The sequence below is a fragment of the Mixophyes fleayi genome, chromosome 1, assembly GCF_038048845.1.
Source record: "Mixophyes fleayi isolate aMixFle1 chromosome 1, aMixFle1.hap1, whole genome shotgun sequence".
Lineage (NCBI taxonomy): Eukaryota > Metazoa > Chordata > Amphibia > Anura > Limnodynastidae > Mixophyes > Mixophyes fleayi.
In genome coordinates, this window is record NC_134402.1 from 380696820 (window position 1) to 380768908 (window position 72089).

Below are 72089 nucleotides of genomic sequence, written 5' to 3' on the forward strand. Positions count from 1 at the left end.
GGGGCACATTGTGATGAGGGAGACTGTGGGAAAAGGGGCACAGTGTGAAAAGGGGGAGAGTGTGATAGGAGGGCAGTGTGATAAGGGCCATATTGTGAAAAAGGCCATAGTGTGAAAAGAGACAAATCAGTATATCATTCATACCCATGACTGTGTTTAACTAGGAGCTTATCTGAAGATACATATCTTGTTGAATACAGGCCTATGTGTGCTCTGCTCTTACAGACATTACATTGAGGATACATCCAATACATATATGGAATATAAAGTTAATAATACCATTAATGAAAAAACATTTTTAAAAAAACTTACTATACATTGACTGCATGCATACGCCCAGTCCCCTACACGTTCTGCCCATGAAATCATAGGTGTCTTTTGTGCTTGAAGATTAATTGGATGTTGCTGCGTTCACTGACGTATGGTCCAGTTCTGGGCATGTGCAGAGCGATTTTACTAAAAATATGGAAAGTATCAACATTTATATGCCTTTCTGAATCAGGCCCTGTGTGTTACTGTCATATAGCACGCTTTAGGATTAGAAATGCTGTAAGCTTTGCCTTGTTCATTATATCCTACTAAAACACCTTCTGTTGCTTGTCCCAATAGGGAGAACTTCTCACTGCCAGGATCTGCAGGCAGCTTTCTGCATTGCATGCTACTTTGTATTGGCAGCTCCTGCCTCCAGGACCTTGGACTTGTTACATTAATGTTTATCTAGCAGTACCTCTGTTCACCAGAGGTGCTGCTATTGTGCCTTTTCCTTTCATCATCATCATCATCAGTTATTTATATAGCGCCACTAGTTCCGCAGCGCTGTACAGAGAACGCATTCACATCAGTCCCTGCCACATTGGAGCTTACAGTATAAATTTCCTGACAGACAGACAGACAGACAGACAGAGAGACTAGGGTCAATTTTGATAGCAGCCAATTAACCTACCAGTATGTTTTTAGAGTGTGGGAGGAAACCGGAGCACCCGGAGGAAACCCACGCGAACACGGGGAGAACATACAAACTCCACACAGCTAAGGCCATGGTTGGGAATTAAACTCATGACCCCAGTGCTGTGAGGCAGAAGTGCTAACCACTAGGTCACTGTGCTAATTACTAGGGGTTAACCTGTTGCACCAATTATCTCCTGCACCTGGTGGTTCCTTATTTATACCTGCCTCTCTCTATTACCTGTGCTGGTCATTCTTGTTTTGTTGCCTTTCCTTATGGTTATATTCTCCTGCTTCTTCTGTGTTCTGAGAGCTCACATACTGCTGCTGACATCACTACATTGGATTTCTCTCCACTCAGCCATTCTACCTGCATCCGCTGTATTCCTTTGCTAACAGATTTCAGCCTTACTCAGAAATCCCTGTGCAGTATTAGCAATATTGGTTCATACTATTTTCTGATTAATACCCGCTCAATAAACACCTTATGCCTTCATCACTTCCAGGCTCCATAGCTGTAATTTCCATTGAAGCGTAACACTCACTAGGGATGTGCACATAAGCGTTCATCTGAATATTCTCAGATTTTGGGATTCTTATTATCCCACAGCATACAAAACATTGTTGAGATTGTTTGAAAGGTAGAAATCATTAGCATAATTCTTGTCATCTCCATTATTGTGCAGTGCTGTCTTTCTGCAACTCCATTCAGCTTTGTAAGGTACATTTGTTTCATTATCAGTACACTGCTCTTTAAAATTTGCTTGAGCTTCTCTGCTCATATACTCTCCTCCATTATCAGTGGAGGAGAGCATATGAGCAGTTCATAGTATTACAGAATTGCTTTGGAATTTATTACTGTGACAAGATGGACCGCCTATGCCACCCTGTCTGTTGCAGCTTGTCACGATTTCCAAGGTAAGACTACGGAGAGAAGATAATTGAATTAAGTGGTTTATTAAGAAACAAAGATAACACTGGTTCAAGATGCACAAGTGGTAAGAAAATGGTAAACTACAGTTCATAACAATCAGGAAGTAGTTGATTCATTGAGAAGAGCAGTCCAATGGAAACAGTATCGATGAAGAACCAGTAGATCTGTTCAGATGGTAACTCAGAGCAACAACAGCTGAATTACTGATACAGCAACAGTTCAATAAAAACAATGGTGATGAACAACGAGCTGATCCGTTTAGATGGTACCTCAGAGCAACGGCAGATGAATTACTGATACAGCGACAGTTCAATAGAAACAAATGTGGTAAAGAACAAGCTGATCCATTTAGATGGTAACTCAGAGCAACAGCAGATGAATTACTGATACAGCAGCAGTTCAATAGAAACAAATGTGATGAAAGAGTTAGCTGATCCGTTTAAATGATAACTCAAGCAACCACAGTTGGATTGCAGCAACAGTTCAGTAGAAACAGCAATAATAATAGGCATGGTTGATCCATTTAAGTGGTAACACAGGTGACAGCAATTGAGTACTGATACAGCTACAGTTCAGTGAAAACAGCAGTAAGGAAGAATTAGTTGATCCGTTTAAAGAGTAACTCAGGTAACAGTAGTTGATTTACTGATACAACAACAGTTCAGTAGAAACAGCAATAATGAAGACCAAGCTGATCTGTAAGCTGGTATTTCAGTGCAGCAGGTGTAGGAGGTTCCTAGTGAAGTTTGGAGTTACAATAGTGAAGTGGAGAAGTCCAATGAATGAAGCCGTAGAAGAGACACTGAATGCAGCAATGGAGACCCGATAAAGCGAGAGTTCCAACGAAGGCACCAGAGATTAAATACAGCAGATCTTGAAGCAATGATGCACAGCAACCACGGGTAAGTCACACGAGGAGAGCCCAATCCTGATAAGAGTAAGTAACTTGACGAACAGGAACAGAGCACTTGGAAATGCTGACAGGAACAGAGCACTTGGAAATGCTGACAGGAACAGAGCACTTGGTAATGCTGACAGGGTCAGAGCACTTGGAAATGCTGACAGGAACAGAGCACTTGGAAATGCTGACAGGAACAAGGATAGGTAGAGTGACCTGATAATCTGGCAAAGGCTGTTGGGAGCAGGCAGGTTTAAATAGGCCAGAAACAGGTGAAACAACTCCCAGCGATAATGAGTCAGGGAAAAATAGTCCAAGTAGCACAGTGGCCCCTTTGGTGGGCAGTGGTACTACAGTTAGGATATAACATACACGACAGATCCAACAAAGTCACTGCAGACAGGAGCTGCAGAATGTGAGTCGTGACACTGCTGGGCACTGGCTGGGCTTACTTTGCCACCGTTCCCATTCTTTATCCGAAATGTGCCCTCTAACTGCAGTAGGAGGGGCTTACAAATGCTGCCACCACTGGTCTCCTTCCCGGCATCCAGAACCGGGTTCTTTCTGGGTAACTGTCGCTGCTAGTGTACACCGTTGCTGGTGTACCTAAGCTGATACCCCTGACCTCTTACTATGGATCAGGGTTGCTGTGGATGGATCCCCCCTCGCCTATAATACTGGCCAGAGCTGCTTTGTACCGGGCAGAGAGGTGGTACCGGAAAGCTGGGTCCAAACCTCAGAACAGCCGGGAACGGATTAGAGTTGGGTCTAATCTGTAGGTCACAGCAATTTCAGTGTGGATAAATTTTCAACCAGGTCTTTGAAGCAAAAGATGGTTTATTAGCTCAGGTAGTCCTAACAAGGACAGTTCACACGCCAGTCTGTGGTACTAGCGATCTTTTCAGAAGTATAGATGGTACAGGAATGATACATTTCAGGGTGCAATGGCTCTCTTTTTATACAGTTTTAGAGACTAATCTTGGCAGGGGGTAAGCCAGCCCCCTGATCAGATGGCTCCGCACAGACTGCAATATTTCATTCAGCTCTTAGGATGTAATCTAATTTTGCATCTATTACAATTTAACTTACAAAAATCAATGTGTGAGTTCCTAAACCATGGAGTGATTTCCTGCATCCTGTTTTAGGGATAGATGAAAACTAACAGCAGGTCTAATTAAATCTTCCTGTGCCTTCAGGTGTGTTGGACACTCACACAACAAAAGGTCTAATTAACATGGAGTCCTTTCTTCAGACAGTCACAGAATACACATTCCCTCCCCTGGCATAGTACATTACAAATCAATACCTCAGGAAAGAATGTAATTCCTCTACAAAACACATCCCAATATAACACAATAAGTACATTTGCAATTATATACTTTGAAATACATTTCTACAATAAATTATTTCTACATGATCCAGCCACAAATAAGTTATTTATAAGTGATCCAGCCACACTTACATTTTACTTATATGTACTCCATTAGTTAACATCTTACTTCCAGAACACCCTCATCATCATCATCATCATCATCATTTCTTTATATAGCGCCAGCAAATTCCGTAGTGCTTTACAATTGCGAACAAACATTAATAAAACAATCCTTTGTAAGTGTCACTCACCGGACCGTGAGTGCCTCTTCCCGGACATTTAGGAACCGTGGCCGTCCACCATCCTGAGGGTCTGCGCATGCGCAGCCCTTTTCTATACTTCAGTGTATACCCCTTTAACTTAATTGGCAGATCAGGCAACCTCCCTATATTAAGCACCTGTGGTTACTACCACGTTGCCTGATCTTGGAGTCTCATTCCTCATGAGTCTCTGAAGGTGTTCCTGTATTACTTGTGTATTCAGTGCTGCTGATTCCTGTGGTTTCCAAACCACTTCTACTACTGTGGTTCCATACCACTTCTACCATCAACTTTATCATCATGACTGTTTGCTGATTCCTATCCGCTGCCTCCGTGCACTACAGTCTTCTACACCACTTCAACGTTATTTTATATCAATGTGACTGTTTGCTCATTGCTATCCGCTGCCTCCGTGCACTCCAGCTTTTACCTCACTCACCTGCTTCTCATCAAGTCTGTTTGCTGATTTCTATCCGCTGCCTCCGTGCACTACAGTCTCCTGCTTGCAACTCGCCTGTGTTCAACATCGTGACTGCCAGCTGACTACTATCCGCTGCCTCTGTGCACTACAGTCTCCTGCTTGCAACTCGCCTGTGTTCAACATCGTGACTGCCAGCTGACTACTATCCGCTGCCTCTGTGCACTACAGTCTCCTGCTTGCAACTCGCCTGTGTTCAACATCGTGACTGCCAGCTGATTACTATCCGCTGCCTCCGTGCACTACACTCTCATCTCATCTTTGCTGTGACTTCCTCGAGACTGCCGCTTTTCATTACCATCTGCTACACTTCGTGATCTACAGCTCCTGCCCTGCGCTGCACTCCTGTTTCCCATCGCTGTTGGTTCCTGTGGTTGCTACTGGTTACCTCCGTGTGCCGCTGAGTCCTGCCGCTGTGGTCAGCGCTATCGTCCATCTCCTGCTGATCCACTCTCCACGCCTTCACGTGTTCCACTGGCCTCTACCCTCCTGTCAGCATTGGATTTGTATCTCTTCTACTACCCTCTGCTGGATCATCTCCATTCTCCTGGGTTTCCTATGAGTCCAGTTCCACGTGTTGCTGACTCCTGTGGATTCGTGTCCCTGTCGGTCTACTCACCTGTGCGCTGCACCTGCTAGACCGCTGCTTCTCCTATCCAGGGACTTCCTATCCAGTCGGCCTCCAGCCGCTCAGGTACCGCTGCAATCCCATCTGACTGCTACTGCTGAACCACGGTATGCATACTTCTCATTGACTGTGCTGTGTATTGCATATCTTGCTGGACTGTGTTTGGTTCTCTCTGGAGTCTGCTATCCGCTGAGTCTATTGCCATCATTGACTGTGTTATCATTGTGCTGGACTACTTCAAGAGACTTTCTAGATTGCAGACCTGATCAGTCATTTACATATATATATACCTATATTGTGCATATTACTGTGGATCGTGTATAAGGTGCCTGTGTATATCCTGTGTTGCAGTCTTCCCCCGTGCACCTCCTCACATATATATGCAGTGGTACAACTTGCTGATGTCAGACCACTGATCCCTGTTTCCGGTATCACCTGTTCCATTATCCTCTCACATAGCAGTGGTACAACTTGCTACCGCAGACCACTGACTACCTGGATACCTCCACTTGGATTCCATTCCTTCACTCAGACAGCGGTACAACTTGCTACCCGCAGACCGCTGACTCTCATCACCTCCTTGTTTCTGTTGGACATTCCTCCTCACTATAGCAGTGGTACAACTTGCTATCGCAGACCACTGACTACCTTCACGTGTCCTTGTCCATACAGTTCCTTGTGTATCATTACCTCATTATTACCAGTGTTGCTAGTCATAGACTTTCCTGAGCATCTCATCGGCCATCATTTCATGTTCCGTGATCACCCAGCTACCAGAGTACCCTATTACCATCTACATTGCTCTGGTAAGCCTACCATCTGGTGATTCCTGGGTAAAGACTCCTAGTGCCCGTGACAGTAAGATCAGGCCATGACAGACCCAGATGTGGAACCTACCGCCAAAGAGATGCTGCAACATCTGGTTAGCCGTGTGGAGCAACAGGATGCCCGCCAACAGCTGTTACTGCAGTGTTATCAGTCATTAACCTCCCAAGGAACATCTGGACAGACTGTGACAGCTACTACTGAAGCTCCTGTGCTTTCCTCCGTTTCCCCATTGCCATCCCAGGTGTCTATAGCTTCCACGCTTCACCTGCCTACTCCGTCAAAGTACGATGGAGACCCCAAAACTTGTAGGGGTTTCCTTAACCAATGTTCAGTCCATTTTGAGCTCCAACCTCAAAATTTTTCTACCCATCGTTCCAGAGTGGCCTATCTTATCTCTTTGTTTTCAGGACAAGCCCTGGCTTGGGCCTCCCCTCTGTGGGAGAGGAACGATCCAATATTACAAGATAGTGCCAAATTCATTTCTACATTCCGAAGTGTGTTCGATGAACCAGGTCGTGTGACCTCCGCTGCTTCCAGCATCCTCCGTCTGCGACAAGGATCTCATACTGTAGGCCAGTACGTCATTCAATTTAGGATCTTAGCCTCTGAACTTCAGTGGAACACTGAAGCCCTAGTTGCCGCCTTCTGGCAGGGGCTTTCCGATAAAATTAAAGATGCACTGACTACCCAAGAGCTTCCTTCGTCACTTGAAGATTTGATCTCTCTATGCCATCGTGTTGATATGAGATTTCGTGAAAGAGAGGCTGAGAAAACGACTTCTGCTAAAGCACCTTTTCGCTCTAACCCTCAATTTCGTCCAGTGTCACCCGCTGTGATTCCCATGGAGATTGGACGTTCCAAGTTATCTTCTGAGGAGAGGAAACGAAGAGTCAAAAATAGACTCTGTATCTATTGTGCTGATTCCACTCATGTCCTCAGCTCCTGCCCTAAGAGATCGGGAAATGCCAGGCCCTAACTAGTTCTGGAGAGGTGAAGTTAGGGTCCCTGGAGTCCTCTCCATCGTCTATGAAATCTAAAGTCTGCGCTTTTGATGTGACTATTTCCTTTGCTACCAAGACCTTTGAGTCACAGGCATTGATTGATTCCGGAGCAGCAGGAAATTTTATTTCCAAATCGTTAGTTAATCAATGGTCTCTACCAATGATTACCTTAAAAACTCCCATTACTGTGACGGCTATCGATGGATCACGTCTCATCAACGGTCTCATCACCCAGAGTACGTCTCCAGTAACCCTTCAGATTGGTGCTCTGCATCATGAAGAGATATCGTTTTTAATTCTTCCTGTTACGACAAGTCCGATTGTCCTAGGCCTTCCATGGCTTCAGTGTCACTCTCCCCAGATTGACTGGCGCACCCCTCAAGTCACGTCTTGGGGGCCTGAATGTCACCATCATTGCCTTTCCCAAGTCATTCCTCTCAAGGTACAGCAAGCTTCCATTTCAGCTATTTCACCGGGACTCCCTCCTCAATATGCTTCATTTACCGATGTTTTTGATAAAGCTCAGTCTGAACGTCTTCCTCCTCATCGTTCTTGGGATTGTCCGATTGATCTTCTTCCTGGCAAGACTCCTCCCAGAGGCCGGGTCTATCCACTCTCGTTACCTGAAACTCAAGCTACATCTGAATATATACGGGAGAACCTCCAGCGTGGGTTCATTCGACCTTCCACCTCGCCCGCTGGAGCTGGGTTCTTCTTTGTCAAAAAGAAGGATGGATCATTACGCCCTTGTATAGATTTTCGTGGACTCAATGCCATTACTATCAAGAACCGGTATCCCATTCCGTTGATCACTGAGCTATTTGACCGCATTAAGGGAGCCCGTATTTTTACTAAGTTGGATCTTCGTGGTGCTTACAATTTAATCAGAATCCGTTCCGGTGACGAATGGAAGACGGCGTTTAACACCAGAGACGGGCATTACGAATATCTGGTAATGCCTTTCGGGCTATGTAATGCCCCCGCTGTTTTTCAGGGCTTCATCAATGAGATTTTTCGGGACTTATTATATGTATGTGTCGTCGTCTACCTGGACGACATATTGATTTTTTCACAGGACCTGCCTTCTCACCACCAACATGTGGCAGAAGTCCTCTCCAGGCTACGGAAAAATTCATTGTTCTGTAAATTAGAAAAATGTTCATTCGAATTACCCCAGATTCCATTCTTGGGGTATATTGTTTCCGGAGTTGGTCTGAAGATGGATCCTGACAAAGTAAATGCTGTACTACATTGGCCCCAGCCAACTACTCTTCGTGCCATCCAGCGTTTTTTAGGTTTTGCCAATTACTATAGACGCTTCATTCAAGACTTTTCTTCCATTGCATCTCCTATTGTGGCCCTGACTCGTAAAGGGGCTAATCCTAAGCAATGGTCTACTGAGGCTATTCAAGCCTTTCAAACATTAAAAGAGTCCTTCTCTTCGGCTCCAATCCTTCGTCAGCCTGATGTGACACTCCCTTTTTTCCTAGAAGTAGATGCCTCTAATGTGGGCTTAGGAGCTATTCTCTCCCAACGCTCGGAACAGCAAAAATTCCACCCTTGTGCCTTCTATTCTCGGGGTCTCCTACCCGCAGAGAAGAATTATACCATCGGAGACAAGGAATTACTGGCTATCAAAGCCGCATTAGAGGAATGGAGATACTTGTTGGAGGGAGCTCGCCATCCAGTGACGATCTTCACGGATCATAAGAACTTGTCATATCTCCAGTCTGCCCAATGCTTGAACCCTCGTCAAGCAAGATGGTCTCTTTTCTTTTCCCGTTTTGAATTAATAATTACCTTCAAACCAGCTGCCAAGAACAAAAAAGCTGATGCCTTATCTAGAGCCTTTGCTACGTCCTCTGATATAGAAGAGGTTTCCAACCATACCATTCTAGACCCCAAATGTATCTCACTGGCTGCTTCATCCACCAAAACGCTACCATTTGGGAAGACCCTCGTGCCTCCTACTCTAAGGAGGAAAATCCTTTCGTGGTTCCATGCCTCTCGTTTTTCTGGACACGCCGGTGAACACAAGACTTTTGAGATCCTCTCTCGAAGTTACTGGTGGCCTTCAATGAGGAGAGACGTCAAAGAGTTCATTGCTTCCTGTGAATTATGTTCGCAATTCAAATCCTCCCGCAGAACCCCAGCAGGGTTGCTGCGACCACTACCCATTCCGTCCAAACCATGGACCCATATTAGTATGGATTTCGTTACTGACTTACCACCTAGTAAGAACCATAACACTATTTGGGTCGTAGTGGACAGATTTTCGAAGATGGCTCATTTCATCCCTCTGTCTGGTTTGCCTTCCTCGTCTATCCTGGCTGAACATTTCATTAAAGAGATCTTCCGTATCCATGGATGTCCATCTGAGATTGTGTCTGATAGAGGAGTACAATTCGTGTCCAGATTCTGGCGAGCCCTTTGTAAAACCTTGGGCATACGATTAGCACTCTCATCTTCTTACCATCCACAATCCAATGGACAAACCGAACGTGTCAATCAAGATCTTGAGACTTTTATAAGGATATTTTCATCAGCCAATCAAGACAACTGGGTAGAGTTACTCCCTTGGGCTGAGTTCGCCCATAACAACATGTACCATGAGTCATCATCCAAAACTCCATTCTTTGTGGTCTACGGTCACCATCCGTCTTTCCCGGAATTTCCTGCCCTCCCGCCCACCCAAGTTCCTGCGGTGGAGACTGTTTGTCAGACCTTTAAAAATATCTGGTCTCAGGTTAGAACCTGTTTGAAGAAGACATCTGTCAAATATAAATCTTTCGCTGATAAGAAGAGGCGGGCTATTCCACCACTAAAAATTGGAGATCGTGTCTGGTTATCCTCAAAAAATATTCGTTTGAAGGTTCCATCCATGAAATTCGCCCCTCGTTTTATTGGTCCATATAGGATCATTCAAGTTATCAATCCAGTATGTGTGAAACTCCTTCTTCCTAAGAGTCTTCGGATTTCTAATGCCTTCCATGTATCTTTGCTCAAACCTCTTATTATCAACCGTTTTTCAACTCCTCCCTCAGCTCCGCGGCCAGTTCAAGTCCATCAGGAGGAGGATTTTGAGATTACCGAGGTACTAGATGCAAAAATTTCGCGAGGAGTCCTCCACTTCCTCGTTCATTGGAAGGGCTTTGGTCCTGAGGAGCGCTCTTGGATCAAAGCTGAAGATCTTAATGCTCCTGCCCTTTTGAAGAAGTTTTACTCCAAAAATCCGGACAAGCCCGGTTCCAGGCGTTCTGTGCCCACCTTTAAAAGGGGGGGTACTGTCACTCACCGGACCGTGAGTGCCTCTTCCCGGACATTTAGGAACCGTGGCCGTCCACCATCCTGAGGGTCTGCGCATGCGCAGCCCTTTTCTATACTTCAGTGTATACCCCTTTAACTTAATTGGCAGATCAGGCAACCTCCCTATATTAAGCACCTGTGGTTACTACCACGTTGCCTGATCTTGGAGTCTCATTCCTCATGAGTCTCTGAAGGTGTTCCTGTATTACTTGTGTATTCAGTGCTGCTGATTCCTGTGGTTTCCAAACCACTTCTACTACTGTGGTTCCATACCACTTCTACCATCAACTTTATCATCATGACTGTTTGCTGATTCCTATCCGCTGCCTCCGTGCACTACAGTCTTCTACACCACTTCAACGTTATTTTATATCAATGTGACTGTTTGCTCATTGCTATCCGCTGCCTCCGTGCACTCCAGCTTTTACCTCACTCACCTGCTTCTCATCAAGTCTGTTTGCTGATTTCTATCCGCTGCCTCCGTGCACTACAGTCTCCTGCTTGCAACTCGCCTGTGTTCAACATCGTGACTGCCAGCTGACTACTATCCGCTGCCTCTGTGCACTACAGTCTCCTGCTTGCAACTCGCCTGTGTTCAACATCGTGACTGCCAGCTGACTACTATCCGCTGCCTCTGTGCACTACAGTCTCCTGCTTGCAACTCGCCTGTGTTCAACATCGTGACTGCCAGCTGATTACTATCCGCTGCCTCCGTGCACTACACTCTCATCTCATCTTTGCTGTGACTTCCTCGAGACTGCCGCTTTTCATTACCATCTGCTACACTTCGTGATCTACAGCTCCTGCCCTGCGCTGCACTCCTGTTTCCCATCGCTGTTGGTTCCTGTGGTTGCTACTGGTTACCTCCGTGTGCCGCTGAGTCCTGCCGCTGTGGTCAGCGCTATCGTCCATCTCCTGCTGATCCACTCTCCACGCCTTCACGTGTTCCACTGGCCTCTACCCTCCTGTCAGCATTGGATTTGTATCTCTTCTACTACCCTCTGCTGGATCATCTCCATTCTCCTGGGTTTCCTATGAGTCCAGTTCCACGTGTTGCTGACTCCTGTGGATTCGTGTCCCTGTCGGTCTACTCACCTGTGCGCTGCACCTGCTAGACCGCTGCTTCTCCTATCCAGGGACTTCCTATCCAGTCGGCCTCCAGCCGCTCAGGTACCGCTGCAATCCCATCTGACTGCTACTGCTGAACCACGGTATGCATACTTCTCATTGACTGTGCTGTGTATTGCATATCTTGCTGGACTGTGTTTGGTTCTCTCTGGAGTCTGCTATCCGCTGAGTCTATTGCCATCATTGACTGTGTTATCATTGTGCTGGACTACTTCAAGAGACTTTCTAGATTGCAGACCTGATCAGTCATTTACATATATATATACCTATATTGTGCATATTACTGTGGATCGTGTATAAGGTGCCTGTGTATATCCTGTGTTGCAGTCTTCCCCCGTGCACCTCCTCACATATATATGCAGTGGTACAACTTGCTGATGTCAGACCACTGATCCCTGTTTCCGGTATCACCTGTTCCATTATCCTCTCACATAGCAGTGGTACAACTTGCTACCGCAGACCACTGACTACCTGGATACCTCCACTTGGATTCCATTCCTTCACTCAGACAGCGGTACAACTTGCTACCCGCAGACCGCTGACTCTCATCACCTCCTTGTTTCTGTTGGACATTCCTCCTCACTATAGCAGTGGTACAACTTGCTATCGCAGACCACTGACTACCTTCACGTGTCCTTGTCCATACAGTTCCTTGTGTATCATTACCTCATTATTACCAGTGTTGCTAGTCATAGACTTTCCTGAGCATCTCATCGGCCATCATTTCATGTTCCGTGATCACCCAGCTACCAGAGTACCCTATTACCATCTACATTGCTCTGGTAAGCCTACCATCTGGTGATTCCTGGGTAAAGACTCCTAGTGCCCGTGACAGTAAGACATACAGACAGAGATGTAAGAGGACCCTGCTTGCAAGCTTACAGTCTATGGGACAATTTGAGTTTGCAACAAAAGGGCACAGTTTTTGCCATGTTGCTGTCCTCCAAATAGGATAAAACGGCAAAACCTGGGATTCATCACACCAAATGTTTTGTTTAGTTTTTTAATCTTACTGCAGACTGTGTTTCTTTAACAAATGTAACTTCTTCTTTACTTCCACAAGTTGTTGTGCAATACATTTTCCATGACTAGGTGCAACAAGTTGTGTTTTATGATAAGTCGCTTTCACCATCAATGGTGTACTCAGTTGTCAAAACACTGTAGCCCATCTGATAATCTGTACAGAGTGTGACAGCCTCTGCTGGCCACTTTTCATAAACAGTCTATAGCAACAAGATCACAGATGGTTTGAGTTATTTGGTTGATGATCCATTCGTGATACACCAATAACTCTATGAAAGGCCTAGCGGTTTCTTTTGACAGCTGTTGTGTTGTTCCTGTTAATCAAATGTCAAAACATCTGGCCCCCACGACCTTGAGGCATACGAAGTCCTTTCAATATTATGCCTTGCCCAATCCCCTTTGTCTTACACACATGTATAATTAATTTACCTACTTTAGAGAGCATTGCCTGATGATTAGTCAATTACATAGGAAGGGCAGATGAATCTAATAAACTATCCAATAACTGTAATCTTTCTGCATAATTCCCTTATAGCATCTCTATGGGAAATTGGAAAAAGTGGGAATAGAATCATTTGCTGATAATGCTATCTAATAACTGTGAACCAATAGTTCTTGCAAGTAATATTGTTTTTAGATATTAAAAATATACATGCCACACAGCTAATATTTTAGCTAATATTTTTTTTATTTATTTTTTTAAATGTCATTTTTATGCCACCTTTTTTAACCAATAATATTTACAGGCAGAATTCCATCAGACTATCATAGTTAAATTGCATCTTTTTTCTTGGGTAACACAGAGCCACACAAACAAACATGAATTATATACACTATTATTATTATTACTTCAATAAGTTATAATAATAATAGCAACACTTATATAATTCAGTTTTCCCACAGGGCTTGAAGTGTGTTAGTTTACAAGCAGTTTCCTGGATGAAAGACAAGTGTGAAAGTCCTCTTAATCACAGCTATAAAGATCCTTTGTGATGTAGACTTTCAGATGTTGAGTGACAAAGATGTATGTCTGTGTGGGTGCAATGCATATGTTCAAACACAGTTTCATTTCAGGATAATGTTTGATAGAATAATCAAATCAAATCAAGCAGATGATAAGCAAAAGGGTTTGCTAGAAGTGGGCTCATAGTCACTTGATGTATTCATTCAGGATGGTTATTTCCCAAACCCTTTGTACCCCTCTTTTACTGTTGTTTTCAATGTTCTTAGAATCCAATGTATTCTTGCAGAGTGTGATTCCCAATACATGAGACCTACTTATTCTACGTAATGTTATCTAGTCTGCATTTAGATCATATTCATTGCAGAATTTGGTTAGTTAGTCAAAAAGTGTATCTCATTGGTATCCTTGTAAAGTATTCCGATGAGCTAATTTTGTCATTGTAAATCATTCTGAAGTATGTGTACAAAGTGAAACATCTAAATTTGCTGTATCGTTGAAATAAGGTAGTTAGCAAATAATCCCCAAATCATCCAACAAATGGTGGGGAATAAGTAAACAAATTGTTGTAACTGCCAAGTAATTGTGATGTGTCTGTGCATAAAATGTTATCATTGGCACTAATTAGAAATTTCTGTTCCATTGATTTGCCATCTTTGCATAATATAATACCTAATAATGCACTTGAGGATGTACACTCTGGCTCACAAGACAAATACATGATTTCCCCTATTAAACTGAGAGCTTAAAACTGTTTTAAATGGTCAGTCTTTAACAGTTGTTTGCACTTTTTCTCTGCATCATTTTTCAGACTGCAAAAATAAAATACAGGGGGTATTTCATTATTATGATATTGTAGTTTAAAATGTCTATGCAGCACACTGTGTTTCAAAGTTATTGTTTTTCAAACATAGGCGCTATTGACTGCTATCAGTAATCCTTATAATAAGCACAGGCTGCAGAGCTCAACACATGGTACACCTCAAGCACATGTCCCATCAGACTGGGACTTACGTATCCAGCGCCGGTGCTAGGGTCCTTGGCGTCCTAGGCACAGTGTGAAAATCGCTGCCCCTCCCTTTAAAAATCGCCGCCCCCCCCCCTTTAAAAATCGCCGCTGCGCTTCCCTCCCCTCAGCCTTTAGTTAGGACTCCATGGTGCTTCTTCTGCTCCTCTATTTGTGTCTATTACAGCACTCATCTCAGTGCTCAATTCCTGTGACATAATGTGACTCTGCTAGGCAATAGTATAACAGTGTAGTGAACCCTGTGAATTGTATGCAAACTATCTCATTAATTGCATTTATTAAAAAATGATATCCCCATATTATATACCTCAAGGAGACCCATCTCACAGGTAGCTGGGTATCAAAAAAACAATGTATGGGTTGGGCTCACCTTTCAATATTCAATATTCACCAGTAATTCTCGAGTGATATCTGTTCAAGTCAGACATTTTTACCGCAACCAAGTTAATATTGATCCCCTGGCCCAGCAGATTTTAACACACCGTTCTAATAAAACAACCCCATGCTGACATGGGTTCAACCCCCCTCCCCCATACAGTAGCACAAGGGATCAATTTTAAACTCACAATTATACAGTTATAAAACAAAGCGTAATTTAAAATTTAACGTAATTTACACTTGTGATACCCTTACACCTGTTGAAGTCCATTGATACATTCAAACAATGCAATAATAAAGATAAATCATAGAGCACAAGAGGTCTATACACAAATAGCCAATTAGAACAGTTTTCTCAGGCTCCAGCTATTTAGAGGTAAGCTGCTCTGTTTGGCTGTTTGCAGACAGGTCCCTTGCATTAATTTGGGTTGCAGCTCTCTTAGGAAATGGATCTGTTTAACAGGGTTTTGGTTTTTTTGTTTTTTTAAAAATACCTTATTGAATTATTTTGTGATTACTACAGAAAAGAAGAAAACACTTATGGATTTAGTGATATATTAAAGTTGTACACAAGGTTTGGGTCAATATTTATTTCTAAATACAAATACTATTATTATTCTGGATGCTAATAAAAATAATCTGGGCGCTAATAGAAAAATTGGGTTAACCTTTATATTATAAAAATTGTGTCTCCAGCTGTAGTTATAGGATGATGCTACAATTTAAGCCTAAAAGAAATGTTAATCTGTTTCATATGGGCTTATTAAGGATTGGCTATGAAAAGTTTGTGGAACACATCTTATGCAAAATGAATACAGGAGGTGGTAACAAGAGTCCTCCCTTCTTGATATATATATATATATATATATATATATATATATATATATATATATATATGAGGAAATAACAAGGCAATTCAGTGGCTTTGATAAAGTTCATAGCTGAGCAAACAAACACCAGTCAGTGCACAGCCTGTCCAGGAAAATAGGCGGAATCTACAATATTCCACACAGACTAAAACAGAGTGATGTGCAACTTGGATTCAAGCTATATTGGGATGTGAAGTGTGATCTACAGCGCAGTGGCGCACGCAGGGGGGGTTTCTGGTTCTCCAGAAACCCCTCCCCTCAGGGAACCAACAGTACTGTACAGCAGCCGCGGCGCTGTCAAAGAAGCGTCCGCGGCAGTGCTGTATTGTAGTATAATACAGCACTGCCACGGATGCTTCTTGACAGCGCCGCGGCTGCTGTAGAATTCAGACTCGCTGAAATGGACTGCAGTTCCTGTTTAGGTTGTAGGTGGTTGATGTGAACTGAGCAGGATCAATCAAAGCCAGCATTTGGTGAAGTGGAAGTGACTTTCTTTACACAGTCACAATATTTTAAAAACTAATTTCACAGTAAAATTAAAAATTTAAAGCCAAATTTTAACCGAATCACAGCAAACAAAATTTTACTTCATACACTCTACAAGATAAAATTTGAGAATAAGTTTCCAATAGAGTTTAAACCAAACAAGAAATAAGCATGCTGACTTTTATTTCCAAACAACATGTAAAAAATTTCCAAATTTACAATGACATAAATAAAACAGTTTTGGCTGTTTTTAGTTTGGAGTAGATCTTGAGGATTCTCACGCCAATTAAAAAAAGGAGCATGATGTCAATAAGTCCCCCACTGGTTTAAAAGTCTCTAGAGTATGAATGTATAGAGGGCGGAAGAGCCAGTGGGGGAGAGTGAAATTACTGCCATCACGTTATGTGCCTGATTGAGTTACTAAGATACATATGAAGACTTTAGCTCTCTGGCAGAAATGATCCATATATTCAAAGGATAGTAGTAATCATGTTCCAATATTATGGCAAAGCAAAATAACTGCTTTGCATTTCTACACATATGCACTGTAATGTTAATTCTGATGGGGCAGAGGAAGAAAGAAAAGAGAGACTAATGAAGAGGAATGAGTAGAGAAGGCAGCAGCATCCAATGAATGCAAAGAAAAGGTTTATTAAAAAACGATGCTACAAGGACAAGATACATGGAAGAGATCACCACCCCACAACATTCACACTTACGCCTTTCATGCCTGAACAGACCTTAATCCTCTATGTTTAAGCTTCATTCAGGCGTAAAGCACGTAAGAGAGACCAGAGTGCTACATCTAAGAGCGGTCCTTTCTTAACACATTAATAATAAAGGTGACTTTCAGGCAGAGGGAATGAAGAGGAAGAAGGGGATATGAAGGCAGAGAGAGAGTAAATAAATAAAGACCATAGAGAACAGAACATTGAAGTATTGACAGGGAAAAACTGAATCAGATAAAAGGGTAAGAAAGGAAGAAGACAAAAAAAAGAGAAGCATATAGGAAGTGAGAAAAAAACATACTCTATATTTTACACATTTTATAACTTTTCAGCAATCCATGTATAATGTAAATTTAATCATTTATGTTTTGCAATTTTGTGCATTAAAGATAAAATAAACATTGTTTTACATTTTCAATTGCCACTGTATATTTCATATACCATAGACAAATTATTAAGTAAACATCTGCGGCTATTCGGACCTGCGACTTTTTGACACTTATGACTCTGTACAGCTGAAGAGGTGTGACTAAGGAAGGGAGGGGTGTACTAACATAGACAATGCACAGTAAGGGCGCTTTTGAGTAATTGCATACGGATTCAGACTGGGACATAGTGGCAGATACGACAAAAAATTAATGTGTTTATTTGCGGGAGGTTGGGGGCAAGTGTAAATTGGTGATGATTATGCTAGCAAACCGCTTGTAATTAGTGGTTTACAATGATTCGCAGACACTAATTGAGCTTTAGTAGTGCTTGGCCACAGATTAGGATTATCAGTTGAAGCAAAGATAAAATAAAAAAAAATGAATGCATGTTGGAAAGTTATTTCTGCTGTATTAGCCAGGTTATTCAAGTTTAAATGATAATTCATATTAATTTCGCTTCTCACATATAAAACAAAAGGTTTTTTTACATGTTTGGAAGTTGGACCCATTTAGACCTGGACTCATCTTCAACTCTAAGTGCGGTGCACGTACTTATAAACTTACACTTACACTTGCGTTTCATCTTGGATTTTCCCTGTGTCTGTCCATCATAAATCACCCCAACCATCTTATGCTTTTCTTCATCTGTATTTGTCACTCATTCAGTATGGAATACAAGTACGGATGCCACACACTTGACAAAGTCCAGCTAAAAACTAGGACAGAGGAGATACAGTGATGAAAACTTGAAGAGAGATAAATCTGAAACGTCTGGGAAATTTAACAAGGGGTGAAACTCACAAATTATCATTTCATTTGTAAAAATATAATTAAACAAAACATGTAGAGAAAAAACATTATATCATTATTTATTATGTTGGATCAAATTAAATTTAAGTCAGTATTTTAATGTATTTTATAAATTTGAGATTTTGGTATCTCTGGAGATTTTGGTATCACAGGCTGATCTGACTCATGGGGGTAAATGTATGAAGCTCCGGGTTCTTCAACACCCGCGAGTTTGGCGTCTTCAGCGCTTAAATTTAAAGCGGCGCTGCCTTGTAAAGGAAAGTTTCCCTTTACAAGGCAGCGCCGCTTTAAATTTAAGCGCTGATGACGCCGAACTCGCGGGTGTTGAAGAACCCGGAGCTTCATACATTTACCCCATGGACATCAATAAGTGTAGTGAAAGTTGCAAATAAAAGGAAGTACATTTTATTTAATGTATAAACATGACAGTATCTATTTTTAAAATTAATTAAAAGTTAATTTATGCATAATTTTGTATAACATAACAATGTTATCATAATGATAGATTTCATTTACATTTCAACAATATTTTAGTCTTCTATGTATTGTTATTGTTATAGAGTGTTCTTTTTAGAAATCTTCCTAGTCCTTGTTTTTATGGGTTAGAATAATTATACACTACAGTACACTAATGTTGTGCCTACTTGCTCTAAGTGATCTATAATTTATTAATATAGATACATTAAGTATTTTCCAAAGCTTAATTCACTTAGGAAGTGTCACAATTAGTCTTTCTAATTTAATGTCACTTGTAATGACCCAAAACTATAAGCCGCTTAGCGGTTGATATATACGATTTTACTTTTACCTGATTGCACTTATCAAGAGTTATGTTAACTAAAAAAAATAAAGACACATGACACTTGTTTGGTAAATGAAATGTCACAAATTTTACTGAAAATTAAATTTTAGTGGTGGCAACGAAGAGCAGGAGCAATCAGCTATCAGCCATTCCCAAACAGAATTATAGCAAACTAATGTATTTGGACATTTCTAGGTGGTGGAGCCTGACTCTACCCCATTTTGGCTCAATAGCTGGGTCCCATAACTCCCCAAGGAAGAGAATTACTAAATGAACCTCCCTGTTAAGGGAGTGTGCCCAACTATACACATGTAAGTACACTTTTTGTGACAGAAACGTTATGTGTAAGTTTAGAGCGCAAAATGCAGCAAACACTAAATGAGGCATGTAATATTGAAGTGGGACATTTAATGTAAATATCCATTTAAATGCTTTTGGAACACTAACATGTCTAAGGTCAATTATACCACTAAACACTTCTACCAGTAATAATAACAGTCATATTAAAAATAAAAAGTTTTAGTCATGTTTGCAGATTTTGCTGCTATCAGGAGTTTTTACACGTTAGCAAATGTATTTTAACCATTAGATGCAATGCAAGAGCATTTATAATAAACTATAGGAAGTAATTTATGTTGCTTGATACAATTTTTGATGTATAATTGTGTCCTTTACATTTCACTTCATGTGCTAATGTCGCAGAATTAGAATCTGCTTCTCCTCCATTTATACATTGATGCTTGACAAAACAACATAATGTGAAAACATTATTTTTTTTAAACACTTACCACCTGCATTGACAGCTGCATAAATCTTTTAATCCATATAACAGGAAATAGGATTACTGTGTTAACCATGCTGCCACTAGGTTACACATACATCCCGCATTGTTGTGATTTACTAAGGAGTGGAAATGGGAATTATTTGGTGTTCACAACATTAGCTAAACTCATAATGATGCAGGTTGACCTTTTGTCTTCTTGTTTATGTATTTGTGTCTTATCAAATTTATTGTCCAGTTGTCACTGTTTATAGCAGTGGATATATAATGAATTTTACCATCTATACATCTGTTATCTGTCTGTCTATCTGGCTGTGTGTTTGTCTATCTGTATCATACTTACCTACTTTCTTCAGCTCTCTTCCGGGAGCCTGCCAGTGGAGGTGGGCGTGAGGGGGGCGGGGCGGCCAAAATCGCGGCAGTTTGGCCCCGCCCCCTGTGACATCATGACGCCAAACACCTCAATTCACTGGGAATCGCAGGGTTTGGGATCTAATTCTGCCCACTTCACTAGGAAGTGGGACACTTCCTAGTGAAGTGGGCAGAATTCGGGAGATTGCCACACTCACCCGGGAGTCCGGGAGACTCTCGCAAAATGCGGGAGTCTCCCGGACATTCCAGGAGAGTTGGCAAGTATGATCTGTATCAGTGAAGGACAACTTGATATAATGTACTTTAAGGACAGCTTGTGCAGTACTACAACATTCAAAAGGGTCAAAATTTATCCTTAATTTAGCCTTGATTTCAAGAATGAAAAATCGCCTAAAATGGACCAGGGCACACCCACATGACTCTTTTCGAAATGCCCCGAACATGCCCAGACAGAGCAGCGACACAAACACATGGCAGTTTTATAAAAGATACAATCCCTATGAAACAAAGAAGCACAGCAGTGTGCATAAAGTGTGGAAATCCATCTCATTACTAACTCTTGTTTCAGTTGGTGGTATGGCAGGTCTTTTTTTTTTGGAAACTGCTGCAATGGTCACTGAATGCAAAAAAATGTCCAGAGGTTCTTTTTTCAAAACCTTGCTTCACAGACGAATGTGTAAAAATATGCTTACTCTTCTTGGTCCCCTTCTGTACAGAGGTGTCAAGCCAGCGGCAGCAGCTGTAGTGTGTAAGTATTTCTCTTTGGAATCATTTGGATTGCATGTGGGGAGTCAGTTGGAATTGAAAAATTGGATGCTGGACTACATACTAATAATGAGATGATGAAGGTGTTGACGGTAAAGATTTCATGAAGTGTCTATCCATTCGGCTGTTAGCTGATGTTGGGGTGTTTGCTACTATACACAATTTTCCACCTTTAGAAAAACTGCTTGAATGACTTCGCTGCAAATGACATAACAGGAAAGAGGTGCCTGGATGATCAACGTCCCTACCTCTACTTATTGTGGCATCACAAAACCTACAGATGCCCTGATAATGTGCTTTTCATGGGCATGAGGTGGTACCACTGATGGCTGCCATAGTTCAACACAATCATCTTAATCCTCCTCATTATCTTGTTCAAGTACAATAAATCAATTTTCAGATCCACAATTATCCTTTTTATCCTCTTGCACATTTCCAAGTTCCAAAGTAGCATCCTCAATTTTTTTATTTTTTTTAAATTCTTTATTTTGGATGGCCAGACAGGAAAAAGTATATACAATATGAAGTCAAAAGTTTACAAAGTATACATAGAAGGGCATTAACATTGTAATGGAGTCTAAAGAAAACGTTTTTCGACAACATGAGCGATACATTGACCATATTTTCCTTTTATACTTTTGTATAAATGTAAAATACAATAATGGAAAAAGTAGTATGGAAGGGGGAGGGGTGAAGGAGAATTAGGAGCGAAAGGAAAGGGAAGACCACAAAGGTTGATGCATGAGTGTAATCGGAAAGAAGGTGAAATTATGAATGTTAGAGGATCAGGGGATGGTGGGACGGGGACCAAATCCTGCCCGCCGCACACGGGTCACAACGGAGTCGTTAAGGAACGAGCGTTCTGCGAACTGCCAAGGAGCCCACACTTGGTTGAAAGCGTAACCTCTATCATGTAAATAGTACGTAATTTCTTCCGTGGCTGCTACGTGCCAGATTTTCTTTTTAATGGCAGAGAGAGATGGAGAAGAGGTACGTTTCCAATTAAGGGCTATAAGGGATTTAGCGGCTGTGAGGATATGTGCAATTAGTTTTCTAGAAAATTTATCAAGGTCTGGGGGAGGATAACAAAGGAGGAAGATCCAGGGGTCCTTCGCCACGGGAGCCTCAAATAGAGTGTTGATAAAGCCATGGATCGCGTCCCAGAAGGGAGTGATAACTGGACAAGTCCACCAGATGTGTAGCATTGATCCCCTGTGGCCACAGCTCCACCAGCAGTCATGTGACGAGGAGGGGAACATTGCGTGGAGACGGGTAGGGGTATAATACCAGCGATAATAGATTTTATAGGATGTTTCTTTTAGTTTAGTCGATATGGAGCTCTTAGCTATCCCCAGTCTCATGTCCTCCCAGGCCTCCTCATCTGGGGGGGGGGGCAAATCCCTCTCCCAGTCAGCTTTATGTGAGAGTTGCGGATGGATAGTGGATTCAAGAAAGATATTATAAAGTTGTGATATCATACCCCTATCCATAGGGTGAAGTTTGCAAAGGTTTTCGAATGGGGTAAGGGGACGTAGTAAAAATTTGGGTGGTAGGGAACGTAAAAAGTGGGTGATTTGGAAGAACTCGAAAGGGTTAAGCACTCGAGCTGGGGGGCGAGGTTGGAGTTCTGCTCGCGGAAGCCACTGGCCTTGTTTAGAGAAATCTGATGGAAATTTGAGCCCAGCTTGAGTCCAATGGCAGTGTCGTACCTTGGAGAGGCCAGGAGGAAATGTAGGGTTAAACCAAATGGGAGTCAGGGGGAAAAGGGCAGATGTGAGTTTCAATTTGAAGGAGTGAGAATCCCAAATCTTGATATCAAATTTAGTGGTAGGAAGTAATTTGGATGGAGGGGGTCGGTGTATAGGGGATAGACCCTATAATGAGGTGAAATCAGGGAGAGCTAAATGTGCCGCCTCTAGGTCAAGCCATGAGGTGGAACCCGAGGGGGCGTATGATGCAACAATTTGTGAGAAATGGGAAGCCAGATAATATAACTTAATATTAGGTAGTCCCCTGCCTCCACTAGAGATGGGTTTTTTGAGAATGTTGAGCGAGACCCTTGGGGACCTGTGATTCCAAATAAAATGTGTCAGAGCTTTCTGGATATTGGATAGGAGGATGGCAGGGACCGCAACTGGTAGAGTTTGGAAGAGATATAACCATTTGGGTATGATATTCATTTTAACTGCTATGATCCTACCCAGCCACGAGATGATGAGGCGGTTCCAGGATGCCAAATCAGATTGTGTTTTGGAAAATAGAGGTGGGAAGTTTTCCTGATAGAGGAGGTCATAACGAGATGTAAGATAGATTCACAAATATTTTATTTTCCTGGTCTGCCATTTGAATTTGAAAAAGGACCGTAACAGTTCGGCCTCCTGAGGGGGGACATGAAGCAGCATGGCCTCTGATTTTGTGTAATTTATTTTGTAACTCGATATCTCACTGTAGGTCTGGAGAATCTTAAAGAGGTTGGGGAGGTAGATGGCCGGCTGAGAGAGTGATAGCAGGACATCGTCCACAAAAAGTGAAACCTTAGAGTTGATGTCCCCCACCTGCACGCCCGAAATGTTAGGATTAGATCGAATTTGAGAAGCCAATGGTTCAATTACTAGAGCGAAAATAAGGGGAGAGAGGGGGCAAACTTGTCTCGTACCGTTTTGGATGGATAACGAATTTGAAGGTGTGCTGTTGATCAGGACTTTAGCAGAGGGCGAGGAATACAGTGCCAGGACGCCGGTGAGAAAACCACCAGTGAAGCCAAAGGCCTCGAGAGCTGCTCTCATAAAACCCCAGGAGATCCTATCAAATGCTTTTTCAGCATCCAGAGAGAGAAGAATAGATCTCCTGGTGTTTGCAATATGGATGACATCAATGGCTCTCCTGGTGTTATCTCTCGCCTGGCGCCCCGGAATGAAACTCACCTGGTCATAGTGGATCAATGGGAGAAATTCATTCAGGCGATTTGCCAGAATTTTAGCGTATATCTTTAGGTCCAGGTTAAGGAGGGAAATGGGTCTGTAGCTGGCATCTTCCATCTTTTGGAATCACTACAATGCTGGCTTCGAGCATTTCGGGTGGGAAGGGGGTCCCTTGAAGGGCACCATTGTACAGAGAGTGCAGGTGGGGAGCAAGCAAGCTCAAAAATTTCTTGTAATAGAATGCCGTAAAGCCATCGGGGCCTGGGGATTTGCCACTTTTTTGTGACTTAATAGCGAGTTGGATTTCCTCTATTGAGATTTCATCATTAAGCTGTTGAAGGGCTTGAGGGGATAGCTTAGGGAGCTTAGATGCAGCAAGGAAGTCTGAGATCAGTGCTGCGTTGGAATGCTGTGAGGAGGGGGGTGGGCCTGTGAGGTAATAGAGGGCAGAATAGTATTGTTGGAAAGCCTCTCTAATAGCAGTGGGGTATTGGTGGAGTTGGTTGTTGGAATCCCGGATTGATATAATGTTTTTGTGGGTCCTGCCTGAGCAAAGCCGTGCCACTAGGATTTTGTCAACCTTGTCTCCCTTTTCATAAAAGGATTGACGGAGCCAATTAAGGGGTTTGGCTACCTGTTTGGAAAAAAGGAGATCAAGTTGGGCCTTGGTCTCGCGGAGGGCTAGTAAAGTGGCAGGGTCTGGAGTAGTTTTGTGTTGGGCTTCCAGGGATTGAAGTTTGAGGGATAGATCGTTAGTCAAGGTGAAAGTTTCTTTTTTCTTCCTAGAGGCAATGCTGATTAAGTGTCCCCTCAGGACTGCCTTATGTGCCGTCCAAAGAGTAGTCCTAGAGATCTCTGGGGTGTCATTGAGTTCGAAGAATTCTTCAAGGCGAGCCCTGAGCTGGGAGAGTATATACGCGTTGTGAAGTAGAGAATCATTGAGGCGCCATGTGATGGGGCGGGGGCGGTTTGAGAAGCCGCAGAGGTCTATAGAAATTGGAGAGTGGTCAGACCAGATTATCGGATGTATTTGAGTCGTCTGGAGTCTAAGTGCTAAATCATGGCTGAGCAGGATCATGTCTATTTGTGAATATGAATGATGGGGTGGAGAGTAATATGTATAATCACGCGCAGTCGGTTCCTTCACTCTCCAGGAGTCGTAAAGAAGCTGGGATTTCATGAGACTGAGGAGCCATCCTCAATTTTTATGTGTAAATCATCATCATTACTACTCATCCTCACATTTTCAAATAGTTGAGAAATGTTTGAAATAGGCTGCTCTATAATCACAGTGTCAGAATCTGAAATGTCAGACTAACATATAGCACTCATGTATACTCATAGACTCTCCTCAGGATTCTGTGAGTGCTCAAGTTTTTCTTCAGTCTCAGTGTTCTATTCATGCAGTGATGTAGCTGTTTTGGAGGTGACAGACCTACACTCTGAGCGAGAATGTAGTGCATGGGAAGTAAAGGAAGATGCATGACCAAGAGCTAGTATTTTCTTTGAGATTAACAAACAGTGTTTGGATTTTGAACACACTTTATTACACTTTCTGCCTGAATGACCTTTACACTAGTTGGGAAGATACGTGGTTCCCAAATCACTCAGACACGGTATTAGAGGAAAAATAGAAGGATGATTTATTCTGCAGAACAGGATTACATACAGCATGGCCCCCTTAACAATAGCAGGTCCAACAAGTGAGGAAAACAGTCCCAATAAATCTAGTGAGATATATACAGCACGGCCCCCTTAACAATAGCAGGTCCAACAAGTGAGGAACTCAGTCCAAATAAATCCAGTGGTATATATTCCATAACGAATCTCTGACAGCATCACCTCTTAGCCAAAGTCAGTCACACTCGTCCTCAGCTCCCAGGGTAGCCTCTTTTATCACTTCATAATCCCCCCTCTTGGGAACTGCCTGCTTAAGGGAGTTGCAAAAAGTCTTTATTAGTGGGCTTCTCACACTATCCAGGTGTCTTCCCTGAGGTGACCCCTGCTGGGTCCGGCTCCTGGCTGACTGTAAAGCTCACTAGTGAACAATAGGGAGCAAACAGAAGGAACAATGGTAGCTTAATTCACTCAACTCCTGAGTGTTCCCTGTGGAGAGGGAATTTAACCCCTGAAGTGCTTTTCCATGGAGATGTTACATTTCCATACAATAACCTTTATATTGAGACATTGTTCTGATTACAAATCAAATCTAATCCACACCTCATAACAATGGACATTTGAGACAAATGGTAATTACCTTAGCTAACACAAGCAAAATGACTTCTGCTGTCCTGTTATTTTCACACAATATGGCAATATTGTTTATATTTCTAATACATACAACATTACAGGTAATAGCAAGGCCAAAATGTACCTAATAACATGAAATAATAATACACATAATACACTGATGCTCTGGTGTTTATACTTACTTGTCTGAACTGAGCATGCGCACACCTGGTCTTTTCAAAACTTTTCTGCATTCTCTTGATTGGCTAAAAGCCTGTAAGCTCTGTCTATTTAAAGCACCTGCTATTCTACTAAGGTGCCAAATCTTCAGGTCTCCTTACCTGTTAAGATGCTGTTCTATCTGGCTACTGTCTGCACATCGGTACCCTGTGTTACCTGTTCCACTATAAAGACCTGTGGTATTATTGCAAGACCCTCGTGCCTCATCATCGGTCCCATTCTTAGGCTATTCACTTTCCAGGGATCTCAGTCCATCAGTTCTCTGCAGTTCACTACCTCTTAGTTGGCATCCTGTGTTACCTGTTCCACGGTCAAGACCTGCGGTATTGTTGCAGGAATCTCGTGCCTCATAATCAGTCCTGTTCTCAGCTATTCGCTTTCCAAAGACCTCAATGCTTCGGTTCACTACCATTCACCTGAACCTCTGCATTTATCATCCAGCAGTCCTGCTCCACTCCATGGTTCCATCTGTGAAAGTCAAATAATTTGATGAAGTAAACCAAATTAATTAATATTGTTTTACTGTGCGATTGCAATTAGTATGCCAAGTGTTGTGATGTAATCGCACGGATTAATAACACACAGAGATTGTTTATATATACATGATAATATATTAAAGGTATCTAAGGCTCAGGATATAGGAAATGTATCATGTTTAGTGTCATTTTGATCTGCACATTGCGATTTGGAATCCGTTATTTTCGGCAAAGCGATTGCTTCCTGTGATCACTAGTTATGGAAGATAAAAGATTAATTATAAAAATTACATTGTGTGGAAACTGGTTTAGGTCAGTTTCCTTAAACAGCACATGTGTTGAGCTGTTTGGGGTGAGGTGGTCACACCTTATCAGAGTAATCCTTTTAATTGAACTATGACAGCAGGCAACTAGAGCATCATTAACCCTGAGCCAATGAAGACCCCTAGACGTGATGCTTGTGTACATAGTAACATCATCAGTTGTTTTTTTCTATAGTGAAACTGCATATAAGCACGCTTCTCCCGCAGCAAGATTTATCTTAGCCTGACTACAGAAGACATGACTCTACCTTATCCTGGGCCCGGGTGAAGCACTCGAGAAAATGTAATGTATTCTGTGTTTTTATACTTTTCTGCTTTATTGCAATATCTTTTATGCGTAATGATGGCTTGTTGTAACTCCAGCTATATTTTGCAATTAAATATCTTTGTGCTTTGGAACCACAATAATCACATTGGTCAATTTTTTTATTGGTAAGTGTAAAAATTAACTTAATACATCTCGCCCTGCTCTCATCCCCCCTAGAGGACCGCGACCTGCGGCTAGAGTGCAGCTCAGTCTATATTCCCTTGCGGGGATCCCTGGTGAATACCTCTCTACCGTTAGACTCCGCACCTCTCTGGGGGTAAGTCTATCTAGAGCGGGGCTTCAAAGCCTATTCCAAACTCAGGTTCCATGACAGGGGAGGTACATTTAAAATGTGGGGACAGATTCATAGTTGGGGTAGGTCATGTCCTAGATCAACTTTAAATTTCAGTGTAAAAATAAAGCTATCAAGTATTTGTGTGCTAAATAAAAAAACAGCCAATATTTAACTTATGTGCAAAATAATAAACTAATTTACACCCATTGTATTGTAACACGATTTGTCCCAGAGAACATTTACTTCTTTTTTTGCTTTACTTTCCTTAATGACTCAGGCCCAATGAGTCTAAATTGAGTAGTAGGATGAAAATTGAAAAGTTTTATTTAACGAAAGTAGTGGTTCTATAATAGTAAAAGTTTGGATGTTGTTTGATTTTTCTGACTTCCCCGTATAGCTAGGGGCCATACTACTTTGCAGACATGCACCAAATTATAATAACCAGACATGTTAATCATTGTCATTTAGAATTTTATTTCAACAATTTAACTTTTCTTCTCCACGGCAATTCAATGATCGTACGATTCCTTTCCTGTTGTTGCAGCATGTTCCAAATGCTTAATTTAATAAAGACCCTTAATAAAGTGAAAAAAAATTGATTGTCTGATCCAGTCGGTTAAAGGGAAAATAAATACATTAATTAAGAAAACATTAGTTTAAGATTGAAATACGAGGCGCAGCCAACTTTAGCCTGAGTGATTTCAATACTGAAATCTCTGACCATAGTCAGTCAGACTCAACTTTTTATACTATTTGAACAAAAGGATCAGTTCACACATATATATAATTAATGACAGTGTTTACACAATGTTCCAAAAAGTTGTTAATTATAATATGCAATAAGGGCGGATGAAAGATGTCTTTGTTTTGGTCCCTAAGGCAATCTTGACATCTGGATCTCTGATCAATTAATCACAAGTAAATCTTAAATAGAAATCTTACATTTAGTGGACTCATATTTAGTCTTAAATTAATAAGGATTTAACCACAGATATGATACTGACAAAAATCTAAACCTTTTACTTATACCTATCTTATTATTAATATATTGAACATTGATTCTAGTATATCTTGGAATTTTAATCAGGGCTTGCTTCCCATAAGTATTGTTTACAATGCTTTCAACTTTCCTTTCCAAACCTATATTTTTCCCGGTGCAAAAACCTATTTATTATTTTACATATGACTTGTGAATACAACAAAAGGCTGTGCTTATACTAAATATAGGTGCAAATCTAGTTTTTACATATCGATTAGGTTTCACAAGTAATACATGAGATTGTAATATATATTAAAAGTATCTTAAGACAGAGAAAGATTGTCTGCATGAAAGGTATTTTATTCAATATAGGAATCTTAGTTTTATTATCTTACTTATTAAAGACAAAAATAACGTCATAGTAAAATACATTGAACAGATGATTAAAGATACAATCATATCAATTTATTAAAAATTAAACATTAACACCCTCTTAAATAAACCGAGCCAACCAATAGGCTTTGCACTGACTCCTGTATTTACTTTTGAAAGTACACATATCTTGTATACACCTGTATTTATTCATATGTTTTATCACAAGAACTGACTCGGGAAAAGCCAGATGTTCATTTCTCATTTACTGTTGGCAGTCAACAAATATTATCATAAAATATTCATAGATTTTTATTAGCACTTATTTAATTAGGCATGGTGTGATCCCCTGCTTGAGTAAGCAGGGCTATTTTTTAATAAACTTCTTCATTAAAAGAATGTGCCTTTGAAATTTCACCTCTCTTTATGATTGATAATATGATGCTAAATGTCAGAAATGTGAATGATATGAATGCAGCACTTTTATATTATTTGTGGATTCTGCGTATTGTATTATGGGCAAATGGTATTGCACTCTTTATTGCTTATTGCAGTCCATTATCACAAGCAAGGATACGCACTTTCCAATTTAGCATTAAAATCTTGCTAACTCCCTTGCTATTTTTTCACACCACTAAAATACTGCTTTGGTGGGGACCACTCTGTAGCATTCATCCTGTATTAACATGTCAGTGGAGCAAGCCAGACAGCTTTTAGGTGAGAGCACTGTCAGTGCAGCTGGGTAGGGGAACTCCTGGTCCTTTGGGTATGTCTTGTTGCTGCAGCTGGTGGGCCAGGAGCAACAGACATTCTAATCAGCTGTTTGGTACTGCATATAATGTGCATTTACATTAGTAATTATGTGCTTCAACGGACAGGATGGGTACTGATGTCAGACGCATTGGCCCGGGAGTCAAATGCTGGTAAATGTGGGAGTCCTGAAGGGAGGAGAACCTCCACCATGAGCAAGGTTAATGTTTATCTTTGTTCAAATGTTTTTAAATATTCCACCACATTTACCTGGCCTAACTTATTACACCTTATTTACTCTATAAGCTGGGGCTGGGGCTGGTTGAGGCTTTGGGGAAGGGAGCGTGCTGGATTTTTTTTACTCTGCATGTCTTTATTACAGGTGTAGGTGGTAGGATATTGATGTGATATTTGTACATTGCACCTGAAAAAGACTTTCCCCCTTCCACACGTCAATGAGCTCTTAAAATTTGAGAAGAGAAGGTGTGTACTTCACTGTGAGCTATGTGGACCATTGTTGTGCGATCAATGGGAGTATATATAGTGGTATATGCCATAATGCCACTTCTCCTACTGTCTTCATTGTAAACTATCAAATTCCATTCATTTACTTTCCTATTACATTTTTGATACAGCTAAATTTCCATACAGCCAGTTCTAAATTTACACTTTAACCACTGGGTGCGATACTAGGGAATTTTGTGGTATACTCTGGTTTGCTGTGTAAATGTCCTTATTATACACTCAATGTTCTAGGTATGTTTTGACAATTGCAGGAAACATGTTATGCTTGTCTGAATCCCTTTGTATTTCACAAACAGCCGCACCCACTCGTGTCAAATGATTCTGAAATAATTGGAGTGAGTCTTGTTGGGTCAAACATATTTACAATGTTTGATTAAAAAATAACTTTGTCAGGATCTGCCTCACTTCCTCTGCAGCATTGTGTCAGGATGCTGCTTCATCTCAGCAGCGCCTGCCTCTGGGATTGGATTGGACTTTATTATTGTTTCAATGAATGTGTTATTGGCAGTACCTCTGATCTACCAGAGGTGCTGCTATTGTGGTTTGCTTCTCTGTCTTTTAGGAGTTACCTTGCTGCACCAATTGTCTCCTGCACCTGGGTGTTCCCTATTTATACCTTCCACTCCTTGCATACCTTGCTGGTCATTGTTGTTGTCATTGCTGTTCCATGTTGCTGTGCTGTTCCCTGCTGTGCTCCTGGTTCACCCGTTTCCTAGGATTTCTTCATATTACCTGCTTACCTGCATCAGCCGTGTTCCTGGTATTTGCTTTCTGCATCTTCCTGCAATCCTCATTCGTACACGTTTACATCAAGTTTGTAACTTCCAGCAATAAACATTGTGTGTTTCACCATATTCTGGACTCCTTAGCCATGATTTCTGCATTGAAGTGTGACAAAGTTGTTATTTAAAGGACATAATGAACTGTGAGAAGGAACTTAGGAAATAATGAATGGGATGTAGTCATGATGTAATCAGATGATTCAGCTGTAATTATGAGTTGTTTGTTTGTTTGTAAAGCCTTATATGTATACTCCTGCAATATGTCTGCCTTACAAATCACAGAGTTACCTCAGCTACAGATTCTACAAGCAGATATCATTTTATTACGATTTCAGCTGGCTCAGTTTTCTGCCTTACTTATGGACCTATTAAGGAGACTCTCAGATTTTGTTTCTCACAATTCAAATACTCTTGATTTGCCTCAACAATTGTCTCTGCTGCTGAATCAGTGCAGACATCATCTTTTAATAATGCTACTACTAATTTACTGTACCAAGAACTATGGTGAAACAAACTCCAGGTTCACAGGTGGTCCACGCCCCATCTGACCGAAGAGGAGCAGCGGCGCAAAAGAACTAATAAATTATGTCTCTACTGTGCCAGTAATATACACTTTTTACAAGACTGTCCTCTCCACAGACCATGACAGCCAACAGAACTGTCTTCAGTTTATTCCCATCCTCATTCTGGATTTGTTTGCGCTTCACTTTCAGTTCCCACATTACAACCTGCTCTGCTCCCTGGGATGAGGCCTAGCCCGCCAGTTTCAGCCGCCAGTCCAGAGATGCGAGTTCCAGCTGCCTGTTCAGAGTTGCCAGTCTCTGCCGCCAGTCCAGAGGTGCCAGTTCTGGCCACCAGTCCAGAGGTGGAAGTTTCCGCTGTTTGTCTCGAGGTGCCAGTTCCAGCCACTTGTCTCGAGGTGCCAGTTTCGGCTGCCAGTCCCAAAGTGCTAGTTCCAGCTGCCTGTCTCGAGGTGCCAGTCTCTACCGCCTGTCCTGAGGCGCCAGTTTTGGCCCCCAGTCCAGAGATGCTAGTTCCAGCTGCCTGTTTAGAGGTGCTAGTCTCTGCTGCCTGTCCAGAGGTGCCAGCCTCTGCCTCCTGTCCTGAGGTGCCAGCTCCTGTCACCTGTCCTGAGTTGCCAGCTCCTGTTGCCTATCCTAAGGTTCCATCTCCTGTTGCCTGTCCTGGGGTGCCATCCTCTGCCTCCAGTTTTTATGTGCCATCCTCTGCCTCCAGTTCTGAGGTGCCATCCTCTGCCTCCAGTACTGAGGTGCCATCCTCTACCTTCGGTTCAGAGGTGCCATCCTCTGCCTCCAGTACTGAGGTGCCATCCTCTACCTTCGGTTCAGAGGTGCCATCCTCTGCTCCCAGTTCTGAGTTGTCATCCAGTTCTAAAGTGCCAGCCTCTGCTTCCAGTCCTGACTCTCCTGCCATCGTCTCCGATCCTGAGTTTCCTGCCATCGCCAATCGCTGTCTCCGGTTCCAAGTCACCAGCCACTGTCTCCAGTTCTGAGTCGCCAGCCGCTGTCTACATTTCCGAGTCGCCAGCTGCTGTCTCCATTTCCTAGTCGCCAGCTGCTGTCTCCAGTTCCGAGTTGCCAGCCGCTTTCTCCATTTCCGAGTCGCCAGCCGCTGTCTCCAGTTCTGAGTTTCCAGTCGCTGTCTCCAGATCCGAGTCCCCAGCTGCTGTCTCCGTTCCTGAGCTACAGCCTGCTTTAGAGAGGGTGCTGCCCCTACAGCATGCTTCAGTGAGGGCGCTGTCCCTACAGCCTGGTTCAGTCAGAGCACTACGTCTACAGCCCGCTTCAGAGAGGGTGGTACCCCTACAGCCTGCTTCAGAGAGGGCACTACCTCTACAGCCTGCTTCAGAGAGGGCGCTGCCCCTGCAGCCTGCTTCCGAGAGGGCACTGCCCCTATAGCCTGCTTCCGAGAGGGCACTGCCCCTACAGACTGCTTCCGAGAGGGCGCTGCCTTACCAGTCTGCATCTGAGAGGGCTCTTCTTCTACAACCCGCTCCAGAGAGGGTCCTGTCCCTCAGTCCGCTCCAGAAACATTGCTGATGGTTCAGACCGAGTTGCCATCTAGTCTGGTTCAGCCCAAGTTGCCATCTAGTCCGGTTCAGCCCGAGTTGCCACCTAATTCGGTTCAGCCCGAGATGCCACCTAATTTGGTTCAGCTCGAGTTGCCACCTAATTCGGTTCAGCCCGAGTTGCCGCTTAGTGCAATTCAGCCTAAGTTGACACTTAGTGCTGTCTGCTCTGAGACTTCACACTGTGCTGCCCACTCTGAGACTTCTCACTGTGCTGCCTGCTCTGAGGCTTCTCACTGTGTTGTCCGCTCTGAGGCTTCTCACTGTGCTGCCCAGTCCGGTCCAACTGCCAAGTCATCTGCCCAGTCCGGGCCCCCTGCCAATTCGTCTGCCCACTCCGGACCCCCTGCCAAGTCGTCTGGGCCACCTGCCATGTCCAAGCTATCCTTTGCTGAGGGTGCCAAGTCTGAGCTGTCACCTTTCTTTGAGAGACAACTTTCCCAACCTAGTGCCCTTCTGAGGTTCTGTGCTTCACATTTTCCCTCCATACTGAGCCTCGTTAATGACCCTAAGAGACAGGTACTGTTTCTAATATTGCATATTAGAGGGGAAGCTTTATAATGGACAAACCTATTTATTGAGATGGCTCATCCCATCCTATCAGACTTACAATCCTTTACTGAGGCAGTAATCGGCAAGTTTGTAACATCACCCACTTTGCCATCTTGTACATTCGCCAATACCACCTATCTCATCTGGTCAAGAGATACCACTGTGCTCCACCCAATTGGTTCAGACTGCTGTTCAGGGTAATCTTTGAAAGAAGAGAGCAGGGTCTGCGGTGCCTCAACTGTCCTCTGGCATGGTTTCCATCACCTTTCCGCCCTTGGATGAGGACTTGCATGCCGGGCCCCCCATAGTGGACTATAACTCAGACACTTTCAACCACTTTTGGTAATACAAGCGTCTAAAATCCACCCTAAATGGAGGGGTACTGTCAGGATTTGCCTAGCTTCCTCTGCAGCATCGTGTCAGGATGAAAGGGGCGGTTCACCAGGTTGAACCAGCCTAGTGGCAACCATAGATTAATTGTCTCCCAGCCACAATGCGGCGACATTACTTGCCTTTGAAACACAAAGTGGATGGTAGTATCATGAGGCAAAGGTGCAAAGCCAAGGTGTTGCAATATGCACAGGACCTTCTGTGAAAGCAAAGCACACTTAGATATGGTTGCAGGACAGTCTGGGAGAGGGGTCTCTGCCACAGCACCACTACACTACAGAAATACTTACCAACTCCCAGGACATCTCCGCATTAACTTCAGTACGCTTCCATGCTGCATGCACAAACTCTGCAAAATTATATAATACTTGATGTCATTTATAATACTCTCCATACTTAACACTGTAATAACTCTTATATTTTAACACTATAATATCTGCAAAAATCTGATAACCAATGTTTTATATTAACGCTATGTAACCCTAAAATATATCTACAATATGTCTGCAATATACTGTATTGCAATCTCTCCACATCAGCCTGCAATAACTATTTTCTATTTAACTCTTGTAATACCATTACATAATAATACTACATAATCTGCTACAATACTATTTTATATCAACTTAACCCCTGCAATACTGTAACTATCTCTGCAATGCTTAGCCCTGAATTGTATTTTAACTTGGAAATATTTAACCTTTGTATTACTGAAATATATCCTTGTCCCGTGGCGCAAATGTATTGCATGTAACAACTGGAAACCTATTTTATGGTGTAAACCTAATACAGGTCTGAAAAACTCACTATTTCATGTTGTACAAAACCAACCCCTTTAATATAAACCATTTCCATTGAGCAGTAATATATAAAAGAATATTTAGTTTATCACAGAATGAGGTATTACGATGAATAATATAGAGAGCATGGTCTCATCAAAATGGTGCCTTCTGTTAGGTAAAAATAAATCAATACTTCAATACCTAAAAGTCTATATCCAATGGCCCAGGTTAGACTTCTAGTGTAAATCTCAATCCGCACTACCCCTCGTTGGTGGTGTTTGGAAATGCCAAACACAAAGTGTAGTTCAAAAAAAAAGTCTGATGTGTGCATGCACAAAAAAACGAAAATCAAGCACTTACATATGTAATGATGTTCATAACATAGTCTCTAGTAGTGGTTTTAGTATGGTTTCGGTAGCGCAGAATCATTCCAAACATCCAGGGACTTTGTGTAATGAGTTCTGTCCCTGGCTGGTGCGGTGCACTGCCGGCTAGTGCCCATTCGATAGACTTCCTAAGGCTTCCTGTAGTTTGGAACGCACCCTGCATTCCAAAAGCCGAACTTCCAGTTTTTTGGCTCCAAAATGTGGAACGCACGCTCTCTCTTGCGTTCCACAGTAGAAAGATATATTGAAAAGATCTATTCCTCGGTTAATAGTAGCAATAAAATCAGTAAATTCAATGTATATTCGCCTTCACTTCAATGCATTTCACTCCTCAGTCGGTGCTTCCTCAGGATAGAAGGCAAAGAAAGAGTCAGCTTGAATGGGGCGGTATTTATGTCAATGGGGAACAAATTCCTGAGGCCGTGCTCATTTCATCTGATTGGTCCATAGCCCTAAGTAAAGTCTATGAATCTATCAATGTGTATAGGTAAAATAGCTTGAATAATAGGTATAGTGGAATAGCTGATAATGTAATAAAGTAAAATATTATCTATTCATTAGTGTTATTGATGCCAGCATACAGTAAACCTCTATAACTGTAAAGACAATATATGTCACGGATAATATTAGGGTGGAATATGTGACGTACAGATGTATCATATTTACTTTCTGAAGCAGAAAAAGTGCAGAGGCCACTAAAGGGTGAAAAAATACTAAACAATACTAAAAATAATCTAGGTCTCTAAAAAAGAGCCTAGGTCATAATCGATGTTTATACCACTAGGTGTCAAAGTATCAAAATTAAAAATCCATTTTGCTTCTTCCTTTGAGACAGATGCTTTGAAATCACCTCCCCTCCATGGTTTTACCAATTTCTTTATCCCAATAAAGTGAGTTTTTCAGACCTATATTAGGTTTACACCATAAAATAAGTTTCTAGTTGTTACATACAATACATTTGCACTGTGGGACAAGGATTGTTTTTGCTTTATATATATTGGGGAAATTTCTGGATTTCATCCCCCACAGTCCCACATTGGCAGCCACATATACTGTACACTCAAGAGCAGTGCTGTTGTCCCTAATTCCACTTGCTACTATTGTATTTGATATTCCAATGGATACTAGCTGCGCTCTTCTTTATACATATATATATCCCGATATTGACATTATTTCTTATTGGATATATTGCAATTAAGTACACAAATGATACTAGCCCAAAGAAAGGACAGATTGTCCAGGTTAGATGAGACATTCTCTAACTCAGAAATTAAGAAAGTTAGACCAGAGGTTGATGAGGACAACTTCTGTAGTCTGTTTCTGAGGTATGAAAATTTGCTTAATACTGAAGTTAGAAATGGTGGGAGGCCACTACCCTAAAAAAGTATGTTGAGAATAAAATTATCCCAAGAGGCGTGAGAATCATAATGAGACCGACTTTTTAATCTAAAAATGAAATGTTCCTCAATAAATGGATTATGGCACTAGAGGACAGAGAAGCTGATCTTGCAGTTTGTGATGCAGAAATAGATTCTATACAGGTGAGACTCAGACCAATTGAGCATCTGGAGGATTTTAAAAATCTTGAACAGATTTCAAGTAGTAGGTTACAAAAAACAGAGGAAGAACTCATACGTATCAAAGAAAGTAAATACATCATAGACATTAAGGATTACAAAGGGGACTATCATAATTGGAAAATCCAGAAACATAAGCCAACACTACATAAAAGACCATGCCCAAGGTATGCCGAAAAAAAAGTTGGCCCATCAGGACCATTACACTCAGTGTAACCAAAGGGAGACTTATTCTAAACAGAAAGACATATCAAGACGCAATACTTGAGAAGTCTCAAATTGCGATTATAACATCAACCGACCTATAGTTGGAAAGAGATCCTGTGTTAAATTTAGATCACCTTAGATTAAACAGATTCCACCTCAAAATCAAAGGGAAGGATATATAAGCCATGGAACTCCATTCATTTTGGTAGTCCAGTGGGGACCAATAGAAGGAATTTGACTATTGCAAGAACCAATTATTCCAAGGGTGCAAAAAAGGTTTTTGAGAAAAGTAATCAATTGAAATTGAATCTATTTGAAAATATAGTGAACACACACGATTATTCTGTACATATTACGTCTCCTGATACCAGCTTTAACGGAGAGGAAGGGTTGGATTTTTTAGGACTTTGCCAAGGAAATTCACCACCTCTTCAAGTACCACCCTCAGATCCAACGAAAAACAACAAGAGGAAGGAAAGACCAGGATGGTAAGAGGAAGAAGAGGAGGCCGAAAGGTTAGTAGCAAAATTGAAAATAAGGAACTAGCAACAAAAAGAAACAGTGCCACTGAGATAGATGGAGTCTTAAACCTGAGTAATCAGCCTCTCAATGACCCTCAAATAGGGTTATTAAATAAAGGCCTAAAGTTTGCCCCCCAGTAACCATTTTAATAAATGTAACACTTACATTGATTTACATAAGTTTATAGGGAAACTCACCCTGAAAAAATTCTTTAAGAAGGAGAGAATATATGAACCAGATACAAGAAGGGGCTCTGAATATGTTCATATTGACCTAAAGAACAGGTCCACTTTTTCTCGCAGCCATGCGAAGGGGCCGTGTATTGAAACTTTTCAGAAGTTGGTGGAAGATCTTAGAAACATGACCATTAACAATAAGAACCGGGGCAGGGGCCAGAATTTGTCTAAGAAGGAACAATTAGCACTAAAACAACTGAAAAATGATAACCAACGTATCATCAAACCAGCTGTTAAGGGAGTGGAGGTTGGTATACTCAACAAAGGAGACTACCTGAATGAAATGCAAAAGCAAATTGATGACAACACTACGTATGAACCTCTGAAAGTGATCTAACCTTGGCCTATAATACGGAATTGAGTAAATTACTTAAGGATGCTCTCATGAAAGGAAGTCTAAAAGGATCAAGATTTGAATTTTTCTATAAGAAATACCCAAGAATTCCTGTAGTTTACACCCTACCGAAGATACATAAATGTTTAACTGCACCACCTGTGAGACCAATTGTGTCTGGCATTGGCTCTATCACGTCTAACGTTTCAGACAATATTGATCAATATCTACAACCGATGGTTGTAAAACAACAGAGTTATCTTAAGGACACAACGCAGTTCCTGATATGATCAGGAACATTACCTGGAAGAATGTATACATACTCATGACCTGCGATGCTACTTCCTTATATACGATCATTGCCCATTCCAGCGTGTGTGAACATACGAGAAACATTCTGGTTGATGAAGCTTCTATCCCACTGGAACAAATCAAGTTTATTATTAAGGCTAATGCCTTTACCCTGGAGCACAACTATTTTTGGTTTCAGAGAGGCTACTATAGGTAACTTAGAGGGACCGCAATGGGAAGCAAATTTGCCCCCAGCTATGCAAATTTATTTTTGGCGTACTGGGAAAACAGTGAACTTACTGATTTTATTAACAACAAAAATCAGGACATTCAGCGCATAAAGGTTCTCATAGGTGATAAACAATATCAAACATGTCCATAATCAAAGTCCCATTCTTATAGAATATGGAGGGTGGCTAATTTCATAACATGAATGTTGTCCTTCAGAGTGTTAAACACCTTCCCATCACTTTCCGTATAAATAGTGAAAATGTATTCCTACCAGAAGTCTTGATTATATGTGAATATAGGGTATCAGAAGGACTCCTATCGATGCCAAGGCTTTCAGAGTTACTCCCACCTTATCGTTTTCCTCTCCAACCGCGATATCCACATCCAATGATAATAATAGAAAGAGAGGTAGACAAAATCTAGCGTGATACTGTTTAAAAAGGCTTCAAAACTTTATTTAAAATTTCACATATATTAAAAGTAGAGTGCGATTGCTCATACCAGAAATCAAATGTTCAACGCATTAGCAACCCTCCATATTCTATAAGAATGGGACTTTGATTATGGACATGTTTGATATTGTTTATCACCTATGAGAACCTTTATGCGCTGAATGTCCTGATTTTTGTTGTTATTATTGATACTTTCAGACTGTATACCCTGATATTAGGATTTTGGCTGCATTTAGGATTATAGAGCGCTATATTAGTGGTTATTTATTACTTCTGTATTACTGATTTTATTGCAGCTATTAATCAAGGAATAGATCTTTTCAATTTCATCTTTCTACTGTGGAATGCAAGAGAGAGCGCGCGTTTCACATGTTGGAGCCGAAAAACCGGAAGTTCGGCTTTGGAAGGCAGGGTGCGTTCCAAACTGAAACTTGGAATGATCCTGCGCTACCGAAACCACTACTAAAGACTATGTTATGAACATCAATACATATGTGAGTACTTGATTTTCGTTTTTTGTGCATGCACACATGGGACTTTATTTTTTGACTATACTTTCTGTTTGTCATTTCCACACAACACCAATGAGGGGGAGTGCGGATTGGGATTTACCCTAGAAGTCTAACGTGGACCACTCAATATAGACTTTTGATTTATTTTTACCTACCAAGGCACCATTTTTATGAGACCATGCTCTATATATTATTCATCGTAATACCTCATTCTTTGATACACTAAATATTGATTTATATATTACTTCTCAATTGAAATGGTTTGAATTAAAGGGGTTGGTTTTGTACAACATGAAATAGTGAGTTTTTCAGACATATATCAGGTTTACACTATAAAATAAGTCTCCAGTTGTTACATGCAACACATTTGTGACGTGGGACAAGGAATGGTTTTGCATTATATATATTGGATATTTCTGGAATTCGTCCCCCACAGTCCCACATTGGCAGTCACATACTGTACACTTCAGAGCAGCGCTGTTGTCCCTAATTCCACTTGCTACTATTACTGAAATGTATATCTATTTTATGTACATTAGACATTAATTAAATCCTAATCTATTTCATGAGAAAAAACACCAAAACAATTGTTATACATAAAGTGAATAAAGTTTTTAAGAAATATTTTGTTGAACGTGATTCAATCCATATGATCTGTTCCACCACAATACCCCTCCTATGTGGTTCTACTCACTAGACAATATATCATCACCTTCAGTGCTCAATAAGTCTCAACTTGAATATGATGTCTGGTCCATCACTACCCAAATCCTTAAGTGAAAACACTTGCAACAGGAAGATTGTAAAAAGCATGGTATCAGGGATCTTTAATCTTCCCTCTATAAGATACATTAAAAATATATATTAAAATGGAAAAAAACTGGAACATGGTAGTATAAGGATCCCTACCAGATGGAGATAGATATGAACATGTTGTTATAGATCCCCAGGGATCCTTATACTACCACTGTATTATGTATGCATATATGACAACTAAAATTGTATTTTAGTTATAAACGGTAACACGCTAGATCCGTTTTATTCTTTTTACCATATCTATACTGAGATACTATACCTGGAAGGAATTCTCAGCACTGTTAAAGAGGGAGGATTAAAGATCTGAAGAAACCAGATACCATGCTTTTTACAATCTTCCTCTTGTAAGTGTTTTCATTTAAGGATTTGGATGGTGATGGACCAGACAACATATTCACATGGAAACTTATTGAGTCGATTATATATTTATTGTCTAGTAAGTAGAACCACATAGGAGAGGTATTGTGGTGGAACAGATCATATGGATTGAATCACGTTCAGCAAAATGTTTCTTAAAAACTTAATTAAGTTTATGTATAACAATTTGCTTTAAACAATGTTATACTATGTTATATTTTAATTTTTTCACATGCAGTACATCACTTTGAAATAACTTGGAGGAAAGGATCACAAAATTATGATATATGGATCTACCCATCATTTGAATATAAGTATACTTTTTTCACAAGATATGTTTGAATTTGTTCATTGTATAAATTGATTTTGTGTTAGGTGTTAATTCATCTAATTGTAGTTCAAACACTAACTGGTTTGTAGAGGTATGTGAACACATCCAGTGGCACTGATTACTCCTAAATTCTAATATAGTTACATAAATGTATGTTGTGTAGACATTATTAATGTTGTGAGGTGCTTAGCAAATTCCTATACACTCTTCAAACCAAGAAGAGTCTGTAAATCCACAAAACTAAAACATAAACAGTTTTACAATATTGAGAATTTAACATTTGAATTGGATTAAGCCCTCCAGCCGTATTTACTCATACAAGTTATATAAATAAATAAAAAAATTCTTGTTTATCAATTGTTTTTTCACATCAGTAATGTTTCCCCTCAATGCGTTGAGATACTCTTGCAGCTTTGTCATCTTTTTGACTACGCTGAATTCATGACCGGAAGCTTGTGAACTTTTGATGTCTGACCACTCCTTTTCTCCTTTCGAACTTTCATCTGAAATTATCTTGGTCTCTATATGAAGATCAGACTGACATGTAGTTAAGTTTCGTGAATAACAGGAAGATAAATTCATATTTTGTATCCACTATGGCCATCAGGATAATATTGAGAAATCCATGTAATTGTAGAGGTTGGCCTAATTCTGACATTCTGCTCATCTATGGCCAAACCACAATTTGGGAAATTCCACTTTTCTTCAAATTCTTCAGCAATAACTTGGCATTCTTCAACCTTTGATGGAAACTAAAAATTAAAGATTTTTGTAATGTTAAATCAATACATGCATCTATTGTTATCATACTATTTTACTTTATAATTTTCTTTAAATTAATACATGCATCTATTGTTATCATACTATTTTACTTTATAATTTTCTTAAACAGCCATCTGTGTTCATCGAGTAAGGTGTTTCCAATCTGGTGGAGTATACCGAGGAGACGCCAACTCCCACCCAGCTTAGTTTACGAGCCACTCAGCTACTCACCCAGCAACAACCTGGCAAGGGTGGAAAGAAAAGGGAATGGAGGTGGATAACACAGAGGTCATGCTATATTGGACTCAGCCAACTGGTTGATGGAAAATAAGGTGACGAGTGTGAACTTATATTTGCACCCATAGCAAAATAATGTAAAAGGTTGGATGCTGACAACAGGGCTGAGGGCAGAATGATTGATTATGGAGGTTCTATATAGGGCTAACAAAGGGGAACTCACCCACTACACAGGGTGGACAGAGTTCCCACCAAGCAATGCACAACCAAGCCCTTCACCCTTGAAAAAAATAGAATATCACCACTCTGGGCACCTTTGATTTTTATTGTTATGCATTTATTTAAGGTTTGAGTTCCATTTAGCTATATGTTTTATATATATATATATATATATATATATATATATATATATATATATATATATATATAATATGTGTCTGTGTGTTTGTGTTAATAAAAAACAATGTTTTAAATCTGTATATTTTCTTGCACAAACCTTCAAATACTGTCCCTGGAGAACTTGTATGATGGCCCAGAGCCCAGTGTCCTTCTGGTAGCCAAACATCTCAGAGTAGCATCCAGTCTTTACTCTGCAGATATGGGTCTCCTGAAATATGTTTCCTCCTTTTCTATGAGTGGGTGACCAGTTGCAGCAGTTCCTGGAATGTAGGGTCATCTATCCGGAAAAAAATCTGAAAGTTATCAGGATTATTGTCCCATATTTCCTGTAGCAATGGTATATGTGGAAAGGAATTTCTCCTCTGCAACCAGTCCTTGGTCCAATAGCTGTGATTTTTGCTTCTCCTTTTTCTTCTGTTTATTTTTTGCAGCATTGTTGCCATGGTGACAAGCAAACAAGGACACAATTTATTTTTGCAGGGCAGTCAACATTTCCAATTGGAATATCTGGACAAATTATGTCATGTCCCCAATCTGCCCAAACTGTGGCCCATACCTTATAATTACTTTCCCATAAAAAGTACTATGGTAAATGGCCAAATAACCATGGAATTTCATGGTAATTTAATTTTGTTGCTGCCATTGTAATCCTGTGCTACTGACAGCATGTATGACAAAATATTATGCCCCGGAATTCTCATTAATTACAACTTTTGGATTTTTTTTTATTAAAAAACTTCTTGGTGAAGCTTCATCTATGTCCTAAATAAAGCATATGATTAAGGGGACATACAGGGCCTCATTCATTAAGGAAAGGAAAGGAAAGCAAAAAAAGGAGTAACTTTGCACCTCGGCAAAACCATGTTGCAATGCAAAGGGTACAAATTAGTTTGTTAATTTGCACATAAGGAAAATTTTGGCTGTTTTTTTCACGTAGGACACAAATACTTGATAGCATTATTTTTACACTGACATTTATTGAAGTTGATCTACGACATGCCCTACCCCAACTATAAATCTGTCCCCACATTTTAAATTTACCTCCCCCTCCAATGCAACAAGGTTTTGCCAAGGTGCAAAGCTAGTCCTTTTTTTGGCTTAATGAATCAGGCCCACGGTATTTATTTCATGTGTCACTATTATGTACATTAAGGTTTTTAATACATTGTTATTTGTGGGGTTTCTTGTATCAAATGTGTCTGGAGGGTACGAAAGGTATCCCATGGAAAGTTTAGGACTTCATAATACCGGCACCTCTAGAGCACCTGTGAAAACCAGACTAGTAAGATGGAGGAAAGAATTTCCGCTGCCAAAATGTGCAATTTTAATAGTAGTCTTATTCTAACTGTCATGTCTACTAGCAGTAGATCACAATTATAATTGACCTTACAATGTTGAGGTGCAGGGGACATCTGGGTAAGGTTCCCCTTGTGAGACTATCCTGGGAGCCATGACCTGTAGCTCCCATTAGATTCACTAGAATTAATCACTAGTGGCATATTGGGTACTCATCTAGGACATTTTAAGATGGTGATGAGCAATATGTGACAAGCAATGAGTGTTAAGTGGTGAGGGACAAACAATAAGGCAGAATAGAGAGATGGCTGAGTAGTGAGGAGGAATGAGTGACAAGGGATGAGTGACATATGATGCTGTGTACATAATACATCACACATCAGTTTGGAGTTTTGAACTAAAGAAACATGTATATTCTCCAATTGAGGTCGCTCCCTCATAATTCATCCCTCATCATGTGTCACTCATCCCTTCTTCCTTTTCTCTTACCACTCATTAATCATCACTCATCAGTTCTCACTGACACTCTTCATACAGCAAACCTGTTTCATTTTGACAGGTGATGGAGTTTGAGTCTTACAAAGGATAATGTGCTAACAGTTCTGTCCAGATTAATTGAATAAGTTATCAGCTAATATACTTTTTATGGAATAGTGTGTGAATGGACATGTGGTAATGTCCTTTTGAACAACATTTTATTGCTTGTATACATTTTGTTTGCAATGTATAATGTATATAGCTCAGCATTATGTATTAACAAGCTTTGACTGTATATCCTGCATTTTTTATGTTACAAATGGGTTTTCTTTTCCTGCTGTATACATAATGTATTTTGCTAGAGCGCAAACCACTTCAGTGGGCTTGAAATTGGAGGGTCATAAACTCTAAGAAAAATGTTCTTGGTACACTGGAGAAATACATGTAAAAAGAACTGCTGCAGATATTGGTACATGGGAAAATCATTATTAATGATAAAGGGCCACCCCAAAATAAACTGACCTCATTTACTGTACGTTAATAGACAGTGAATGATGATTAAAAATGATATTCAAAGCAAAGGAACGTATCTGTTTCAAGCAGATATTTTTAAATGCAATTTGATCTGATGTTGAACTGATCTGTAACTGCTCACCTGTTTTGCCCCGTATTTTGTATTAATTCTTCTAATATTTCACTCTCGGGGCCTGATTCATTATCAAACACAAAAGGAAAGTAATGTGTGTCTTTTTAAAAACATTTGGTATAGGCACGTCCGTACACAACATGGAGCGGATATGACGATACGTCTGGTGATGAATACGGGTCGCGGTCTGCTCTGCTCTCATAGACATTACACTGCAGGATACTTCCAACACAAGGCACAAAAAAACACACATCATTTTTTTTAAAACTATCTAATTGATATAACCTGTTAATAATAAACTCTTTAATGACAAAATATTAAAAATTAAAAAGTTTTTTTTTTTTTTTATTTCCATGAAATACATTTATTCGGATATAAGTAATGTCTACATAATACATGTGTACATAAAATATTTTTTTGCAGTTGCTAATGATTGCAAACACATGTTGTAGCGTGCATACTCAGCCACCATCACTAGAAACTGGGACTTTGGGGTCTATGCCTCAAAAAGATGCGGTGCAACTAAATATGCATCGCTGCAAATCACAATGATGCATATTTATGCACAGCTAAGATGCACCACATCGGGGCTACTCTGAAAGCCTTGGTGAAGTGACCCCTGTGCTGCAAACTTTTTTCCCTATCTACCGGCAGTGCTAAGCTGCCATGAAAGAAGGCTGTGCGCACAGCACTAACACTGTACCGGATTCTGCAGAGCCAGAGAGGCTTCAGCAGAATTTCACAGAAATCTTCTTCGCTAGGCAGCTAATACATAGCAACCATTCTTAAAATATGCGGAAACAGCCATTTCCACTTATTTTAAGTATCAAATATGCTTGATGCGTAGACCCCATAGACTAGACCTGTAGCTGGTGCAAGTGATATGACTGAAAATTGCTTATCTTTGAGATGCCCAAAGCTTGAACTGGACGCTGCATGCGCTCGAGTTTGGCACACCCTTACTGTACCTTACCTTAACTACATTCATCCGCCCATTCACCCTCCACGCTCTGCCCCTAAAATCACAGTCTGTAGTAAGTGTCCTTTTAATTGAATGTTGCTGTGTTCTGTGGCATAGGATCCAGTTCTGGGAGAGCACAAAATAATTGTGTGCTTTTTACACAGCGAATCACCAGTTACATTCCTTAATGAACTGGAGTTTACTTTTCAGCCAACGACATGTTTTCCTGATAATTTATCTAAAAAAGAAAGTCCTACCAATAATATATATGCATGTTATGTAACTGAAGCATAGAATTTAGCTGTCTAATATGGTATCTGTCCCATTTTGTTTGCTGACAGTTGCTATATCAAGGGCTGTGTGGGGGCTTCTTTAGACCGACTGCTTGAAAACCAGACTTGAAAGACACTTTGAAGTTTAACTGTATTCTTGTTGCTGTCAAGGTAGTAAGGTAGTAATTTAAGGAGACCCCGGCTGTTCAATGTACAAGCCTTTATAAAGTACATTGTACAGCTGTGGCCTCCTTAAATTACCACCTTAACAACAACAAGAATATAGTCAGGCTTCAAAGTGACGTCAGTCTAAGCGCCTGGCATCTTTATTGATCGGACTCCTTTCAAGTCTGGTTTTCAAGCAGTCAGTCTGAAGAATGTGTCAGGGATGACATCATCGCTGTCATCATATCGTGGTATGTGCTGTCTGGGTTTCAGCGTCACTTTCAAGACTACCACAGTTTTGGCCAGGTATGCTCCACTGCTGCCGATCTTCAGCCTTATCATGTAAAATAATGCGATTCAGCTGAGGGTATAGATCCCTTTTAACTATCCTTGCACCATGGGACTGATTAGCAGAGCTGTAATAGTGCAAATTGCAGGGCCTCTACTTCACACCTCTGTGCATAACCTATAAGCAGGATAAGTGTGCAGAGTCACAGACCAGATCATAATATTTAACCATGTTGGCTACAGTTATTGAAATAAATGACAAAAAAAACAGCAAGGAGTAGGAGGCAGGCAAAAGATAGATTCGCAGCTGACAGCTGTTTCACATGTTGGTTTCATGCATCTGTAAGAAAAAATGTAATGTCATGAACTGATTTATATCTGCATGATATTTTTTTTTGTTCCTGATTCCCACCTTAAGATTTTCTCTTGTTTATGGCCTTTGGATGCCTTTTTGTGAATGCCACATGTCTTGCATTCTCCCGTCATATTTCTAAGGGACATAAATGTGTTTCTGCAGTCCAGCTTTAGTTTAGTGAAGTCAATACAGAGCCACTTGAACCCCTTTTGAAGGAGTTTTTTTTTGTACTGCACTAGTATCTCTTTAAAGTAATCCTGACCTGCTGTCCCTCCAAATCTGCCTGTGATAGCACATTATATCCAGTTCTGCTTTGCTACAATTTCCTTGTTTTTAAAAAAAAAATCTACTGGTTTTGGCCCCTGACTTGGATCTTAGCGCTTCATGTAGAATTGTCTGGATCCCACCTTCCTATAATATCAATCAGTTCTAGCCTGTTCAGCATGGGTCCAGGGGAACAGTCCCAAGATGAAGCACTAGGGCTCTTGTGATACAGAATGAAATAAGTGGAAAAACTGGGTGTCACAGGTGGACAACCAGCTCTGCACATACAGAATGCACCTTCAGCAGGGCCGTAACTAGAAATGTTGGCGCCAGGGGCAAGAAGTAAATGTGATGCCCCCAAACCCTTAATTTTAACAAAATTAATGTAACATATTAATTCCCTGTGCCCCCCTTCATGATTGCGCCGCACCTCTTACACAGCCCTAGTTACAGCCCTGGTTAGCTGTTTTGCTAATGACCAGGAATGCTTTAGGTTTACTGCTCCTGTATTTGGGAGTACCAGAGCTTGACTGCATTGGCATTCCTATGTAAATTCCAAAGGGTTACAGAAAGGGAATTTGTGATACTAGCAGATCAGGCAATGATGGTAGTATTGGGAGAGATTGCTCCTTAAGGAGTGAAATACAGATTTTCAATGATTTTGTCATTGTCCTTCTTCGGAGCACTGAGGAAAGGTCAGCTGCTATGCAGGTGTCGAATCTATATCAGATTGTTCACCTGTAAGTGTCAGATTATCAGTTATGAGCTCATCAGCTGGAGAGAATTAAATACACTGCATGGTTTGAGTGTACAATAAACTCTGCTTTATTAGTTACAAATTCTATCTATATAGCAAAAATCACGCATTTCAGAAAACTACGCCCCAAAAGGTTTTACCACTCATGTTCCCTTCACACAGATGTTAGTATATTCTCTCATTATCCACACTAGAACTCCCCAGGGGGGAGGCTGGCTTATCTCCTGTCTGGTATGTCCAAGGTTATAAGCATAGCCTTGCAAATAATGAATTACTCCTACAAAACAGGTGCATCTAATTGTATTTAAGCTATAACAGAACAAAATGGCTTTAAGGCAACAAGATGGCGTCAGCTTAGCAAAATCACATTTCTCACAGGTGTCTGCTGAGTTATAGTGAAACGCAAGAAAAGACGGTAGAGGCTTTGCACCTGATATAGATATGTCTGTTTGCAGTACTAGAATATCAAAAGTGGCCCTTGGAACGCTGGAAGGAATATATGTGTGTATGCCATGTGAGGCAGGGTCCACTGCTGAGCAAGAGGATGAAAGTTTACTTTATCATTTTTAATGTATATCCATTTTCAGACATGGTGTGGCTAAGCTTGGTGTTGTGATTCACAGTCCTTTAGGATTGGGGCAACAATGGAAACAGCTCAGTGGGAGCTTAGTGACAAAATGCTCAAGAGGATTGGAAGAAATGGAATCCACACTTTTTACAACTTATGTCAGGCCTCATCTGGTCTTTTAAAGAAACAGCTTAAAAGATAGAGGAAGATGGAGTAGAAGAAGGGTATGCATAATGGCAACAGGATGAGTGATGGAAGGATAAGAATATAGTGGAATACGTAAAAAAAAGTTGTCTTAGAAGAAAGAGGAGGACTTTGATGAAAAAGAAAGGAAGTGAGGCGAGGTGGAGATTGTAAAGAAGAAATGGTGAGAACCAATAAGTTGTTGTTCTGGTGAAAAAAAGAGAATAAACTGATGCAGGTGTAGCCCAAAAAGGGGTAGTGTATGGTGTTGATTAATTTGGCAAAGTTGAACAAGGTTACATGGAATTTGGAAATAAAGCAAAAGGAGGGTTTCAAGAGCTGATCATGAGGGAAAGTTATCTTGTTGTTATATGTGTGTTTATTGATTGTGGGTTATTCTTATGTTTTCTAGGCAGTGCTTAGACCAGTCTAGGCAGGTGGAGTTTTCCAAAGCTGGAGGTGGTAGTTAGGTGACTGTGCATATGGGGCATGAAGCTTGAGGATATAATCCAGGTATGTGGAGGACATGTAGAGGCTGACCATGCGCACATCATACTGGTAATTCATGGCAGAGGCAATAACCTGGGTGTAATTCATGCAATGGAATTATTAAGCAAAATTAAGGAGGATTTAATGAAGCTCATAGCCTCAATAAATCCTTCTTAATTTTGTTTAATAATTCCATTAAATGGATTTCACCCAGGTTATTGCCTCTGCCATAAGGTTTATAAGACCATTGTATTATGGAGAGAATGGTGGAGAGGAGAAGCTCGAGAAACATTTAATTTCACAAAGTATTGACCAGGCCAAAATTAAAATTAATAGTCTGGTAAGAAACTTGGTGCATGTGTGCTGTGCAGTATGCCCAGAAGTTCCTGGCTATGTGGGTTATCCCATCTTGTAAGAGAACCTGGTGGTATTGAAATACAGTACCCTCAAACAACAGTGTCCTTAGGGGATGATGGTCAAGAAAGAGATATATCCAAGGGCAAGATCCCGAGGATTAGCAGAAACAAAGGTAAGCGCTCATCAAAAATGCAGCTCCTATAGTAAAATTGACAATATGTAATGGAAGGGCGCAGTGGTAATAAACAAATAGACAGACAACGGTAAATGTTTACAGCTCTTTGGAGATGACGTAAATATAGTATTATCGGAACTTCGTGAGGAGAGGAAATACAGAAAAAGACTGATTCTTACCCTAGTAATCCCTATTCATAGTAGCAATCCTCAGAATGTAACGATACATGCCGTCCAGGTGGAACGATGAAAGATGAATCCGCTGTAGTAAGAATCTCCAGGCTAACTAGGTAGCTCGTGTAGCTGCGTCTGACACGCGGAAGTGATGAACTGGCCCACACAAGTACGGTGGCTGAAAAGGTTCAGAAATGTGAATCCAACGCGTTTCATCCGGAATAGGACTTTCTCAAGATCCCGAGGATGATGATTTTGGTGTGACTGACCTATTGAGCATAAAAATGAGGTGGCTGTGGAGTAGTTCATGGTGTGTTAATGAAAGAACTCTAGGGCCTACACACAATTGAGGTCTGTTAGCAAAGTTCAGTGATGTATTAACGAGTTATATTTGAGGTTTAGAGAATATAGATGTTTCATAAAATAAGTTATATTTATGTTATGGTGATGATAATAATATAGTATTCTCATTTATGTAATTAATAAATGCTGTAGTCCATTTGTACCCATGCAAGTGTTGGTATCAGTTCTTGGTGAGTTACCGGTACCTTAGGTCATTGTGTAAGTGAACAGTCATGATTTTCTCTATAAAGAGCAATACAGCAAGAAATATATAGGTGATAATGTAACCTGTGCTATAGATAATAAGGATCCTGGGAGTCACAGAAGAACTCTAAGAGCATATAAATAATGGGCACAAACTGTGGGACTTTATGCAGGTTATAGAATTTTAAGGCTACTTCTAATACCATAATAATCTAAACAGTACTAGATATACCTAATAATGCTAAAATTGCACTTGAATTAATAGATATTAAAATAAAAGAAATTGTAGAAATCTGTAGAAAGGGACAGTATTAACTCTAAGGGGGGTATTCAATTGTTCGGCTTGACAGCCGAAAAACTCGCGCTCTAAAACTATTACCGTTAATACGGTAAAATTGCGCTTAAAAACCGTTCATACGGTAATTTACTCGCTGAATTTCAGCTCGCATCTCAGGGAGCTGCGAGCTGAAATTCAGCGAGTAATTACCATATTAACGGTAATAGTTTTAGAGCGCGAGTTTTTCGGCCGTCAAGCCGAACAATTGAATACCCCCCTAAGTGTATCATCTATATGTAAACATCATCTATCAATTGGCTCATTTTTCTAGGCATATTTTGTACTATATGGTAACAAGTTGGATATAAGTGGTGGTGTGATGGGACTAAGTGGGTTCATGTGGAGTCAATATGTTATTGTAATAGAGCATCATACATAAGAGCATAGTTCTACATCATCATCGCTTATTTGCAAGTTGTAAGATGCAACTAAACTCTGCAGCACTGGACACCTAGTATAGCAAATCATACAAAAAATACAAAATTATACATAAAAACAGAAAAAGTACAAAGAGGTTGATAAATAAATTGCAGCTTTGAGGCAGAGGGTTGAGCGGGCCCTTCTTTTGAGAGCTTACAGTCAGAGGAAGAGAACAATGCTGAGACAAAAGGAGTGAGTGAGACGTGGAGTGGAGATTGGAATGGTACCCAATGAGAATGGTATCAGGTAGGGATAGGAAAGTTAAGAGGTGGGTTTTGAAAGAGCACTTTTAAGATTGAAGATTGAAGGTTGGGGCAGAGTCTGGTCAGGAAGAGTAGACAGTTCCATAAGTGAGGAGCAGGATGGCAGAAGTCTTGAAGTCAGAGGTGGTTATCAGAGAGTAGGTGAGGTGCAATTCAGAAGCAGATTTTTGATGTCATGAAGTGGAATATATTATGACAAGATCAAAGATATATGAGTGCGAGATGGTGAGGGTAAGTACCTTTAATTGGATTATGGGGGACCAGGGTAGGAATTTGAAGCATTTATGATGGAATGTAGCAGGGAAAGGCAGATTAGAGGAAACCCAGATAGGAGGAGGTTTGCGAGTCAAGGCAGGTAATAATGAGAGCATAGATTTGGGTTTAGTTATGTCCAGAGTGAGAGAGGGGCATATTCCGGCTATGTTTTTCAGGAGGAGGTGACAAGGCATTGCAAGCGGCTGGATGTGCAGAATAAAGCAAGGATGGCATCAAGTATAGCACTGAGGTAGCAGGCATGGTGAACTAAGAACCATGTGATATCAACAGTGAGGGAGACTGTTGGGGTGAAACTTGAAGGAAGACAGAAGATGTACACAGTTTTGGATATTTTGAGATGGAGATTGCAGTTGGACACATGAGAGAAAAGAAGCAAAGGGGGCTGAGGAGCAGAGGTAAATTTTGGTATTGTTGAGAATGTGGTGGAAGCTAAAGCATCATATTAGTTTACAGAGAGAAGAGATATAAAGAGAGAAAAGCACAGGGCCAAGAACAGAACCTTGAGAGACCCCAACAGATAGAGGGAGTGTGGTGGAGGATGTGCCAGAAGTAGAGTCAATGAAGGAGCACTTAGAAAGTTAGTAGGTGACTGTCACTCACCGGACTGTGAGTGCTTCTTCCCGGACATTTAGGAACCGTGGCCGTCCTCCATCCTGAGGGACTGCGCATGCGCAGCCCTTTCTATACCTCCAGTGTATGTTCCTTTAACTTAATTGGCAGATCAGGCAACCTCCCTATATTAAGCACCTGTGGTCAACACCACGTTGCCTGATCTTGGAGTCTCATTCCCCATGAGTCTCTGAAGGTGTTCCTGTGTTTCCTTGTTTATTCAGCCCTGCTGATTCCTGTGGTTTCCAAACCACTTCTACCTCTGTGGTTTCCAAACCACTTCTGCTACTGTGGTTCCCATACCACTTCTACCATCTACTGTATCATCGTGACTGTGAGCTGATTCCTATCCGCTGCCTCCGTGCACTACAGTCTTCTAATCACTTCAACTCTACCATGTATCATTGGGACTGTTAGCTGATGCCTATCCGCTGCCTCCGTGCACTACAGTCTTTCATTCACATCCACTCACCTGTTCATGATTGTGACTGCCAGCTGATTCCTATCCGCTGCCTCCGTGCACTACAGTCTTCAACCTGCAACCCGTCTGTGTTTCATCGTGACTGTTTAGCTGATTCCTATCCGCTGCCTCCGTGCACTACAGTCTTCAACCTGCAACTCGTCTGTGTTTCATCATCGTGACTGCTAGCTGATTCCTATCCGCTGCCTCCGTGCACTACAGTCTTCAACCTGCAACCCGTCTGTGTTTCATCGCGACTGTTTGGCTGATTCCTATCCGCTGCCTCTGTGCGCTTCAGTCTTCAGTCCTTGTCAACGCTCCCGTGTTTCCTTGAGTCTGCCTCCACTATTGCTACCCGCTATTCGCCGTGATCAACAGTGCCTGTTCAACTCTGCTCTCCCGTGTCCCATCGTTACTGCACCTGCTGGTTGCTATTGGCTACCTCCGTGTTCCCGCAGAGACCCGCTGCTGCTACTCCTCAGCACTACTCATCCATCTACTGCTGATCCGCTCTCCACGCTTTCCTGTGTTCCCTGCTGGTCTACCTACCCGTGCGCTGCACCTACTAGACCACCGCTTCACCCATCCAGGGACTTCGCATCCTGCCGGCCTCCTGCCGTTCAGGTATCTCTGCACTCCTGTCTGACTGCCTCCTGAACCACGGTATGCATACTTCTCATTGACTGTGCTGTGTATTGCATACCTTGCTGGACTGTGTTGGTTCTCCTCTGGAGTGTGCTATCCGCTGAGTCTATTGCCATCATTGACTGTGTTATCTTATGCTGGACTACTTCAAGAGACTTTCTATATTGGCAGTATTGTTCAGTCATCTATACATTTATATTGTGCATATCACTGTGGTTCAAAGTCAAGGTGCCCGTGTATATATTGTGTTGCAGTCTCTCCCCGTGCACCTCCTCACATATATATTCAGTGGTACAACTTGCTAGTGGCAGACCACTGACCCCTGTTTACAGTTTCACCTGTTCCAGTATCCTCTCACATAGCAGTGGTACAACTTGCTATCCGCAGACCGCTGACTCTCATCACCTCCTCGTTTCTGTTGGACATTCCTCCTCACTATAGCAGTGGTACAACTTGCTACCGCAAACCACTGACTACCTTCACGTGTCCTTTGTCCATACAGTTCCTCGTGTATTACTACCTCCATATTGCCAGTGCTGCTAGTCATAGACTTTCCTGAGCATCTCATCATCTGCTATTTCCTGTTCCGTGATCACCCTGCTACCAGAGTACCATATTACCACCTATACTGCTCTGGTAAGCCTATCACCTGGTGATCCCTGGGTAAAGACTCCTAGTGCCCGTGACAGTAAGATCAGGCCATGACAGACCCAGATACGGAACCTACTGCTAAAGAGATGCTGCAGCATCTGGTCAGCCGTGTGGAGCAACAGGATGCTCGCCAACAGCTGTTACTTCAATGTTACCAATCGTTAACCTCCCAAGGAACATCTGGACAGACTGTTACAGCTAGTATTGAAGCTCCTGTGCTTTCCTCCGTTTCCCCAGTGCCATCCCAGGTGTCTACAGCTCCTACGCTTCACCTGCCTACTCCGTCAAAATATGACGGGGACCCCAAAACTTGTAGAGGTTTCCTTAACCAATGTTCAGTCCATTTTGAACTCCAACCTCAAAATTTTTCTACCCATCGTTCCAGAGTGGCCTATCTTATCTCATTGTTTTCTGGACAAGCTCTGGCTTGGGCCTCCCCTCTGTGGGAAAGAAACGATCCAATTCTACAAGATAGTGCCAAATTCATTTCCACGTTCCGAAGTGTGTTCGATGAACCAGGTCGTGTGACCTCCGCTGCTTCCAGCATTCTTCGTTTGCGACAAGGCTCCCATACAGTAGGACAGTATGTCATTCAATTTAGGATCTTAGCCTCTGAACTTCAGTGGAACACTGAAGCATTAGTTGCCGCCTTCTGGCAGGGGCTCTCCGATAAAATTAAAGATGCACTGACTACCCAAGAGCTTCCTTCGTCACTAGAAGATTTGATCTCTCTTTGCCATCGTGTAGACATGAGATTTCGTGAAAGAGAATCTGAGAAAACAACTTCTGCTAAAGCACCTCTTCGTTTAAACCCTCAATTTCGTCCAGTTTCACCTTCTGTGATTCCCATGGAGATAGGACGTTCCAAATTATCTTTAGAAGAGAGGAAACGAAGAGTAAAGAATAGACTCTGTATCTATTGTGCTGATTCCACACATATGCTCAGTTCTTGCCCTAAGAAATCGGGAAATGCCAGGCCCTAACTAGTTCTGGAGAGGTGAAGTTAGGGTCCCTGGAGTCCTCTCCATTGTCTATGAAATCTAAAGTCTGCGCTTTCGATGTTACGATTTCCTTTGCTACCAAATCCTTTGAGTCACAGGCATTGATTGATTCCGGAGCAGCAGGAAATTTCATTTCTAAATCACTAGTGAATCAATGGTCCCTACCAGTGATCACTTTAAAAACACCCATTACTGTGACGGCTATAGATGGATCACGTCTCATCAATGGTCTCATCACCCAGAGTACGTCTCCAGTAACCCTTCAGATTGGTGTACTACACCATGAAGAAATCTCGTTTTTAATTCTTCCTGTTACGACAAGTCCGATTGTCTTAGGCCTTCCATGGCTTCAATGTCACTCTCCCCAGATTGACTGGCGCACCCCTCAAGTTACGTCTTGGGGGCCTGAATGTCACCATCGTTGTCTCTCTCAAGTTATTCCTCTTAAAGTACAGCAATCTTCCATCTCATCTTCCTCCCCGGGACTCCCTCCTCAGTATGCTTCATTTGCCGATGTGTTTGATAAAGCTCAGTCTGAACGTCTTCCTCCTCATCGTTCTTGGGATTGTCCGATCGACCTTCTACCTGGCAAGACTCCTCCCAGGGGTCGGGTCTATCCTCTCTCGTTACCTGAAACTCAAGCCACATCTGAGTACATACAGGAGAATCTCCAGCGTGGGTTCATTCGACCTTCCACCTCTCCCGCTGGAGCTGGGTTCTTCTTCGTCAAAAAGAAGGATGGATCATTACGCCCTTGTATAGATTTTCGTGGACTCAACGCCATTACTATCAAGAATCGGTATCCCATTCCGCTGATCACTGAGCTATTTGATCGCATCAAGGGAGCTCGGATATTTACTAAGTTGGATCTTCGTGGTGCCTACAATTTAATTAGAATCCGTTCCGGTGACGAATGGAAGACCGCGTTTAACACCAGAGATGGGCATTACGAATATTTAGTAATGCCCTTCGGGCTGTGTAATGCCCCCGCGGTTTTCCAGGGTTTCATCAATGAGATCTTTCGGGACTTATTATATGTATGTGTCGTTGTCTACCTGGACGACATATTGATCTTCTCACAGGACCTGCCTTCTCATCACCAACATGTGGCAGAGGTCCTCTCCAGACTACGGAAAAACTCGTTGTTCTGTAAATTGGAAAAATGTTCATTCGAGTTACCCCAGATTCCATTCTTGGGGTATATAGTTTCCGGAGTTGGCCTGAAGATGGATCCAGACAAAGTAAATGCTGTACTACATTGGCCTCAGCCAACTACTCTTCGTGCCACCCAGCGTTTTTTAGGTTTTGCCAATTACTATAGACGCTTCATTCAAGACTTCTCATCCATTGCATCTCCCATTGTGGCCTTAACTCGGAAAGGGGCTAATACTAAGCAATGGTCATCTGAGGCTCTCCAAGCCTTTCAAATCCTCAAAGAGTCCTTCTCGTCTGCTCCCATTCTGCGACAACCTGATGTGACACTCCCCTTCTTCCTAGAAGTAGATGCCTCTAATGTGGGCTTAGGAGCTATTCTCTCCCAACGCTCGGAGCAACAAAAATTACATCCTTGTGCCTTCTACTCTCGGGGTCTTCTGCCCGCAGAGAAAAACTATACTATCGGGGACAAGGAGTTGCTGGCCATCAAAGCTGCATTAGAGGAATGGAGATACTTGTTGGAAGGAGCTCGCCATCCGGTGACGATCTTCACGGATCATAAGAACTTGTCATATTTGCAATCTGCTCAATGCTTGAACCCTCGTCAAGCAAGATGGTCTCTTTTCTTTTCCCGTTTTGAATTAATTATAACCTTCAAACCAGCTGCTAAGAACAAGAAAGCTGACGCTCTATCTCGAGCTTTTGTGACGTCCTCTGATGTAGAAGAGGTTCCCAACCATGCTATTCTAGACCCCAAATGTATTTCTCTGGCTGCTTCATCCACCAAAATGCTACCATTTGGGAAGACCCTCGTGCCTCCTACTCTGAGGAGGAAAATCCTTTCGTGGTTCCATGCCTCTCGTTTTTCTGGACACGCCGGTGAACATAAGACCTTTGAGATTCTCTCTCGTAGTTACTGGTGGCCTTCAATGAGGAGAGACGTCAAAGAGTTTATTGCTTCCTGTGATTTATGTTCTCAGTTCAAATCCTCCCGCAGAACTCCAGCAGGGTTGCTGCGACCACTACCCATTCCGTCCAAGCCTTGGACCCATATTAGTATGGATTTCGTTACTGATTTGCCACCAAGTAAGAATCACAATACTATTTGGGTAGTGGTAGACAGATTTTCGAAGATGGCTCATTTCGTCCCTCTGTCCGGTTTACCTTCCTCGTCTACTCTGGCTGAACATTTCATTAAAGAAATCTTCCGCATCCATGGATGTCCGTCTGAGATTGTGTCAGATAGAGGAGTACAATTCGTTTCCAGATTCTGGCGGGCCCTTTGTAAAACCTTGGGCATACGATTAGCACTCTCATCGTCTTACCATCCGCAATCTAACGGACAAACGGAACGAGTCAATCAAGATCTTGAGACTTTTATTAGGATGTTCTCTTCAGCCAACCAAGACAACTGGGTAGAATTGCTCCCTTGGGCTGAATTCGCCCATAACAACATGTACCATGAGTCATCATCCAAAACTCCATTCTTTGTGGTCTACGGTCACCATCCGTCTTTTCCGGAATTTCCTGCCCTCCCGCCCACCCAAGTTCCTGCTGTGGAGACTGCTTGTCAGACCTTCAAAAATATCTGGTCTCAGGTCAAAACCTGTTTAAAGAAGACATCTAACAAATATAAGTCTTTCGCAGATAAGAAGAGGCGGGCTATTCCACCACTAAAAATTGGAGATCGTGTCTGGTTATCTACCAAAAATATTCGTTTGAAGGTTCCATCTATGAAATTCGCCCCTCGTTTTATTGGTCCATATAGGATCATTCAAGTTATCAATCCAGTATGTGTTAAACTTCTTCTTCCTAAGAATCTTCGGATCTCCAATGCCTTCCATGTGTCCTTGCTCAAACCTCTCATCATCAACCGTTTCTCGACTCCTTCCTCAGCACCGCAGCCAGTTCAAGTTCATCAGGAGGAGGATTTCGAGATTACTGAGGTATTGGATGCAAAAATTTCGCGAGGAGTCCTCCGTTTCCTCGTTCATTGGAAGGGCTTTGGTCCTGAAGAGCGTTCATGGATCAAAGCTGAAGATCTTAATGCTCCTGCCCTTCTGAAGAAGTTTTATTCCAAAAATCCGGACAAGCCCGGTTCCAGGCGTTCTGTGCCCACCTTTAAAAGGGGGGGTACTGTCACTCACCGGACTGTGAGTGCTTCTTCCCGGACATTTAGGAACCGTGGCCGTCCTCCATCCTGAGGGACTGCGCATGCGCAGCCCTTTCTATACCTCCAGTGTATGTTCCTTTAACTTAATTGGCAGATCAGGCAACCTCCCTATATTAAGCACCTGTGGTCAACACCACGTTGCCTGATCTTGGAGTCTCATTCCCCATGAGTCTCTGAAGGTGTTCCTGTGTTTCCTTGTTTATTCAGCCCTGCTGATTCCTGTGGTTTCCAAACCACTTCTACCTCTGTGGTTTCCAAACCACTTCTGCTACTGTGGTTCCCATACCACTTCTACCATCTACTGTATCATCGTGACTGTGAGCTGATTCCTATCCGCTGCCTCCGTGCACTACAGTCTTCTAATCACTTCAACTCTACCATGTATCATTGGGACTGTTAGCTGATGCCTATCCGCTGCCTCCGTGCACTACAGTCTTTCATTCACATCCACTCACCTGTTCATGATTGTGACTGCCAGCTGATTCCTATCCGCTGCCTCCGTGCACTACAGTCTTCAACCTGCAACCCGTCTGTGTTTCATCGTGACTGTTTAGCTGATTCCTATCCGCTGCCTCCGTGCACTACAGTCTTCAACCTGCAACTCGTCTGTGTTTCATCATCGTGACTGCTAGCTGATTCCTATCCGCTGCCTCCGTGCACTACAGTCTTCAACCTGCAACCCGTCTGTGTTTCATCGCGACTGTTTGGCTGATTCCTATCCGCTGCCTCTGTGCGCTTCAGTCTTCAGTCCTTGTCAACGCTCCCGTGTTTCCTTGAGTCTGCCTCCACTATTGCTACCCGCTATTCGCCGTGATCAACAGTGCCTGTTCAACTCTGCTCTCCCGTGTCCCATCGTTACTGCACCTGCTGGTTGCTATTGGCTACCTCCGTGTTCCCGCAGAGACCCGCTGCTGCTACTCCTCAGCACTACTCATCCATCTACTGCTGATCCGCTCTCCACGCTTTCCTGTGTTCCCTGCTGGTCTACCTACCCGTGCGCTGCACCTACTAGACCACCGCTTCACCCATCCAGGGACTTCGCATCCTGCCGGCCTCCTGCCGTTCAGGTATCTCTGCACTCCTGTCTGACTGCCTCCTGAACCACGGTATGCATACTTCTCATTGACTGTGCTGTGTATTGCATACCTTGCTGGACTGTGTTGGTTCTCCTCTGGAGTGTGCTATCCGCTGAGTCTATTGCCATCATTGACTGTGTTATCTTATGCTGGACTACTTCAAGAGACTTTCTATATTGGCAGTATTGTTCAGTCATCTATACATTTATATTGTGCATATCACTGTGGTTCAAAGTCAAGGTGCCCGTGTATATATTGTGTTGCAGTCTCTCCCCGTGCACCTCCTCACATATATATTCAGTGGTACAACTTGCTAGTGGCAGACCACTGACCCCTGTTTACAGTTTCACCTGTTCCAGTATCCTCTCACATAGCAGTGGTACAACTTGCTATCCGCAGACCGCTGACTCTCATCACCTCCTCGTTTCTGTTGGACATTCCTCCTCACTATAGCAGTGGTACAACTTGCTACCGCAAACCACTGACTACCTTCACGTGTCCTTTGTCCATACAGTTCCTCGTGTATTACTACCTCCATATTGCCAGTGCTGCTAGTCATAGACTTTCCTGAGCATCTCATCATCTGCTATTTCCTGTTCCGTGATCACCCTGCTACCAGAGTACCATATTACCACCTATACTGCTCTGGTAAGCCTATCACCTGGTGATCCCTGGGTAAAGACTCCTAGTGCCCGTGACAGTGACCCAATGCCGTAAAAGACCAAAGGAGTGAAGGATGTGCAGGAGAAGAGGGTGGACATCTATTTCAATAGCTGCTGAAAGGTCAAGAAGGATAAGTAGGGAGAAGTGACTCATTGACATAGCAGTGAGCAGATCATTAGCAAGATCGGTGAGGGCAATCTCAGTGATGTGAAGAGTGTGGAAGCCCGATTGAAGAGTGAATGGAGAGAAAGTGGGTCAGGCAGTTTGCTGTTCTGTGTACCATTCTGCACAGGCTACACTTAATACATATCATTTTTGAATACCTAAATGACAACTATTTAATCTGTAACATGCGTTGGTTTATGTTTTTTGCCATAATTTATCCCTTTCTTTATGCTTTATGTTTCCAAACATTTGATCAAATAATTACACTGTGAAAAAAGAACCCAAGCCTGTAAAAGTGTATGAGGAACCATGTGCCACTGTGTGATCTTGCCCACACTGTTGACAACCCTCCACTGAAACTTATATAAAACAAATAATAGAGCAGAAAAGTAATAGCAGGAGGAGGTAATATGGGAAATGCACAATGTTTATATATTATAAAACACACCTAGATATGAAGAGCATTTAAGCAGGTGACTGGTAAAGGGATTACCATGCATAGTAAGGGCTAGATTTACTAAACTGCGGTTTTGAAAAAGTGGAGATGTTGCCTATAGCACCCAATCAGATTATAGCTGTCATTTTGTAGAATGTACTAAATGAATGATGAATAGAATCTGATTGGTTGCTATAGGCAACATCTCCACTTTTTCAAACCTGCAGTTTAGTATATATCCCCGTATATGTCTAATCAGCTAGTTCTGACATTTATTGCAATGTCCAATATGTTTTTAGTAACTACACTAGAATATTAGTATTTGTGTTTTTATATAATCTTTGCTGCTGTTTACTTCATATTACCCATTCGGAGATATATGTTTTCTGATTCATTCTCCAGTTCAAAGCAAAACCACCATGCTTAATGCTAGGACGAAGCAGAAGCAATGATTTAAATCCTGCTGCATGGCTACTGGCTAATATAAATAATGCAAATAATTCATTCCAGATGGCAGGTTTACTTCATTATTTTACACCAACATTAGAAAAATTCATTTCCTATGTAGAATAATGGCAATAATACTAATATGACCTCTGTTGCAACTCTCACATAAAAAACTATTTTAATTTAATTCTCTGGAACATATCTCTGACCCCCATGTTTTGGTTTTGGTTTTGGTTTTGGATCTGGATTAACTTTGTGTTTTGGTTTTGGATCCCTGTTTTTTTCTCTAAAATCCCTATTTTTTTTTGCTAAAGTCACATAATTTTTCTCTTTTTTTGTTCCTACATTATTATTAACCTCAACAACATTAATCTCCAGTGATTTCAAGTCAATTTTTGTCAAGTGACAAGAACACTGCTACCCCTCCTGTTTCTGTATGAGCAATGGCACTGAGCAATGGCACTGGAGAATGGAGAGTGACAAGAACATTGCTACCCATGTTTCTGTGTGAGCAATGGCGCTGGATCTCCTAGGAAGGTACTTATTGAATCCACAACCCGCGAGATCCGACAATGCAACAATGACGTCTTGCCTCGATTCAGATCCGAGGACGCGCGAAAGTACAGAGCCGGCTCGCAAGCATACTTGGATTCTCTATGTTCGGGTGGGTTCGGTTTTCAGAAAAACGAGCCTGAGCATCTCTAAAAATAACACATGATTAAAGGTAGCAGAGTCAGACAATTACAAATGAAATTAACTTAGAATACTTGTTTTACTTATTTTTTCCTATCATACCATTACATTAAAATGCAGCTGAACAATGCAGCCTATATAAAGCACCAGCCTATTCTGCAGAGCTGTGAATAAGTTACAGTGACTGAATGTATAACAGGCTAGTGACTGCAGACAAACAGGAGCCAGAAGATAAGAAAAGGGAGAGCTTGGGCCAACAGCCAGAATTGCTAACAGAGCTAGAGGGAACAATAGGTTTTGGTATTGATTTCTAAGTGAAGATTGGTTCTGTGGGATGTGTAAAACTGGAGCAAAGTCTTCTATTGCATAATAATAGTGATTCATTGTAGAAATATTATGTTAGAGAAATACTATATAACCAATTTCACAAAAGTGGTCTCAGTAGTGGTTTAAATGTAATTGTGTAAAAAATTGTGTAAATAACTTTGTACTTCTGACATGCTCAATATTCATATGTGAATTTGACTATGATTATTCATAGCAAATAAATTATTGTTTGATTCTCTGTGAATCCTTTGTTAATAATGTATATTAGATAATATCCATCTGAATTTATAGCAAGAGCAGTCAACTATTAAAAAAGCAATAGATACTGTAAAATAGCTAATAGATTCTTTGCGCACAGCTGCATGCATTACAGATGAAACTAATATTTACCATTTGCCTCAGTTATACTGGCCCAGACAAGCAAGAGTTAACTATCTAGATTCAGGCATTCACAGTGAACTGTCAATCCAATTGGTTGAAAAATAAATGAATAAAAAATATAGTTAAAAATAGATCAAAATATGTTAAAAAAAATATTTAAAACTATTGCCGAATGAAAAAATGCCCTGTTCACATAATTAAGCATTTTTTTCATTTTATAGTGCGGAGTCTAATTAGGCTTTGACCAGATATAGGGCTTTTCACCCTTTAATAAATAGACCCGTAAGAATAAACGGAGACTAGTTGCAATACAGGGCAAGAGAACATTGCAATAACAAGTTACTGATATATTTTTGGCTGCATCTCTCAAAACAGAACACTATATTTCATACTGCCCTTGAACACTAAGTTTTATACTTGCTCTTGCACAGGTTAACTACGATTGATGAGGGGGTTGGGACACAGCGAATCATCAATTGTGGCCCTGCCCGCTGGATGCTATAACATCATTAGGAACGGGCAGGATATGGGAGAATGAACCACTCTCCCGGGAGTTTACCGTAAATTCTCAGAGAGTGGACAAGTATGCTATATTTAATTTATTGGTCACGGCTAAATATCCTAAAGGTCTAAATAATAGTCTTTACCTACAGCGCAAGTGTCCTTGAATAATCAAATAAACTGATCCAGAAAAATACCGGTACCCCTTAAATCCACCCCTTTCAATAAATGAAACTATTCTGTTTTTTCTGGTTTTCTCCTAACATATTGTTTTTTAGCCTCATCTATGTCTTAACTGGTTCTTGAGAATGAGACTATATCAGTGCTGTCTTAATCACATGTATTGATTAAGACAGGCATACAATTCAAGTCTTTTGCAGTGTGGAAACAGTCGCGTGCCTTAGGAACAGCAAGATACACTGAAAAAAAAGTGTCCTCTACAATCCTTTATTTCATTTCAATACTCCTGCTTTGCAAGGAACACCCTCACTCCACCAAACTTCCCTCAGCTTGTGTAAACTGCTATTGTTCCAGAATCCCAAAATCCACAAACCTACTCCATACTTTGTAAGGAACACCCTCATTCCACCAACTTATGTTGTTCCAGAAACCCATGAGCTTCCACGCAAATAGAGTCAAAATGCAGGTCCAATGCTGGATTTGCACTGTGCAGCATACATTTTGCACGTTCTAAATTACCAGCAGTATATTCAATTTTTGCAAGCAATAAATTGCATGCTCTTGCCTAGTAAGATATAGATGAATACACAGGGGTTTCCTACATTTCAATAACATAGATGCATATTTGGTGCACAATAAAAATACTTGATAATGTCCATTAACATCCGATCCTTCAGGTGACAACGAACCTCACAAACAATGAATCTCTTCCAGTACCTCTACGCATTTCATCTGATGAAGCCGCCACAGGTGAAACGCGTAGAGGGACTGGAAGCAGTTCATTGTTTGTGAGGTCTGCTCTGTTCATGGATACTACAGGAGCGAATGGATTAGTGATTGTGACATGCCTTAATTTTATGATCTTTTGGTACTTGGTATGTGATAAAAGATAATGCACCATGGAAGCACCCCCATCTGTTTAATCTTTTAAACATTAAATGTTGGCCTGAACATACACTCCTGTAATATTTACTAAGTATATTGATTTCTGCTTTAAAGTTTCTTCTGTGCTTATCATCAATTTCTTTATTTCTCCAGACAAAGTTAATTTACATTGACCTTGGATGTGACACAACATTGTTCCATGGATACAATTGTACCTAATGCAAAGAGCACAGCAATGGTTTGTTGCATTTACTATTATTATTAATTTTTATTTACAGGGCGCCACTAGGTGTCCGTAGCGCCATACAGGGACAAACGAAATTACAATACGAGGAGAGACAGCACAGTACAGTAAACAATAAGCACAGTAACTCAGTGAGCTCAAAGCACAGCTAGAGGGGCGGAGGAGGGGATAGGGGAAGGTCCGCCAATGACGGAGTCCAAGAGGGAAGGCACAGATGACAGGGAGACCCCCAAGAGGAGGGAGCGAGAGGGGACGGGGGGAAGAGGGTCCTCAAGGAGGAGGGCTAAGTAGCTGGAGAGCAGAGTTAATAGTGGTGAAGACAAGAGGAGAGAATACCCTGCTCAAAGGAGCGTACAATCTAAGGGGTGGGGTAGACAGACAGAGAGATACGGAGGGAGAGATGGAGGATAAGGATAAGCGAAGGGGAGAGAGGGGAAGAGGCAGAAGAGGCAGAAGAGGCATTACCCTGGGATGTTTTTTTGCATCCCAGGGTAATGCAAAAAAACAAGTTAGTATGCTGATGTTTATACATGACTGAAAAGCACCGAAAGAATACAGTATGATAAAAGAAAAGAAAAGTTGTACAAGGCAAACAAAAACAAAGTTATCTAAATGTTGACTCCTTTATTATGACTCATTAAATACTGTTTTTTTAAATATTTATGTTTATCACTCTTAAAAAACTATTTTTATTTTGGTATACATCTTGGGTATTTCTCAAAGTTCTCTTGACTTTTGCAGGATTAATTGCTTACACTCCTTAAACAAACAGCAGATAGAGCACAGTTAAATAATATCATAGAATTTACATGTTTGGGATTTCTAAATGTTTTATGGCCTCTAAGTAACAGTTAATGTGCATCAACAGAAGTTTGCTGATAAGCTTGCTGAGGTTGTAACTCTGCGTGCTAACTCTTTGAATATTTGTCACATACAGGCCTTTGAATCTGTTCCTGAAATGGTGAGCTCAGACACAGCTGTTCTTTTCTGGATATTTGGTTTCCTAGTTAATTTCTATTTTGGCTCATATTTCATGATCACTTTTTTTTTTTTTAAAGATCCTGTGAAACAGCTGCTGCATTTTAACAGAGAAAACATCTACTGATGTCTCCCTTAAAGCTATTGACACATTTGATTTAAAAGCGCATGTGATGTTTTGTCATAATGCCTATGTTATAAGCTCATCTTTAGTTATGCGTCACTAAAATTATAATACTTTTATTATCTGGTAAGTTTCTACATTTAAGGCATGACGTTGCAAAGTATTTCTTAAACTGCACATCCTTCTTTACACTGTAAAATCTCTTTTCTAAAAAACCCAAAAAACATTAGCAAAGCCAATTGCTTCCTGAACCATTCCACTTAAGCTGACAGTGTTTGTATTGGACCATTGCAGGCCCTGATACGTGTGTGTTACATAGTTCTATATGAAATAGAAACACTTGGTATCTTAAATATCATTTATATCATGTAATTTAGAGATGGAGTTTCTGAGAAGAAGTATATTACATTGTGCTGCATTAAAATACCTCTGGTCACTCAGTATAGTATAGTCAACTCCATTATATAGTCAACTCCAGTATATAGTCAACACAACTCCAGTCACTGCCCCAATGGGGCAGGGACTGAAGTGAGTGAGTTCTCTGTACAGCGCTGCGGAATTAGTGGCGCTATATGAATAAATAGTGATGATGATGATGATTATTGACAACCTTCATGGAAATTAGCTAAAATACATATAAAATTAAACCACACATGCAATGTAGATTACCTTAACAAAGTGGTAAACTGCATAGTTTTTATTTTCTGACTGTGTTCAAGAACTATCAAAAAGCTTTTCTTTAGTAACACAATGTTTTGTAAAAACATAGGTTCCAAAAATATTGGCACCCCTCCCACCATTATTAATGGCTGATAGGTGGAGTATTTCAGACAATGGACTTTTGTGATATTTTTACTTTTGTACAGTGCACTTCCATGCAAGCCTAGGGGATCTTCTAGTGTGCAGAAGTGTCTATGAGAACAGAGAGTAGGCATTCTATTTACAGAACATTCAGGTGCACCAGCGCAAAAGCAACTAGATTTTAGTGCACATCCAGGGCTGAGAGCTATCATATATAGGGAAATACAGCAGAACCTGACAGCTAACAACAGAATTCTAACATATGCAGGTAGCACATCTGCATTCCAGCTCAAATTAATTGAAAGCAAACAGCTCTCACACTCAGGGAAACAACAAAAGAAACAGATAACAGAAGCAGAATCCTAACAGTATCGCTGGCTTCACTAAAAAACATGCTGGTGATATTCTTATGGAAAAACTTAGGAATGTCATAGCAAAATAGCTCACCCCGCTAAGAGTCTCTTTAGGATTCCTTATTGCCAATAACAGAGTGATCATTGTCCATGCATTAGAACTGGGTGCATTCAAAATGTTCCATGCTTTGCACACACCACAAACTTGGTTGATTTGAAATTCTAACAAATGTAGTGAGTTCAGACACCATCAGCCTGAGTTAAGTCATACTCCTAATCAAACTACTGGAAAAGCAGCTAGAGAATATGAAGTAGGAAATGAAAGTAAGAGATTCTGCTAAGTATGTTGGCCTTGTAGATCAAGTTCTTTATTCAGTTCGCCAGGACCCAAAGGTTTGTGGCATCTTGAAATTGGATCACAACATTTTGGCAACCATGCTTGATCTTGAAGTCATGTGCAATGTGTTTCTTTCCAACTGATACAAATCTTCATAGATGAAGAAGAGTATATATAAAATCTAATATATAGTGTAAATCCCCTCCCCCACCTGTTACTATGTGACTTGTGAAAACCTAAGAAAAACAGGTCTTGGCTTTTGAGGTATGTTACATGCTGTGAACACTTCCTGCGGAAGGTCTCCACCCACTTATGTGAGTGAACTTTTTCACTAGCAGACACACACAGCTTCCTCTTGGTTGCCTGCTTTGACCTTGATAGGACATGCAGAGACAGCTCCCAGCTGATGGAAACTGTAAGCTTATTGCAATGGAGGTTTGTGCATGTTAGGGGCCTGGGAAGGCTATTTATATTAGAATCTGGCTAGCAGGAAACATGTAGTTTTAATGAAAATTCAATGGTTTGAATGAAGGTGGTTGAATGCAGCTATAATGTTAAGTGTATATGTGTTTATGTGAGTTTGCATTAAGTGTATTTGAATGGAATTGTTGTGGTTACACCGTTTGGGAGCTGTTTGAGTTAAGGGAATAAACTTGTGATAGTTATAATGTGTAACTGCTTGCTTGTTAGGTTATTGTAATGGAATTGTCCAAGTTCAGATAAAATGGAGTTAGTGAAGTTCTGGTCAGTATATGTGGAGTTAAATGATAGTATTTGTGTTTGTTGCAAAAGATAGATGTCTTTTGTGTAATATACCTTGCTGGCTCTCAGTAAATGTCTTTTGGTGTAAAGTAGATATTTGTGGTGGACTTACAAGTATATTACTAGATGTTTAAGAACTGTGCCCTTTTCATTGGTAGTAAATTGGGCAATTACAAGCACATATGGCTAACATGTGCTTCTAACATGTAACAAAACATAGAGTGAAGTTGGTCATTTTAAGTATTGTAAGCTGTTGGGAGGCTAAGGAAGATTGCAAATACTGTTAAAATGCTTAACGGCTGACATCCATTCCTTCCCTTAAACTCTTACACTATTTAACTAAACATAAAATAAATGACACAACAACTTACATGTGGCGAAAGCAAAGGAATTTATTTTGTAAAGGTATTGGTGGTGGAGAAAGAGAGTAGTCAGTTTGACATCCGCCAGGCAAACCAGGATACCCCAGCATTTACCATGGGACATTCGCAAATGGGGGACAACCAACACACCCCAGGCGCACATATCTACCTTAAATGGGGCAGTTGCCCGGGCACTATAGAACCCACCCCCTTTCTAAGCTAACAGAAGCAAACACAAGTCAACCCGCCCGGGCGGTACTTGGACCGATGCTATATAGGACTTAGATTGGAAATTGAGATAAAGGAGTTTTGTAATAAGTTCTGTACATGTAGTTTAGTGCTGGATAAATTGAGTGGATAAAATGGCTCTTATGTGAGCCATGTGAGACAAGACCTTGTGGCCTAGTCTATCCTCTATTGTCTTTGTCTTCTCCTTGCAGCATACACTCTGGTTACACACACACACACACACACACACACACACACACACACACACACACACATTGTCTTTAATTTAAAATGGAGTCTTAACTAAAGAATCACTCCCTCCTTCTTCCCCTCCACACACACATACACACAATACATTTGCACACCTGGAACATTAGTTAAAGCTGACTTACACACACCCTTACACACACACACAATGACTTCTATATTTCTAAAACAGGCAATGAATGTGCAATGTGTTGTATTAAATGAAATCTTTTGAGTTTGTATAAATACTCTGTTATACTGTTTTATAATATATATGAATTTTTACAATTAGAATGTTAATTAATAATACAACATGTTTTAAATGAAGCTACATCTTGTGTACTTGAAGAGATAAGCATAAGTTATTATATGTATATTGGTTTTGCAGATGTAAAGAAATATAAGAACTATATTTCTTAGGTTAAATCAGAATTACGAGGAGCTGATTGATGGTGAATAAGCATGTAGAAAAAGTTGTATGTCAGTTATATAGGAAGTCTATATTTCCTCCATGTCGGGCTGATACTATTCAGAAGTCGGGCTAAATGTTGTCGGAATTATTGCAGCTGAAAAAAGTGACCACCACCGCCTTCCAACTGTCTTTGCGGTTGGACCAAATTCCTGAATACATGGGACAGTCACCCAAGTACAGGACTGCCTGACCATCTCCTTCCTATCTGTTCTTGTATCTTTCACAACCTGTAGTTTCTGATGTCTTAAGCTCAATTGTTGCTTGTCTGGATCTGGACGAATTGAAAAATATAGGTACATGAAATATGGACAAATTTAATAAATAGACCTATTCCAAAATGATCTGACATTAAATTAATATAATAAGCATGTAATAAATGCAGCTATACCCCTCAAACATTAAATAACTAATTTCCACATCTACCAAATAAACTTATTTCCCCTGCCCAAGAGTTAAATAATTAGTATTCACATTTAATAAATATCACTCCTTATCCCCAAGCTTGGCTCAAAATTCAAGTACTAGCCCTCAAAGCATCCAACCATTAAATAGATCCACCTTAATTTAGTAGACACTACTATGATCCCTCTATTAACTTAAATAGTCCCCAATATTAAATAAATTGTCCTCACCAATAAATGTATACCCCTTTCCCATTATTACATTATTAGCACTTTATCATCCACCCTCACCATTAAATTAATAGTCAAACCTCCAACCTCTTTCAGTAAGAGTCTTCCCTTCTCCCACACGTACCTTCTTTCATTCAACGCTCTTCATTGGAGAGACTTCTTCTGCCTCTCTTGTTTTGTGCACAGGTGGGAAGGAGCTTTAGGTGGAGGAAAGAGGGGTGGGCACATACAGCGGGGAAAGTAGGAGAGGAACAGATCTGTAGATCCGTTACTCTGTAGCCTCGTCGCATGCTTTACTGTGGCTGTTAATCAGTCCTGGGCTGGAAGAGGGTGTGGATTTTTTGACAGCCGGACCCCTCCCCCTTGCCCAAAATATCAGATAGTGGAGATAGAAGCACTTTCGAGCCTTTCCTTTTCAGGTTCCTTCGGCAGTACATTACGTTTATTATAATGGCACTGGTAGGCCAAACTGGGAATAACTTGTAATTGTAATAACAACTTCGCAACATCGCCCGCATCCATCCTTTTCTCTCTCAGGATGCCACCAAAACTATCATCCACGCACTCATCATCTCCAGCTTCGATTATTGTAACCTCCTCCTCACTGGCCATCCCCCACTCCCGTCTCTCCCCCCTCCGCTCTATACCCAATGCGGCCGCAAGACTCATCTTCCTCTCACGCCGCTCCTCCTCTGCCTCCTCTCTCTGCCTTGCCTTACACTGGCTCCCCTTCCCCCACAGAATCCTTTTCAAACTCCTCACCATCACTTACAAGGCTCTCTCCAACTCTACTGCCCCTTATATTTCTAACCTCCTCTCCATTCACACTCCTGCCCGCTCCCTGCGCTCGACCAACGACCGCCGCCTCTCCTCCACTCTTATAACCTCTTCCCACTCCAGAATCCAAGACTTTTCCCGTGCAGCCCCCCTTCTCTGGAACGACCTCCCTCATTCCATCCGTCTCTCTCCTACTCTGTGCTCCTTCAAATGTGCACTAAAAACTCACCTCTTCCTCAAAGCCTACCAACCATCTACTTAACCCACATCTCCTCCCTTTTGCTCGTCCTCCCTTCTCTCCTCTTGCCTCAACTGGCTCCTCTTGTGCCTGGTCTGTTTACCCTCCCTTAGGATGTAAGCTCGTATGAGCAGGGCCCCCTCCCCTCCTGTCTCCATACCTGTTCTTCTGCTCCGTCTTTACTGCATATGACTGGCCGGAGTTTCTGAAGTATTGGTACTTTTTGTTCATTGTTCTGTATGGTTTCACCCTGTATAGTCTACTGTTAGTACTGTGTGCGGCGCTGCGGATACCTTGTGGCGCCTAACAAATAAATGATAATAATAATAATAATAATTGTTTACACAAACTAATGTTTATGCAGCTGAATTATTTTTTTATTTATGTAAGGGAAGCACATAAAAAAGTGATTCTTTATTTCATCAGAAAGATGGCCTGGCTCCAATTCATTTTGTCAGCTATAACTGTACTGCGCTATCTAACCTATTTCAGCTCCAGATCTTTCTTCTTACTAAACCTACATGTGCAGGATCACCTGTCCGGTTAACTACCCAATGCATTCTGAGAAAAAGAGGACGGAGCTATGCTCTAGTGATGTGTATGAGGATCTCCTATGGGGTACGCACCTACACCACCTAGAGGGCGGGCTACACATGCCGTACCAAAATAATACTGATATTACTTTTGAGGAGTATTTCTAATAACTTAAATAACTAATTTAACCATGGTAGTTCATGGCAATTTGGTCAAGGTAATTCTATGTTTTTATAATAAGAGTTGCACAGAAAAACTGAAGACAGATTACAAGTAGCCATTAAATACTTACAATATTAAAAACGTAATATAAACATTTTGATTTTGGGTGGAAGTTTTTATCCTCAGTGGAACCCTTGTTAATTTCATGTCCAGTACCAGAGGCTTCTGTTCATGAAAATTTACAGTCAATAGG